The sequence below is a fragment of the Chiroxiphia lanceolata genome, chromosome 11 (genome assembly GCF_009829145.1).
Source record: "Chiroxiphia lanceolata isolate bChiLan1 chromosome 11, bChiLan1.pri, whole genome shotgun sequence".
NCBI lineage: Eukaryota > Metazoa > Chordata > Aves > Passeriformes > Pipridae > Chiroxiphia > Chiroxiphia lanceolata.
This window is the reverse complement of record NC_045647.1, coordinates 20,152,173-20,224,060: the sequence shown is the minus strand read 5'-3', so window position 1 is coordinate 20,224,060 and position 71,888 is coordinate 20,152,173. Positions and strand designations below refer to the sequence as shown.

The window sequence follows — 71,888 nt, the reverse complement described above, 5'->3', positions numbered from 1 at the left end:
GTGCATCAAGGCAGAGCCTCTCCTGCAGCAAGAGGGGCCAGGACCTCTGAACTGCCACCCCTGGTGTCACTGGCACCCTGGCTGGAGTGTTGTGACACAGCCTTGCATTGGAACTGCACCGTTTCTGCCTGGCTCAGGGGAGTTTGGCTCAGACACTCAGTATGTTTGCCAAAGGAGCCTGCCATCCTGCAGAGGTTGCCTCTTTTCCATGCACTTAATCTGTATGTTAAACTGCAAGGCTGTTCTCAACATATTTGAAAAGCAATTAGGATTCTCTCTAATTGTTATGGCTTCTGTGCCAAGACTTGTCTGCTGTGTTGCAACTGCTGCTTCAAAAATGCCTTTCAATTCTTGCCATTGTATCCTTTGCATCTTCTGACCACTTTCCCTATTATTTGCTCATTACCTTTCTGACACAACACAACCTTGACTTTCCACCTCTTCCAAAAGAAAAGCCCTGCTTAAACTGTTCACTAATTACTTGCAGGTTTGCTCAGGTATTTACTCAGTCACAAACATGAAGGGGAAATGGAAGACTGGGAACCTACAGAACACTATCTCCTTATACAGGAATTTCAGGTTGTTCTCACCTTAGAACTGCCATCCATTTATAGCCAGGCACTTTGCAGGGGAAGGGGAAAAAAAAGATCCTTTTCTTCCTCCTTCCATACCTGCCTGCCTCGTGCTGGCAGTAATTATGTTGAGTGAGTTGGTAAATTCTTAAGCTTAGGTCTGCTCCTGTCCTCAGTGAAACTCTAATGGATCTGGTTTTGCCCACAAGAGCTCTACACTCAAACCACTGTCATGGACCCCAGTGCAAGATAATTAACCACAAAGTGAGTTATTTGTCCCAGGCTGAAAACATAATGAAAATCAAAGTCAGGAGACAAGGAGGAGTCTTGTGTATGTGAGTCCGTATTAGGCTTTCCACTCTCTTTCAGGCTGCAGTTTTTAATGTTTAATAGAATTATATCTTGAAAAAGAGTGTTTTAAATCTGTTATTATGAAGTAATGAGTGAGCTTCATGCTAATTTTTAATCCACTAGTTTTTTAAAAATTTCTTAGAGCCCACTGAAGCTGGGCTGCAGAAAATGAATGAAGAAAATGCTTCAAATTCATTATTCAACAGCTTTCTAGCAACTGGGAATTATTCCCAGAATTCTAGAGATGCAGAGAGAATTTCTGGCAAATCTCAAAGTTTATGTCAATCAACTTTGAAGGACTAGATCTATGGGCAGTGCCAGAGCTGCTGTCTTAGAAGGTCTGTCTTTGATTCCTTGTAGGTAAGGTTGTGAGTTTGGGCCAAAAGCAGGATAACAGAAGTCATGTCCACTGAGGTTTGAGATTTGAGATAGATCAGATGAAAGAAGTATCTGAATATGTTGTATCAACAACAAAAAAATCCATTTAATTAGGGGTCATAATCTTTTTATTTGTGTTTTGTTAGGGATTATGTTTTAAATTCCATTGATTTAATATTATCAAAGATAACAAATATCCACAGTCTACATAGTTGCAATCTAATATCACATCATTTTCCAAACTGTTAGTCCTGTCTATAGGTCAGGTCATACTAATGAAGACAAGTGATGGGATCTAAAGCTCCCACTGGAATACCAGGAGCAATTACCTTGCCTGGAGTCAGGCACTTAATTTTCTGTTTAGAGGCTGAAATACTCTCCAATCCCCTGTGCAATTACAAATCCATGTCCCAGAAACTCATCTTCCAAGGGTGGAAAAACATTATCAGTAGGTCCTGTCAGAAAAGAGTGTGTCAGCCACTCCTGTTTTAACAAAGAAAAGTTCAAAAGTGGAGAAGAGGACAGACGGGAGGACTTGGAGGACTGGACCAACACTGGTCCTTGAAACACCTCTGTAGTGCTGACAAAGAAATCAGCTCTCAGGACTGAGGCAGAGTTTGGCTTCATTGGACATAGCTGGAGAGGAGCATGAAAGGAAATTTGGAATTTTTGGCCATCTCTCTCCAGTAGCTGCAGTTGATACAACACATACAGATACTTCTCTTATCTGCTCGCCCTCAAATCTCAAATCTCACTGGACATGACTTCTGTTATCCTGCTTTTGGCCCAAACTCACAACCTTACCTACAAGGAATCAAAGACAGACCTTCTGGAACAGCAGCTCCAGCACTGCTCAAAGATCTAGTCCTTCAAAACTGATTGTCATAAACTGTGAGATTTGCCAAAAATTCCTTCTATATCCCTAGAATTCTGGGAATGATTCCCAATTGCTGGAAAGCTGTTGAATAATGAATTTGAAGCATTTTCTTCATTCATTTCCTACAGCCCAGTTCAGTCTCAGAAGAACTGCAGAGCTTGTCCTTTTTGGGACCAGTCACCAACCCCAGAGACTTCTTATATGAAACACATGATTTAAAGCAGTTTTTGCTTGAAGGAGTCAATAAACCCACATGGTGATATCCCTGCTTAGTCAAAGCTGTCAATTATCTTCTGCCTTGGGAAACACAGCTCTGCAGTTTCTGGTTCTTTCTGGGTTTGTCCCTCACACTTGGTGACTTTAGAAGTTATTGGTGGAACCTTTGCTTCATAGAGTGGAGATGGGGATGGTGGGAAACCCCCCAAATTAACAGACAGGGCAGTAAGAGGAATGAACATCCTCTGGGTCATTAATACATCGTGTACAAACTCATCAAGGACTGTGGTGAGTGGCACCCAATCCCTCAGGGAATATGTCCAGTCAAAACCTCTCACGTTGTAGGTCTTGGATGCTTTTACCAGGTAAAGATGCCATAAGCAAAATGAAGCAACCCGAACATAATAAAGTGAGCTAAGGAATATAACAGAACTGTAGATTAGGACAGGTTAAGAGGGAAAGAAAGAGTTTAATTTGAATTACAGACCTTCAACTTCCTTCCTTCCCAGCAGAGGAGGAACACAGGCAATTGCTTGGCTCCTGATCACACTCCTCTTGTTGTTATGGAATTGCTCTGCTCTGAGTTTTATGCCCTTGCCTTTTCTTTTCTCACAGCCCATCTCACTAATTCTTCTTGATCTCCAGCATTTCCTTCCCTCCCTGCTGTACTAACCAGAGCTGCCACTCACTTTACTGATTGCTTCCTTTCCTCTGTCCAAGGTAGGCATGTTTTCTTCCTCCTTCAACTTTCCCAATTGCCTGCTGAGCACTCCCACCCCCAGCCAGATCCTGTCCCTCACTCACAAACTATTAATCTCTTATTAATCTCTATGAATCTGTTATTAATTTCCCCCACCCAGGATGCAACATTATGAGTGGCTTATGTGTTATCCCTCCTGTCTGAAATTCCTTAGCTATTTCATACTCTACAGAACTCCGAATGAATCAGCTGATTCTGTCTCTTCCTGCCTGCTTTTGCACTGAGTCCATGAGAAAAACCAATTTCCATTCAATAAATGATGTAATTTAGTTATTACCAAAAAGATGGCAGTCACAAAAATTTGATGCAAGTCAGATGCAAAGTCTTTTGATGAAAACTTAGATGCAAGTCACAGAGGAATAAATACAAACATTCACACTGGTTTGGGCTTGTTGGTTGGGTTTTTTTAGTTGCTTAATACTTTTTGGCATGGTTAAACCTTTTTACTTTCTAAGGCCAGGCTGGATGGGGCTTGCAGCAACCTGGTCTAGTGGAAGGTTCTACCCAAATTTATATTGTGCCTGCTCCCCCTCTCCTTGTCACAGCAGGAACACACACTTTTCTCTGTCATTGTAAAGCAACCTACCTTTATCTTCCTCTTGATGTGAAGTGCTCCAACATTTTTCTCCAGTGCTTCCAGTTCAAGTTAGCAATAAAACAAGTGAAGTGATCAACAAAACTCCTTATTTTTTTGGCCCAGCATCACTGCTGCTTTCCAACCTCAACCTGACTGTTTCTTCAGTAAGCCCCTCTGCACCTGAATGCTCTTGATTTGGGAAACATGTTCCATCACAAGCACCACACCCTGTCTTCTTCTGGGATCCTGTTTCCAGCCTTTCTACAGAGAACTCCATGATAAAATGCCAGTTTGAATGTAGCTTGCAGGCAGCTGTCTAAGAGCTCTTAATCATAAATATGGCATAAACATATTCAATACACTCCTTCCATGCACTCACACCTGACTGGGAGGTTTTAAACTGTCCTGATAGAAAACTATGACCATGTGATTAGAAAAATGAGGCTGGTTCTAATATACATAAAAGCCTGTTGGCTTATTCTATGGAGTTTTATCATGAGAAATATTTCACTACATACAAGCTCATGGAAATAGATCCTTTAGTCCACTTCACCTTTAGCTTTAGTGCATTTTGGGGCCCCAGTGCAAGTCTGTCAGCTGTGGGATCTCTTACTAAATGAAACGTTTTCTACACGTGCAATGAATTGCTCCCCAGAGAGTAAAGAAATAAACTCAGTAGCTGTTGGACTGTAGGACGTTCTCTGCTCATCTCTCATGTAACTGCAAAGTTCAGGGAAAAAAAAAAAGGAATGAACCTGTGACTGTGCACATTTGATTCCACATTTGACCTTCCCAGATGAAAGTAGGAAGCTGGGGTGGTCCGGATATTATTAGTGACAAATATTGCCCTGGGACCAGTCCTGGCAGGTAGTTCAGTGGGAATCCAGGAGCATTTTGGAAATATCTTTGCAGAAGTATTTGGAAATTAAACTCTTTCCTAAATTGGCCAAGGGTCCTTGTGGGGAAGTTTCTCTATTCCCTGATGTTGTTATAGAGCTCTGGTGCTGTTATAGACTCACTTATTCAGCTCTGTGTGCTTAAGTAGGAAATAAGTAGCATGTTTTTCCCACAGTTTGGACATTTAGTTCCATCTAGTAATCCTTACTTTTACATCATTGACTCATGGCCAGGAGTCCATGAGCAAAAACCATTTCCATTCAATAAATGAGGTAATTTAGTTATCATCAAAAATTGGCAGTCACAAAAAATTTATGCAAGTTAGAGGCAAAGGTTTTTGATAACTCAAAGGCAAGTCACAGAGGGATAAATACAAACATTCCCACTGTTCTGTGTTTGGTTGGTTGGTTTTTTGTTTCATTTGCTTAATACCTTTTGGCATGGTTAAACCTTCCTACCTTCTAAGGCCAGGCTGGATGGGGCTTGGAGCAACCTGGTCTAGTGGAAGGGGGGATGGATGGTGGCAGAGGGATGGAATAAAATGAGCTTTAAGGTCCCTCCCACCCAAAGCATTCTGGGATTCTGGGATTCTACCATTAGTTGGACATATTTAAACCATAGCTGAAGTGACCTATTATACAATGTGCTGACAGGGTTAGCTTTTAAAACCCTGGGTTTAGTGATTTAACGGGAGTTTTAATAGATATACAACAGCTCAGTCTTGGAAGATGCTCATCTGTGCTTCAATTGTCTGGTGATTTAGTGTTTTAAAGTACAGTTGTGGTACATGGGTTTTATTTTAAATTTAAAAAGAAAAGAAGAGCATTCCCATTACTTTTCTGATTTGACGTTTTTGCCACCATTAAAATTAATTTTAAATTTCAAATAAATTCAGATGTTTCAGTGTTTACATCATTTCATTAAGTGATGTTTTCTCCATGTACTAAGAAGCTGGAATGAAGCTGTTTTGCTGAGGATCTTCTTTCTTAATAGGAGCCATACTGTACATGACATGCCCATTACAACGAGCCATTAGATTTGTGTTTCAAATAAAAGATTATTTTAGAGCTGATTTTTCTATATAAAATACAGAAAATAAATGGAACATTAGTCTAAATGGGGCATGGAGAATGGGACAATCTTCATCTCTTTTGGCCTTCTTGGGCTGAAATGCTGTAGCTACACTGTCTATGCCAAGAGGGCAAGTGAGGCTTGTTGTATCAACCTGTTCTTCCTTCGGCATGTTCTTTTTATTGTGAACTTGGGAAGGCTCAGAGTGGAGCAATAGCTGGGTGATGGGGGTCTTGTCCAAGGCTTGTCGAGGGGTTTTATTCCCTGGGATCTGCCTGTCTCCGAGCTGCACACTTGTGTGGTGGTTGCACAGCGTAACCGGAGCTGGATATTGTGGAGCCCGCGATTCCTGATCGCTGCGATTGCACAAGTATCAGCTGACGGGCCTGTGGCACGTTTTATTTCAAAGAAGTAGCGGTAACAATGGCTCACAGTAATAACAGTAATGCTGCTGCCCCCGGGGGAGAGGCACAGAATGCTATCTCGCCACATGATCTCATTTCTTTTAAGCTTTGCACTAACCGCTGACATATCGCATAAATGCCTCCTTTATTACCTGCCAGTGATTGTCTTCTGTGTAGGGAACAGCCCCCGGAACCCACGTCCACATGCCAGCAAAGTGCTTCGCTTACTGCCTGTGAATTTGTCTCTGTCTGGCGCTCGGGAGGCCCCTCCATCCCCTCCCTACACCTGAGCATCCTGAGGGCCGGGCAGCCTCGGTTACCGCGCTCTGAAAGCCCTTTGTTCAGGTACCTCCGTGGTGCTGGGGCCGGAGCTGGCACGACCGAGGGCTATGTTTCTGTATTTGCCAAGTCAGTAATTTGCCGTTTTAGTGAGGGGTTGGGTTTTTTAAGTTGTGTCCAGTTAGTAATGCAGCCTGGCCACACATCCCTGCAAGGATTCTGGTTCTTATCTTTTCGGTTGCTTTCAGACAAAAGCAACATTCAGTCACATCACTTCCCTTATCAGCTTGCTAGCAGATAAAATAGTTATTTTTCAAATTGCCTCTCTCTTTCCAGTTTTAAATAGACCTATATAGATACTTTTCAGTCATTTTAGTCTCCAGTATACTTGTTTCACATAAACAAGAATACACATTTTGTTTTATACGACTGTTCATTCCAACCCCATTGCCATTCGGACAAAGCACATTCTCTGTATATCATTATATTACACTTTAATCTGTTCTGTCCAGCCTTACTTAAATTAAATAAAGGGGAGAAAGTAGCACACAGGTCAGAGTGACTATTTTTCCCCAGCAGTGGATTAAGGTCTACTGCACCCATACACCTGCTCAGGCTGGCATCAAGTCGGTAGATGGTACCTTTTAGCTTTAGGATTTTTTTCCTTTATTTTTCTGCAATGTCTTGTTTTGAAAAGGCTGGTAATTATTAGGTACACTGAGTACAGCAAAGGACTAAGCTCTTCAATAAACTTGTGTTTTGCAGATAAATATTTTGATCTATGGTAATAAATAAAGCAACGGTAATAGCAAAGTGCTGTGTCTGGGAGCTGTTCCTGTGTGCTGCACTCTGGGCCACGCAGCTCTCCAGCTTCCTCCCTAAAACCACTCCTCCAGATCTTTAAACACCATAGAATCAGAGAATCCCAGAATAGTTTGGGTTGGAAGGGACCTCAAAGCTCATCTCATTCCACCCCCTGCCATGGGCAGGATCACCTTCCACCAGCCCAGGTTGCTCCAAGCCCCCTCCAGCCTGGCCTTGGACACTTCCAGGGATGGGGCAGCCACAGCTTCTCTGGGCAACCTGTGACAGGGCCTCCCCACCCTCACAGGGAAGAATTCCTTCCCAATATTTATTCCAACCCTCCCCTTTGTTAGTTTGAAACCATTCCCCTTTGTCCTATCACCATCTGCCTGTATAAAAAGCCCCTCTTCCTCCTTTGTATAACCCCATTAAAGGTACTAGAAGGCTGTAAAGAAGTCTCCCCAAAGCCTTCTCTTCTCCAGGCTGAACATTCCCAGCTCCACAAGTCCTTCTCTCTGTTCATGCTCTTCCAGCCAAGCCTGGACTCAGATTTTCCAGAGCCCTTGGAGCAGCTTTCCAGGCTCCTAAGAGAGAAGCTGATCACTCACCACAGTGCCTTAATTTTGAATTCCATGGGGCTCCTACCAGCTTTGCCTCCTGTGCCCCACCCATGTGGGACCACATCACTCCCTGTTGGTGGTTCAGGCCCCAGGTCCCCTCAGGTACATGCTCCATGCACAGGCTCTCACTGCTTTGCCAGCAGAGCCCACATGTTTCCAAATGTGCCTTATTTCTTCTTGCCACACACATACACATTGTCATTCACAAATAGGCCCTTTGCAAGCTGATTGCAAAATGTTCTGTTAGCAGGGTTGGAGCTCCACAGTGTCTTCTCCAGGTTGTAATTTCATATGAGCTACTTGGGCTCCAGAGAGCAAACTATGCAACCTAAACAGTGAGATACCACTTAGAGAATACTCTGCTTAAATCCTATTTTTTAACATTTTGGGACAAAGCTTTCAAGGACTTGTTTTTCCTTCATCTCTATATCCATTTTAACTCTCTCCATATAATCTCTTCCTGATGAAATTAGGCCCAAAGATGCACTTGTATGCTACAGTTTCAACTGCATAAATATCTCCTTCATTCTGCAGCCACTGCTCAAGCTGTCTAAACAACGGCTCTGAAGGATGGTAACAACTACCATGGAATAGCCCTGGGAAAGTATAATAATGCAAACTTGGAATGGGGGCGAGGGAAATTCTCTTATTTTCTTTTCTTCAGAAGCATGAACTTACTTCCCACTTTTGTTTGCTTTAGTTTGCTGATTTGCCAGGTGCACGGATCCAGTAGGCCAGAGCGCACCCAAGACATTTGCTGGGATGGTTTTCTTTCCTTTTCCATCGCTCTTCAGATCCTGTTGCATAAATTAACACGTCATTTTCCCACATTTGGCAATAGAGGGTTAGTGGTTCAACATGGTCTCGTTCTCTTTTGTGTTGAATCAACAGCAGGTCTCAAGTAGGATGAGTTTCATCAGAGAGTAACTGTGTCTTCATGTGCTGTGGTGTGTGAAAGCATCTCTGGCTCTCAATCTTTGCTTACAAGTGTGATGGTAGAGAGTTCTACAGAGAAGACTGCAGTTTGTACTGTCGTTTGGTAGTTTCATAAACTCTTAAATAAACTGTTTGTATGCTCTTAGCAAATCTCAGTTTTGCACTGAGGAACTAGTAAGTTTTTTATTTGTGAAGGGCAAATACCACAAGTTGTCCTCACATTACAGGGATTGTTCTGTCCTCAGTCTGTGCAGAAAGAGAGGTGAGCATAAATCATTAAGAAAGGTACCTCCAAAATGAGCATCAGCAGGGCCAGCCATGGCAGGGAAGTTTTGGTTCAGTGATTAAAGAGAGGAGCCAAAAGTCAGGACTTCTGTTGCACTAAACCGCAGTTTTATTTTTGGAAAAGAGAGTGCAGCTCTCTTTGGTTTATCTAAAATCCTGTTACTTTGCCCTCCAAAGTGCACATCAGGGGTAGCTGATTTTTATACAGCTGGCTTTCCTTGTTTCAGTCCTTCTTGGTGCTTTGCATTTGTAAATGCTGTTAACTGATACAAGTACTGTGAGCAGAACCATTTAAGGGGAGGGCAAAGCACCCCTCCCTTAGCTGAGGAGCTCATTCCTTCCCTGAGCATTGCAAGTGCCTTTGGCTGCTTTGCAGTGGAGGATGAAGAGCTGGAAGATTAGAGTGTCTGTCCCTTTTGCTTTCACAACGAATTTTCATTCAGTAGTGCTAAAGCTGGTGGACAGATGGCTTCAAAAAGCCCTTTAACTAATACGTGTTGCCAGCCCTACATCCTCTCCTCTGTTAAACATTTCATTCATTATGCAGCTTCAAGAAATGGTGAGAGCCAACTCTTTCTGCCAGTGTCACCCCTGCACAGAACTCCCCCTTCTTTCCAAAGAGCTGTCAAGAGGCATTTCTCTTCAAAAGGGGTAGAATCTAAGTCTTGCTACAATCAGCTTCTGAAGAGGAAGGCCCTTGCATTCAGCCAGAGCACCAGCAATTGCTGGGATGGAATTAAAAAGGGGAAGAAATAAGAGGAGGGAAAATCTCAAAGGGTGTCAGGGGGTTATTTGCCTCAAACAGCTTCGTTAGATGGAGTGTGGTGTACAGACGTTGTTTTACAGATCCAGCTCAGGGGTACAAAGACAGAGCCTTGGATGCTGTGTGGGTTCCCAACAAGGGAAAAGAGAAATGAAAATAACGCTGCGGCTTTTCCTTTCTACAAGAGCTTCTTAATGGCTCTGAGTAATCAGAGGCTGCAGAGCAAAAGTGGCTATTTTTCATTACAAGTCCCATTTTAATTCATCCCAAAGTCACCTGTTGATAGAAGAGAAGAGGAAAAACAACCAAGCGTTGGTTCTGCTTCTGTGAAGTGTCAGAACTGCTTCCCTTAAAAATGCAAGGAATGAGAGCTCCTCTGGGGCTGGTGATGCTGGCAGGCAGCTCGGCAGTGGGACTGAGGGCAGGGCTGGGCTCCACCCCACCTCACCTGTGCCCTGCTGTGGGGCTTTCTGGATGCTCTAAATAGCTCAGGTGTACCTGTCTTATATTTCACTTGACTGTAAAGTATTTGGGGAAACCGATTGACACTGAAGTGCCAAAAGATTTTTGTGGTTTGTTTACCTGGCAATGACCAGGTGGTGAGGAAAACACAGGGGCAGGGGAGGGACCAGGTTCGCAGGAGACTCACTGTGTCCACCCAGGCTGTGTACTGTCCCACCTAGGAAAGGAAAAATCCTTCGGTTTACCCCCAGAAGGAATGAGAACTGTATTTCCTCTCATCTGTTCCTTCTCCTTTCCCAAACACCTGGAAGGCTGGGGGGGTTTGGACTTTCTTCACAACACAGTGGCACCACTTCTAACTGGCAGAGAAGCAGCTGGGCAGGGAAGGAATAAACATACTCACAGTTCTGAAATTTTTGTGTTTGATCTGTTTGCAGTTAATTTTTCCGTTAAACATAAAACATTTTTAGAGTAACTTCAGCCATTCAGAGTAAATGGAAACTGAGGCAGGAAGAGGAAGTACATTTCTCATTTCAAAGCACACCTCAAACTCCTTTAAACTGAAGGAATTTAAAGCATCCTTGTTTTCTGGCTGCCTAGCACGAGGAGAAAGGATAGGAATTTTCCCCAATCATAATAAGATTTCCTTAAGTTGCAAGAATTTTTTCAAGTGTTTACAAATCCAAGTCAGTCAACAACTACTCACATGAAGAGCTCTAATCAGTTTTATAAAACTTTTGATATCCAGTTTGGTATCACTGGTGTGCAGATTGTGAATACATGTGAAAAGTAGCTCAGCAGATTAATTCTGACTCCAGTCATGACTTACAACTGAAGTTAAAATTTTGACACATGGAACTCTGCAGACAGCATGAATGTGTTTTCTGTGGGACTTTTGCTTTGCCTGGTGTGAGCACTTCCCTTCCTCTAGTAATCAGCATTTGGTCCTCAAGCACTAAATTCATATTTCTGTGGGTTTCAGGAAAAGTAGAACTTAAGTCTCAGGTTTCATATAACAGTCATTTTAGAGGAGATGTGTGTGTGTGTGTGTGTGTATACATATATATATGTATTTATATATATATATTCACTGACAAAATAAATTTATCCATATTACATGAATGTTTTAATGGACATGTGCAAAATCTGACCAAACTTGTTCCAGACAGAAAGGACCTTGAGTAGTGTTTCTCTTCTCCAGGAAATAAACAGCCAAACTACCCAAACAACTTGTTCATTGTGAAGAAGTGCAAGCCTGGCCAGAAGTTCTGATCAAGCAACCTGTGAACATCAGTGACAATAAGAGCAGGTTAGAATACAGCAGTTGAGTGGATCAGTCTCCAAAGAGGTGTTCTCTGCCCAATTCTTTAAGTAGGGAATTTGGGGATGACTCGGGGGGGCAAGGAGGGAAGCCGGAAAGGAAGGAGAACTTGAGATACTCTGAGGGGACCCCAACATCTTGCACTGCAATTTGGGGTGATCTTTCCAGCTCCAGGAGAACAGGGAGAACTTGGGGTGACCCACAGCCCTGCATCAGGGGTGCTGTTACCACTTACTGACCTGACAGCTGGAAGACATTGCCTTTCCCATGGGAAAGAGAAGGAGTAAAATTCGGAAAATTCTAATCTGTGATTACAGTGTTTTAGTATCCAAACCTATTTAGTCAAACAGCAACAAGACAGTGACAAACCAACAGAATAATTCCATGGAGACTGTAAGTAGAACCTTAGCTGCTATTTTGGTTACTGGTCAAAGACTTCAGCAAACCCAGTAAGAATGTACTGTGGGGAAAACTGGGATACATTTAAGGAACTGGGAAAAAAAGGTAACAACCCATATAACCCATAAAATTTAAGAGAGGCTACTCTGTTTTGTCACAAACTGTGAAGTTTTTTTTCTCTCTGCTGGAACTCCCATTTTCAGTGTGATCTGTGAGGCTGTAATGTGTCCATTCCTCCTGAATCTTCTAAACCATGTTCTGAGCTGCAAAGCGGTTCCAGTCCGGTGTGGGATGGAAAATGGGGAGCAAGGGGAAGGAGGTCCCTGTTGCTGACATGCTGTGGCCTCTGAGATCAAAAGAGGTTTTTAATGGTTTCACAAGTGACAGAGTGAATGGAGGGATGAGGCAGAGAAGCCATCGAAGGGGCCATTCAAAAGGACCCTGTTCTTGGATTAAATCTCAACAAATGGGAGACAATGAAATCCAAGAAAAGACTGAAATGTTTATATGTTGGAAGATAATCTATTCTGTGCCAAATCCTGCATTTCAAAACACCCTGGCAGAACCTGAATTTACTTTAGTTCCCAACAGCATTAGTCAAGGGCTTATCTGTGTTTCAAAGCACAGCCTCAGAACTGGTGAATTTTCAGGGCAGTTGGTGGCTGTGACACGACTACCTGTGCCAGTTTGGTCTGCAAAAATTGGGTTGGAGAATTCAAAGAGCTCCTTGTTTGAATATTCTGGCTGCTACACCCAAACTCAGGAGCACAGAAAGGAGAATTAATGAAAGTTCTTTAGACTTCAGTGTGAGACAGTCTCAAATCCATGAGTGTACATCATCCCAGAGCACAGTTCAGATCACTGTTCACTAATCAGAGAACAAGTCTATGGCACATCTGTATGGCAGGACATACCAGAATTAAGCTGTCTAGTACCAGACTCTCACCAGTAATTACTAAACCATGTTTAGGTGAACACAAGGGTCTTGCAGAATGGAAATCCCGCACTTGGTCCTGGTGTAAAGGTTCTACAAAGCTCTTCAGGCTCAGCCATGGTAGACAGTACTAAGGGTTTTCCCATGCTGCCTTACCTAGAGGTCCATTTCATTGAAGAGAGTCTTTTTCTTGGTTTTCAGAGAGTGTCTTTCTACTAAAGAATTCTGTAATCTGAAGAAGAAATCTGGTGGGAGCAGCTGATCATGGTTATGCTGTTCTTGTCTCCCCTCTTTCCCCATAGATGGACAGTTCTTCATTTTACTTGCCTTAGAGCAAAGTTTTAATTTAAAACCTCAAACACTCGCCCAGTAAATCTTATTTGTAATGTTTAATAGCTTAGAGAATGAGAAAATGTGTTCTAAACCATGAAATAATAGGCCCCCCACAAAATGCAAATCTAAGTAATATAATTATCATGTAATGACATTTGGCTGTGTGAATTCAGCTGTCCTGAATAATACATGCCTTGAAATCTCACATTGTAATGTAGTTTTTAACACCATGTGTTTTGTAAGGATCTGAGGACTTAATTTTTTGTTATTTCTTATTTATTTTTCCACCATTGAATCATTAAATTTAGTGGAGCATCACTTGATGGATGTTGTTCAAACTTGTGTGAGATTTCAGTCAACTGCTTTAATAGCTAATTGTAAGAATGAAGTACAGAGTTATCCCAAATAACCCACAGAAGAAAGGAATAAATGTTTCTCTCTCTTCTGCTGATACAAATACTACTCTTGAAGGAAGAAAATCATCTCATTACATTAGAATCTAATAGGAGGAAGTGCTCAGTGTAATACATTAATGCACATTACAATAGTTTCTCTTCAAAGCTGAGGAATAATTTAAAGTACAATATACTTATAAATATTCAGTCATTCAGTAAACCTACCAATCTTTGACTTTCTTAGTTAATGCTTTTTAATTGCCAAACCAATAACTGAAGAAGGAGGGCCCCAATCTAATGTAATTACCTCAAAATACTGTGCTGTGCATATCAATCCGGGAAGGTGCTGTTCCTACTGAGCCTGCTGTGGAAGGGACATGGAGTGTGTCAAGGAAGAGCTCAAGGTGCTTCAGCACTCAGGAAGCTGGAGATGGGAAACTGCAGGAGCTGTTGGGCTCTGCCAGGAATTCTGAATGCCAAGGCAAGGGTCTGTAGCTCAAGGACTGCTCCAGAACAGCACAGGGTTGCAACCCTGCCTGAGGCTGCATAAAATACCCAGGTTGGTGACACGACCTGCACACAGAGCTGAGCAGGGGCCAGCGGGTGGGTCTGGCACTGGATGCAGTTCCTGGGAGCCAGCAGAGGTCCCTTTTGTCTGTAGTCCATAGATGAACAGAGTGGCACCTGGCACAGAGCACTTGGGAAGGCTCCCTGATTTTCTTTTGTCTGTTTTTAAGACCTCTCTATCTCACTGGTTGTTGTGTCCTGCTCATCACCTTTAGCAACTGGGAGAAAAGGGAAAGTGAGTTTGACAACTCATTCCCAGTTCCTGCACTCACAAACTGCCTCAATCCTGTTCTGTAGCACAGGAGGACCCTCCTCTGGGTCTCACTGGCCCTGTGTTCCCTGTTTGCTGGCAGCATAATCTGACTGAGCATATTTAACAGCAGAATGCTTTCCTTAACTATATTGAATTGATGATAAATATTTCCAGGAACTACAAAAAGGAGAAAAATCATCTCCAGAAGAACCACTTGTATAAGTGTGCACATGTAGAGGCTTGGCTGTGTGGGTTTAAGTGTTGTTCTAGATATGTCAGGTGCTGGCACCTCCATTATATGCTAGTGCCTAACTTTAGTAATAAAGAGAAGATGATCATAAATCTCACTGAATGCTTTAAAAGATATTTGGATGCTCAGACTTATTATGACCTAGTGAAGTTGTAGTTTTTCCTTACCTGAGATGTATAGGAACAATTACACATGTTGTAGAAATTATCTTAATTAATTGTCCCATTTCAGGCAGTGTGAAATGCTAATATGTGAAATGACTCAACCCCCATTCATCATTTCATACCATATAAATCCAGTTTATACTGTTCAACAAGATGCAAGTCAAAAAACAGCACAGAATTTCAGCAGCCTTGTCCCTGGCCAAACAAAGACAAATCTTGATAAAGCAAGCAGGTTAATGATAAACTACTACTAATTAGCATTCTTGAACCAACTGTTGAAGAGTTAGATGAATTAGCAGATCTGGAGCCAACTCAGTAATGACTTTTTCTTTGTGTAACATCAGCTTTTAGAAGACAATAATTGACCCAGCAATGATATATTGGCAGCAAGGAGTAGATTTGCTTTACTGGGTTGAATTTACCTGGTTCTGTATAATCAAACAGTTAGACTCTTCTCTGTGTCTTTAAACAAGGTAAATGGTCTAGAACAGGTTTATCTGGAGAAGGTCTCTGCACCTTTTTCCCTTTGGTTACAGCACACCAGGGTGAAGGGCAGCTCTAAATCATGTGCCATGTTGACTGAACTGCACGAGAACAATCTGTCTCAAAAAAGTTGTTAAAGTGTGGAACTCGCTAGTTTTTCCATTTCTAGAATTCTACCACCACCCCTATGAACTTACACCAATTGGTGGTATCCTGAGGCACTGCTGGAACCTCCCAGCTGGGCATGCATTTGATGTAAACTTTATCACTACCTACTGCAGGTCCTGCTGTGCTGTACCACAGAAAAACAGTAACTTCCTGACGTCCAGAGCCATGGATTCACCTCTGATGTGGAATAGGGTTTCTGTGATGAAGGTGGTACCATTCCTAACATACAAGATGAAGGGTATACAACACGCAGGGCTAAATTTCCTACGGCTGCACATCCCTAAAAGATGAATTGTGTAGATCCTGTGTAGATTTTTTGGTAGTTACAGGCAGAAGTAGCTATAAATATGAAGTAAAATTTAGGAGTTACTAAATATTTTGTTCAGGTATTGAATGACCCTCTGAAAAGCAGAAAAATCTGTATAACTCTATTTTGACTTTTCTCAGAATCCTAGAATGTGCTGAGTTGGAAGGGACCCACAAGGATCATCCAGTCCAACCCCTGGCCCTGCACAGGCCCATCCCCAACAGTCACACCCTGTGCCCCAGAGGATCATCCAAACCCTCCTGGAGCTCTGGCAGCCTTGGGGCTGTGCCCACTGCCCTGGGGAGCCTGGGCAGTGCCCAACCAGCCTCTGGGGGAAGAACCTTTGGCTGAGATCCAACCTGAGCCTGCCCTGACACAGCTCCAGCCATTCCCTGGCTGCTGTCCCTGGTCCCCCCAGAGCAGAGCTCAGTCCCTGCCCCTCCTCTGCCCCTGCCCAGGCAGTTGGAACTGCACTGAGGTCTCCCCTCAGTCTCCTCTGCTCCAGCTGAACACACCAAGTGCCCTCAGTGTCCTCACATGACTTCAAATCACGGCCCTTCCCCATCTTCGTTGCCCTCCTTTGGACACAATGAGCTTCCTGCTCCTGCTTCCTGAGGGTGTTGTCCCAGAGAGTTCCTGCACACTCTGCTAACCCAGCTCAGAGCAACCAGCCTGTTCATGGCAATGATGGAGAGCAATGAGTTTTCAAGGGTTGTGGCAAAGGGTTCTTGATGTCAGGCACCAAATGTTTCAACACGTGTGTGAGAAAAATGGATTCTGGCTGAAAAAAATGCAACATGACTCAACTCCCCCCAAACATATGAGGAGATGAGATGGGGTTTAGATTTTTCTTGCTGTGGTGGCTGTCTCTCACATTATGAAGACAAAAATAATACCCCAGCCCTATTTTCTTGTTAGTGCTTTTTATTTAACCAGCAGTACCGCTGGATGTGGTGAGCCAGGCCAGATTTTATGTGGTGATTCTGTCCACAAATCTTTTTGGAGGATTTGAAAATTTCAACAGCAATACTGGTTACTACAGAGTGCACCTAATTTGGGAAGCATTTTGCCAGGACACCTGTCCTAAATCAGTGTTAATGTCTTCATTGCTGCTGGTGTTTCAGAGCATTTGTAATGCACAGCCTGGCTTAAAACAGAAGCTCAGTGCTGAAAACTGCTCACAAGAAAGGGCTTGTTGGCTTGATTTCCCTGCGAGGAACTCCAAGGTGCCTTTGTAACATAAACCTTTATTAGTGATAGAAAGGGAGTCAAAGGAAAGTATTGCGAGCCACTGAGGTTAACCAATATGCCACTTAAATCTAACTGTAGTTTGTGTTATCTGTAACTGAAGAAGGTCATGGGATCTATGGTTTGCAGGGGGAGTTTGCAGTGCCAACAAATTAGCATCCAAAGCTCTGGCTCAGAATACAGAGCAGCCTCTGGGAGAGCTGTGGATGGAGAGCAACGGGCTCCCTCGAGCTGGTGATCTTACTGCCATTTATTACCACAGCCCCGCTCTCCCTGCCAGCCTTAATGTGCTTGAGAAAGTGGCAGTGGAGGCTCAGGAAGCAAAGGGGAGGGTTGGCAGTGCCAGGGCTGCTGGGGAAGTGCCCGTTGTAGTGGGGTGGGCACAGCTCGGGGGCAATCACACATCCCCCCTCTTTTTACTGTAAGGAAGGCAACAACGGGTAAGCCCAGAAGAAAAAGGACTTCTGAGAGGGTAGAAAAGAAAACCAGTGTACTTTGAGAGCAATGAATTTAAGTGCTTTTGCCCTTTCTCAACAAGACGGGTTAAGAAGGAGAAAAAAGGGAGAAAGTAAAGTCTTCTTCTTTCCCCCTCCCCTTTGCAAAATCCTACATGCCCTTTTGGCAGAGATCCATCATTCACTTAATGTGTCCTGCTGAAATCAATTCATGTGTCAGGATTTGGAGAGCCAGAACAAAATTTGTTTGCTGATCCCATCCACAGATCACTCAAGAGGATTCATAAAGGTTAGCAAAAAAACCCACAAACCCACATTCAATTTGCTGTGTAAAGTACTGCATTAGGGAATGACAGATTCCAGTAGGGAGGGGAAAAGTCTGATTGTATAAAACCAGTTGGTCAAAGTCCACAAGCACCTTGAAGCACATGCAATTACATGAATTTGCCTCCTTTGGCAATGGAAAAAAATGCCATTTATAGTGAAAACTGTGCCCTGCTGAGTGAGAAGGGGAGGGCATGAAGAGGTGCTTCCACCATGGGCAGTGCAGTGGGGGTTTGGGGGCTGTGTGACACCAGGGATGGGGAGTATGAGATGGGTCCCACAGCAGCAGGATGGGAGCAGGTCCCTCAGCCCCCAGGTCGAACTGGTGCTCTGAGGCAAAGCCAGCTCCATCTCCTTGTTGTCCGTGGGGTCTGGTAGGGCTCCCACCTCCAGATTTATTCTGCAGCATGTGCAGAGGAACTTTGCCATTACATCCCCCCATTGGGGCAGGTGGGGAATTTTCTCCTCCAACTCCTATTCTTCACAGACTTGGGCAGCCTGTGAAACACAGAATCATAGAATCAGGACTATCCTGAATTGGAAGGGGACCACAAGGATCGTTGAGCCCAACTCCTGTAATACACATCTTCAAAGCTCATGGTCAATAACCCAGCACAGAACTAAGCACCAAAGGTTCAGCCCAAGTGTCTGTAGGTGTTGAGGAGAAGTTCTCAGGGCACAGGCAGGAGCTGGCCTGGCCCCAGCACGCTGCTCTGTCTGCTGATGTGCTGAGACAGGTCACCCTATGCTGTTGCAACAGATACAAGTAGGACCTTGCTCTTTGAAATTACTCTTAATTAAAATACAAGTACCTGCATTAAGTAGACAGTGGCTTTCTCTAGTCTCACATTTGAATAAAAAGGTTGGCTATGAATGTCAGTCAGCAGAGTGCTCAGATGCTCACCCAACAACACCCTCCTTGCTCTCCTGTGTTCACACAGTTGCAGCTTGGTGTAGAACTCCCAGGAACCAGCAGTAGGACAAGAGGACTCAGTCTTAAGCTGTGCCAGGGGAGGTTTAGGTTGGATACTGGGAAGAAATTTTTTACAGGGAGAGTGAATGGGCTGGGCAGGGAGGGGGTGGATTCTCCGTCCCTGGAGGTGTTGAAGGTGAGACTGGATGTGGCATCAGTGCCATGGGCTGGGAACCATGGCGGGCTTGGATCTAGGGTTGGACTTGATGATCTCAGAGGTCTTTTCCAACCTGGTTGATTCTATGATTCTATGAGATTGGGAGAGTAGAATTAGACTAATTGTAGCTGAAACTCCCACCAACCACATTCACCTACCCACAGACTGATGAGCTGTTTTACAGCCTCACTGTATGTAGTTCCTCTGGTAAATAGTGTGGGGCATGATGTCACGCTTGCTCAAAGCAATTTGTTGAGTTGTAAATATCACTGATCAATTCCTGGGACTGAATCCTGTGACCTTGGGTGTAATCCATGACAACGCTGACTTTAATGTATTTTCTAGCCTTAGCAGAAGTACTTTTAGCTGCCCTTTCACATTAACTTCCCATCTCACTAATAAAATACTAAGAGAATTATATTCACCACTTCTGCCAATTTTAACCGGAAATTATTCTGACTAAGGAGTATTAAATGTTGCACATTGACAAATTTGATCTCCTGCTCATCATTGTGAGGGTCAGCAGCCACCTCCTTGGCCTTTTCTCAAAGCCAGGCATGCTTTGCAGCCCAGGGTCACTTGACCAGTTTCAAACTCAAATTTAAAGGGCTTTTTCTTTATGGCCAGAGCAGCAGCGTGTTTATGATCTCTGTCTGTGGGAGAGGTTTTGTTGTGAGACTCCTCCAGCTTGAAAACTTCCTCCTCTGAGCCCAAAGTCTCCTTCCTGCCTCTCCTGCCCTCCACCAAACTTGCATGCAGACACTTTTGAAAATGATTGGTATTTGTTTCCACTTGGTTGTCTCCTAAAGCAGGAAAATTACTTTACAGACTGGGTTTCATTAATAGGTTTTGGAAGGGTAGTTTGGGGAGGATGATTGAGGACAGGACGCAACAACTGTCAGACAGGAAGGATATTTGCACTCAGAGGACTTTTTCCTGACATCTGAGTGACACAGGCCCACACCCTATGAACTGATGCCCTCACACTATAGATCACAGGGCAAAAATCTGTGCAGAGCAGCTGACCTGGCCAGGTTTCTCTGTCTCAGGGCTGCTGAGCTCTGACATCATTGCAATACCACGTACAAGCACCCTGTGTCTGAAGTGAGGGTGAGAGCTCAGGGGCAGAATGTGATCTGCCAACGTCTCTCTTGCAGTCTTTCTGTAATGACATGAGAACTCTGCCTATTTGGCTTTTCTTCTAGGCTTGTGACAGGAGCAGAGGCACAGTCAGCAGCAATACAGTCTTATGGGACCCTAAATCTCTGTAGTCCTCACGGAGATTTTGCACTTGTAATTCCCAGTTCTGGCTTTGACAGCCTTGCTGGCTGCGGCAGAAACCCTCATTGCTTCACCACATCTTGGTGTTGCAAAGCTGTCTTTCATCTTCCCCAGCACTGCTGCACCAGTTCAGCATCTCCAGACCTCCCAGCAATTTAATCTCAAGTGTCTTGGCACTGCAGGTCTCAGCAGATGCCCCAGTTTCTGCTTTGTGAGGGTGGTGGGCAAACCTGCAGCTCTGGGTGACGTGGGTGCTGGGTGACGTGGGTGTGTGGGTGGCGGGGACTGCCAGGCTGACAGTGCTGACGGAAAGTTTGTTCCCTAGAATCTGAACTCCAGATAAATCCTACGTGCTGGCTGTAATTTAAATTCAATCAATATTCAGTTAAAAAATAAATAGAAAGCTTTTAGATCGGTGATGTAAGGGAATGTTGGTTCAAGGAAGTAATTACATATTATGTAGAAAAAGTCAATTTAAGTCCTCAATAATTTACTTAAGTGATTTACTTGACTGATGTGTTGTCTTGACCCAATAGGGCAGAGTAACAGACACTAAGTTATGGCACAGTTCCAGCAAAACCAGCCGTTGTTACCGTCCGACATAAATCATCAGCTACTGTCTTGTTCCAGGTGTACACAGGTGCTATTTAAAACAAAAAAAAAGTGATAAATTTTATGTTTGTAAACATAACTCTGTCAAAACTAATCCTGTTTCTGGCAGATGAAGATGTTATCCATACCTCTGGGTAAGGCAATATCCATTTTCAGGAAATAAAGCTCCTAGTGTATAATTAGCCGAAATTGGCTGGCTATAGGGCAGGAGGGACACACTCTGGGGTTTAGCTGGATAGCTGGGGAAGGAACTCTTCACCAGTGCTGCACAGACACATGGAAGCTGAAAGGAGGGCTGGTGGTGTGGGCTGGTGGTGGCCCAGTGAGGGTGGCACTGCCTCTCTGGGCAGATCAGCCCCAGGGGCTCCACGACTGCCTGCGCTTCCCCCTCCGGGCTGGGGGCAGACAACACTGGTTTGTAAAGGATGTTCTTTGGACTTTTCCCATGCCATACATGCCATACATGTGGAAGACAGAGATTTCAATTTGTAGCCATGACAACAATGCTGGTAAATGCTGCTTTTCTCTCCTTGCTGTACCTGTGGTACGAGAGTCCTTTCGAAAATTACCTTTTGTGCCATACTCTTTCTTTAAAGTTGAGAGTGAACTTTAGTCCCTGAAGAGATGAAGCCCTGAGTGAGTAACTGGTGCCTTGAGTAGGTGTGCTGAGCTCTGAACTTGGTCTTGGACTGCACTAAGTCTAAAAGAACAGCATCAAGTCCGATATGCTCGTTCCAGTTATGTCTGAGACCAACTGAAATCTGAGTTTAATCTCAGTGACAGGAGAAGGTCTGCTGGTGTTCCTGGGTAAAGTTGGGAAGGTATGATCCAACATATTAAAAAGCTTCAAGCAACCCATTAGTCACCTGTAACACACCTGTTTCCCAGTTTTATATTTACTCCCTTCAGTGCTTGCAGCAGCAGTGATAGAGGTCATGTCTCCTGGGCAAGCAGGGCAGGCTCTGAGCTTGTTGATATGTGCATCATGTGAACACAGAGTCATTGAACGGCTTGAAGACCTTAAAGATCATCCAGTTCCAACCCAACATCATATGCATATGTGATCCTGATGATATGTGCCTCAGGTGTGTCTTCCTCCAGCCATCGCTTTCTGAGAACAGTTTTCCACTGGCAGTTCTGAAGCTCTGATTATACTGTGAGCTACAACAAACCAAAAAAAAATCCTCCCAAAAATCCCCCAAAAACCCAACCCTAAACCACCTCCCACTTGTACTCCTTTGAAAATTGTTGGAATATAATTCAGCAAGTTCCACTTCAGCATTTCTGTTGGTATTTGTGATGTGCCTTTGATTCCCATGAACTGAAGATCAGCAGTTCTAGGAAGGATCTGTGGAAGAAGCAGGAAGCTCGGGATCAAGGAGGAAAACCAGACATGGTAGTTGGACAGGATGGTGGTGAGCAGCAAAAAAAAAGCTCTAGCTGCAAAAAATTTGGCTTTGCACTCATAACATGAAAATTCCAATTAAAAATTATCAAACTAGGGGCAAATAGAACCCAGCAAACCACTGTGGGGAGGGGACTATAAAAAGTGTAAAAAGTGTTTAGAATGTAGCAAAAATGGCTCCTCACAAATTTTCACGTATATTCTTCCAGCGATAAGTAGCTTAACATTTCTTGAGCTTGGTTATGTAATGAGATCATTAGATCAGCATTTGGGACCTATTTACTGTGACAGAAAAACAATACACCTATGATCTATTGTGGGCTGGGTTGAGATTTCAAACTTCATCATTAAATAGGGTTGATAAACCTATAGTTAAATTAACATGATAGCCCTGAAGTAGGTCTAGTAGCTTGTGTTTTACAGCTCTGACTAGGTGTTGAAATTAGTTCTGAAAGAATTAACCTGAACTTCAGCTCTCTCAGCTCTTCAGTCTCTTCATAAAACCTATAAATACCACAGACAGGGCTTATGTCATTAGCCTCTTAATGTTATAAACATTTAATGAAGTTAAATTTGAAGTACGACACATTGTAAAATCGATCTGATCTGGTTGGGGAGACAAAGGGAAGAAAATTGTTTGAGTCATTTGGAAAACAAATTAGGAATTACATTCACTTAACTTTGAGGTGGATGAAAAATTATGGCCAAGATGGATAGAGCCATTGTATTTGGAAGGAGAGCAGGGCTGGGGAGCGGGGAAGCCTCTCTGTGCGAGATGTGTCTGACACACATTAACAGCACCATCCGTGCAGGCAGCCCCACATGAATCACCTGAGACAGGACAAACAGCTCCTTCCTAGGAATTGGAGGAGTTTCACTCTAAATATTGCAGCTCAGATGCCTCTCCCACAAAGTAGCTGCTTTAGCAGCTGGAGATTTCCATGCCTTTGACCATATGTCTTCACCACTCCATTCCCAGTTACCTTGCCAGGGGGACGCTCAGCTGCTCCCAGCGTGGCTCCTGGTCCCTCAGGCATGGAGTACCTTGCTTGGCTCTCAAACATGATGCTGCATTATTTGGCTGTAGGACAAAGTCATTCCTCCTGCAAATGCTTTCCTATAATTGACTTTCTAAGGAGCAGGTTGGAGGGTGAGGTTCTCTCATGTTCTACTGAAGTGGGAGCGAGGGACTTCGCTGGCAGTCAGCTCAGTTTCCTGGCATGGTTTAACAGCATCTAGTGTCTCCTCCAAGTGCTAAGTGGGAAGAAAAGGAATAAATAAAAATAAATAAACCCCTATCAGTGAAGGATTACTGTGTAAAAATCTAAGACAATGAACAGGAAAAAATGAAGGGCAACGGATGTGTTAAAATGCCGCAGACAACAACCTGCTCAGAGGAAAGTGTATTTGTTCTTTCTTTTTAAAACTCATTATTTATTTTCTCTATTCTTCAGGCCTAATGTCTCACTAATGAATTCCAGGGGGATTTCTGAATCATGGTGATATCATGGGTTAAACCCTTTCTCCACTTTTTGAATGTAAATTCTTCTTGACGTTCTTACTTATTGCGGAGCATTGACTTCTTTCCTACAACAAAACCAAATGCTCTTTGGTTTTGCATAGTTAACATTTTGCTAATGGGTAGCCAAGATTCTCTCAGCAGCTCAACAACATTTTCTAAAGCACACTGGCGTTGTTGTAGCAACTGGTGGCTGATCTGTGAATAAAGCAGATGTCATTGTGGCAGGATAAAGGGAGAATAATCTATCACCCGGCCACTGCCACTCCTGCCCAAACAAGTCATCAAAATGACAACTTCGGTGTGTAGTCATTAATTAAGGGCTGTGTATCCCCTTATCTCATCTGGTTATTATATCAGCCAAGGTTATGCAACGAACACCAAGGGTTTCCCAGCCCTCGCCGCTGTCCCTGGCGGAGGAAGCGCCGTCGGGATGTGCCGAGGCACTGACAGTTTGCCAGCTTCCTTTTAGGCTTTGATTGATTCCCCACTTTCATCCAAGCTGGTCTGGCCTAAATAAACACAATATATATTCTGGGACACTTTTTTTCTTTACTGTTTAATCTGAATTCAGCTCACGTGGTTAGCAGCTAAAGATGGGCAAGCGTCAAAATATTCTGACAGGTGCCCAAGCTGAGCACAAAAGGAGAGACAGAAGCAGATAAATTGCCTTTTTAACTTCTCAGAAAGGCTTTAATCCATTTATTATTTTTTTAGCTCCTACTCTAATTCTCTCAATTTGTACTTGGTTGGTACAACTCATTGACCTGAGTGAGTCACCTCACATCCCCCTCTTTTGATGGCAGCAAATACGAGGCGGTTTAACACAGTCCTATTAAACACTGTCCATTAGAATATTCCCCAAGTTTTTTATATGCTTCCAGTGCTGAAGCATCACAGCAACTTGCCCCTGCTTTGTGGAGCCTTTCATGGAGTTTCAGCTTGCCAGAGGCTATTTATTCCCTCTCTGGAACTGCTGTCCACATCTCCTGACTTAAAAAGCCTACTCTGCTACCTCCTTTGCCTCACAGCTTTGTTAATCACTTGACTTAAAGAGACAAAACATGAGACCATGTTTCTACCATTTCCCTGGTGCATGACTCATACTTAATGTGGAGGTAATATTAATTACTGTGTGCTCAGCATTTAATGAGCCTGAGAAGAAGGAGTCTCCTCCCTTCAGCTACACAGAACACGCAGGGAACCTACTCTATGCAGCGAATGCATTTCCACAACCCCCAAATGTGGGTATGTATTTTATAAAAGGAGGCAAATCAGTCATTGCTTGAGTTCCTTAGAACAGGACGGCAAAAGCTGAGAAATCTGGGCTGTAGTCCTAAATCTTTCACAGGCTGCCTTTGTGCCCACTGGCCAACCCTCTTGGGCTCTGTGTCTCCTGATTTCCTGTCTGTTTGTGGGGATAATAGTGGCTGGCTGAGGCCAGGCTCAGGGCAGGACATTTGTATGGCTTGACACCTCAGCAGTAGAGAAAGCTGAGAGGAATTATCCTGATTTTTTTTTAAAATATGTGTAAAGTACCTTTGTTTTTGTAATAAATGACACATCTTCCAGTCCTGTGTGATGGCATTATGGTCTAACACTACCACCTGTACTGTATGTTCTCTGTCCTTCTTCTTTCTCAAGGCGATGGGCATTTAATATCCTCTGTAGCATTTACATAGTTTTATAAATGCCCATAGTGCGTATTTCCATGGGCCCACATGCAAAAGGAAAGTTGCTGAGTAAGAAATTAAGTGTGAGAAACAACTTACAAAACAGGTTTCTTGCTGATTCAATGGAATAGATGCTTGGATTTGGCTTGACCCAAACGAAATTGCACTGTGGGCCGTGTAACAAAGAGGGAGGCTTAGCTTTGGCTCAAATCTGTCCCTTTAGCCAAACCCTTTCTGTGTTGTCTGGTGGACTCAGTGCTATGCCTTCCATGTATTGAGTTGTTTGGAGGTTTTCCTCTATATTCCAAAGAAAGTATTTCTGGGTTGCACCCCTGTCTGTAACAGGCCATTAGTTTCTTTGTCTTTCAAGTTCCTTTGTCTTCTAGTTAGAATCACAGAATCATAGAATATCATGAGTTACAAGGGACCCACAAGGATCATCCAGTCCAACTCCTGGCCCTGCACAGACACCTCAACAATCCCACTCTGTCCCTGAGAGGCTCATCCAAACCCTCCTGGAGCTCTGGCAGTCTTGGGGCTGTGCCCACTGCCCTGGGGAGCCTGGTCAGTGCCCAACCAGCCTCTGGGGGAAGAATCTTCCCCTGAGATCCAAACCTGCCCTGACACAGCTCCAGCCATTCCCTGGCTGCTGTCCCTGGTCCCCCAGAGCAGAGCTCAGTCCCTGCCCCTCCTCTGCCCCTGCCCAGGCAGTTGGAACTGCCCTGAGGTCTCCCCTCAGTCTCCTCTGCTCCAGCTGAACACACCAAGTGCCCTCAGTGTCCTCCCACGGCTTCCAATCAAGGCCCTTCCCCATCTCTGTTGCCTCCTTTGGACACTCTCTGATGGCTCAGTCCCTTCCTTCCATTGTGTTCCCCCAAACTGCCCCAATGTTGAGGTGAGGCTGCCCCAGGGCAGAGCAGAGCGGGACAATCCCCTCCCTGATGCCCCCAGGACAGGGTTGGCCATCCTGAGGCTACCAGGGCACTGCTGACTCAAACTCAATTTTCTGTTGACCAGGACCCCAGATTCCTTTCCTGCTCTCCAGCCTCTCATTCCCAGTCTATTCATACATCTGGGGTGTAGAATCCAGCACTTGTCTTTGTTCAGCTTCACACAGCTGGTGATTGCCCAGCCCTCTGTTTTGTCTAGGTCTGCTCTAATGAACTGCTTTTCCCTGCCCATACTAAAAAGCAGTCTGTTGGAGTTGGGCAGAAAAGACTTTTCTTCAAGACGCTGTTACCACCACTTGGAGAATCTCTGTGCTCCACAGCTGAGAATGAGTTAAAGGGTGTGAAAGTAAAATGGAACCCTTGGGACAATACCAGGAACCTGAGAAATGGATTTTGATTTAATTTATTTTCTAAAGTCTATGGGACCAAAATATAAGTTTTGGGGTTGTTTCTTTTTGTTTGGGTGGGGGTTTTTTGTAATTCAAATGCTAAATGTGTTGTGGTATTTACAGCTTCTTATTGTGTAAATAATAAAAGGATTTCAGGATGAAAGGACAAATGGCGTAAAGGACCCAGGAGGGAATCTGCCAAACTAATTTTAAAATATTAATAGTTAAATCAGTGTTTGCTGACACTGTGTGACTGAACAGAGCTCAACAGCATTGGGGGAATGAGAAAAATTAGCAACAAGAAAAGGGTTATGGACAATGAATAAATTTGATTAAGAGATAATCATCGAATTGCAGAATGGTTTGGGGTGGAAGGGACTTCCAAGCCCACCTCATTCCACCCCCTGCCATGGGCAGGGACACCTTCCACTAGCCCAGGTTGCTCTAAGCCCTGTCCAACTTGACCTTGGACACTTCCAGGGATGGGGCAGCCACAGCTTCTCTGGGCAACCTGTGCCAGGGCTTCACCATCCTCACAGGGAAGGATTTCTTCCATGAGTGAAGAATTCCTTCCATTAATATTAAGCACTACCTGTGGTCCTGTTCATGTGAAGTCTCATCTAAACTGACGAAGAACAAAACTCAACACTGCATCTTTACAGGTTTTTGTTACAAATTCTTTTGCAAATTTAGCTGAGCAGAGAAAAACCTCTTCCAGTCCACTCTCTTCAACTTATTTTCAAAAATCCACCAGTGCAGCTTTCTCAGTAGCATTAGAAAGGTGAGTTAGGAGCACATGGTGTAATAGATGACAGAGTAATTCCATATTTCTTATATGTCTTGGTCTGAAAAATTAAAGATACACTGTGAGAGGAGGAATGTTTTTTCTTGTTGAGTGTCCTCATTCTCTATTGTATCACAGCCCCTCATGCAGACAAAAAAACCAAAGCACACAACCCCTCAGTGGCTGGGAATGGATCAGAGAGCTCATAACACTCCAGAGAGAGTTAAAACTCCAACTGCTTGGAAGAAATAAAGTGACAAGTATAGGGACTGCAGACGGGCTGCTGGTGACAATGGCGAGGCAACTTTCCCAACAGCAGCAGTAAATATACTGTGCTACACTTAGAGGAGACATTTCTCTGGGACTTATTTTAGAGTTCCCAGTTGCACATTACATGATATGTGGTGTTGATGAATCTGTGAATATGTAACAACAACAAAACAGAAAATCAGTAATTTCCCAAAGGCATGAAAAGACACCTTGAAGGTTTTAGAGCATCGCCTTTGGACAGGAGAATGGCAAAGTTCTGGTGTCCTTCAAACACGTGGAGTCCTCTAGATCCATGTACATCTCTTCAGCATTTTGACTTAATCATATGTTATTAATTGCTTGTTTCCAGAGGAAGAATTCCCTTAATTTCTGTTCAAGATTAAAATGTCCACCTCTGAGAAATTATTGGTGTGATTTCGATGAGAAAAGACCATGAGCTGAGTTAGCAAATTAGGTCACTTGTCATGGTGACCACTGAGATAAGAGAGAATGTTCTAGAATCTAGATGAGCTTCATCACCTGAAGTTCTGCTGTGTGATAAAACTTCTGTACTTGGTTTAATTTTGGACAGTTTTGGACCATTCAAACCTGATTCATACTTTACCTCTGTTGCTTGGCAGCAATGGTATCTGACAGGTTTGGGCAGCCCTGTCTGGGCATATCAGCCCCCAAGTCTGCAGTTCAGTTCTTCCACCAACAACAGAGTCAGAGACCTTGTTCAGTCAACTTCTTGGGATTACAAGTTGGGGGCAAGGGACTGTATTAGTTAATATGCACATTTGGGGGACTCACAGGGTGTATTTTCTCATATAGATTATAATGATAAATGTAGAAATATTGTCAGAAATACCTAATGTTGAATCTTAATTAGAATCTGTGCACCCTGGTTGCAGCCTGCAATGTTTCTATATTTGATACATTGATTTTTAAGTGTGGTCAGTTCAAAATAGTTTTGCAATCCACAGGACAGTTCATTAAGAGCCTTGTGCAATATGGTACGTGTCCATTATTCTCCTTTTCTAAGTTACTATGTCCCCTTACAATAACTTTACCAAATGAGCCACTTAAGAGTACATTTTAAGGATGTTTTCAGTTTAATTATCACTGTTGAAAGATGTATCTCCATTAGCTTTGTGAATACATGGCAAAGAAAACTTAATCATTGACCGATTCATGTTTTATGGAAGTGCTTCTATATCCAGCTCATTGCATTCAGATTAGTTGTCCTCTTAAAAGGGCAGAGAGGTAAAATCCTTAAAGCTTGCTCAGGAATCCCAAGGCAGAGCTGCTTCTTTTCCATGAACTGGGATTCCACTATCAAAGAATTCATCATTAATAACTTCCCAACTTGCAGCTACGCCTTTTCTCCTCCGTTTCCCACTCCTCTCACTCCTCCTGCTCCGTGGATGTGTTTTCTCTTTCCAGGCCTCAGCGAGGTTGTTCTGTGCCCAGCAATGCAGCACTTCCCTGGCTGGCACAGACCAAGGGATGTGTTTTCCTTTGAGAGCTGTGTTGTTGTGCAGTTGGGTGCATTTCCCTGCCATTGTGTGCTCCTCCACCAAGGAAAAACAGAGCCCTTCTATCCCTGAGCACAAAGAACAAACTGTTGTTGGGGGGAGGAATATCTACAAACCTGTAAATCTTTCTCCTCCTGTTTATTCTTCATGTCATTCAAGCCCATTTAGCAAAGGACCAATTAACTCCAGACTCATGGCACATTCTGAGGGGCCAGATTTCTCCTATCAGAGATGACACAGCCAAATTTCCAAATAATTTCTAGTTGAATGCAGCATTTGGTTTTCCTTGCTCTTTAGTTCATAGTTCCCAACCTGTTACTCCAGCTATCAAACAAATTGACATTTTCTCTCCATTTTCTCATCAGCAATATTGTAAAATATAGGGAAAATGTGTACCAAATCCAATTTGTTGTGCATCCAGTTTTTTATTATTGTGACTAAAACCGTTTAAAGGTATTTGTCCTTCAGTAATTATTGTGCTAACTGTACGTGGTACATCACTGCATACAGAAATATACAGGAAGCAGGAGTGTTACAGATTACTCTCCTATGGTAAAAACATGCTGCAAAGGTAACAATTTGTAAAGTAACTCTAATCAGTGAAGAAAGCACACTTTTGACTACGATACCACAAAGTGGTGGTGATGGGGAATTCTAATATTAATTGTTACATCTGAATTATTTTACCATAATATAGTGTGGTAATGAACATATCTACTGTATGTGGTTGCATTTTATATCTTGAAGTTTATAACTTGGAATTTAGGAGAACTCAGAGCAGTGACTCAATGACCAATAAAAATTTGCTTTCATATTGACAGTTTGAAATGAAATTGTGTTAATAGCTTTATTTTGATATGCCATTCTGGTGCCTGAATTGAATAAACCTTCTATTTTGTGTTAAGTGGCAGGTCTGCAAAGAAACTGTGTATTAACCCTGATTATACATTGCTAGGACTAGGTACTGCATAGGCTTGTGTTCTTACAAAAATGACATATATACAAGAGGTGAGTTAAAAACCCCCACCATTCAGATGAGCCCTAAAAGGTCAGGTTGTGAAACTGCAAAATCTTTTGATTTTTTTTTTGTGATTCTTCTGCTTCCCTTCTCAGTTCTTTGTTTTCACAGTCTTAGGTGGGAGTTTTGCCCCAGAACTATCAATGGGCACAAGATAAACCTGTATCATCTACTCCTTGTAATGTTTGCTGCTCTCAACAGGAGTCAGTGAAATGTTTTCTTTACTGATGCCTCTCTGAGCGTCATTAAAGGGGGGAGATCCTGTGGTCTGGAAGTAGGAAAGAATCTGGTCTGTCCCTGACAATTTGCAATATCATCAGTAACACTGGGCCATGTTTATTAACCAGTGAAAAACAACATTAAAATTAGATTTTTTTTTATGTGTCACAAATGAGTAAAGCAGCAGGAACAGAATGACTCTAAAAACACAGAGTAATATTTACCACTCAAATGTCTGAAGAAATTAGCAGTGATAAAAAGGAAATACCATAAAGGGAACGCAAAACAGCTCCGAAAAACAAGTGAGTAGTCTTTAAATTTGCCTCTTTAAACTTGCCTGGATGTTTTTCTGGATTTCTGAGCTCGGGCCTTTTTGGTGGGGGAGGAAAGAATAATGTAAATGCCAAAAAAGAGTTGGACAAAAAGTAAGCTTTGTATCCTATCTATGAGAATCAGACGGTGTGTGTCATGCTAGTTTTTACAGTCATAGTCTACAGTCTCCCACTGATTAAAATGCAATTTGACAGTAACACAATATAGAGGTTTAACTGACAGCACACACAGCACATTTGCGAGTCATAACGCCACAGTTTAATGACTGACGCATGTGGGAAGCTAATTCGCATTTTTTTTTCTTGAATGGGATAAATGAGCATCCAGTTAATACCAATCATGAATTCAAGCCATGTGACAAAATTGATGCTACATACCCTGTTCTTGTTTTGCATATTCTGCAGATTGAGCTGCAGGAAAAGAGCCAGTTTGTACACATATCCGGAGAGAAAGTTCATTCTGTTTTCTGACACATCCACCAATTGCAGCTGAATGTATCCAGCTTGCTGCTGTTGTGTTCACAAACTAATTACCCTTTCTCTGTTAAATAGCCTAAGAATTACAAATTGTATGCCTGTTTTGAGAAAAAGTACAGGTTGAACAAGCAGACGTAGTATAAATAAAATATTTATATAAAAATAGTCTCTTACAAAATATACTCTCTTATCCTATGGTTGATTTTTCCAAAAGATGGAAGTTTGTCTGGATTTTCTTATTTTTAGACATATTCCAAACAGGATTTTATTAATGCTTCTTTCTTTAATCGAAGAAAAAAAAAATAACCACAAAGCCTGGTAAAGATTTGTAACCCCTACCACTTGACTTTTGTTCCAGACAACTAGCAGCAAACAGGAGAAAACAAACAAACAAACAAAACTCCCAAAAACAACAGTGTTTGTGTATGTACATATATATAAAGATGTCAGCTTTCGTACTTAAACATCTAGTACTGTAGAACATATCCTGCAAGTCCAACTAATAGAAATATCCTAGTTAAGAATAATATGTACAGCTCCAGTTCTTTCCTTGTTGTTCCTACAAAATTATTCCACAAAGAAAGCCAGCTATCTACTTTAATTGCAGAATAGTTCCCCAAAGGTTGGTAGAGTTCTTTTTTAATTAAATAAATTAATATTAGTTTTATCAGAATAAATTGTTAAATATTGCTATTATTATGCCCGAGTGTCCCAAATCCCTGTGCTAAAATCTGCAGCACACACACACACACACACGAAAAAGGCAGGTAAAGCAGTGTTTACAGAAACCTTCAACAGTTCTGCTCGCTGTGGCAAGGGGGATGAAGTGGAAAGATGGGCAAGACCAGCAGAAGCTTTTCACGAGTGTAGAAGCCGAAATCTGTGCCATCCACACGCTCACACGGGCCGCTCACGGTGGGGCTCTGTCCATCCCATCCTGTGCAAAGCCCTTTTGGGGGGATTTCTCCCCGATCCCTCCCTGCTCCTTATATTTGACCATCTCTTTTCCAAACCAGGAGTCAGTTGCCACCCTCAGAGATTTCTCCCTGACCGGTGTGTCTCCACAAGGCAGTCAATGCTTCTTCCTTTAGAGGTGCAGGTTAACTGAGATGATCTTTTTCTCTCTCTTTTATGTGTCAGGTGGCTCAGGGCGGGGTTTGTTTGTTTTTCTTTCTTGGCTGACTTTATGAGTCTGAAATGTGTATCCACATAAGCGATGAAACGTGAGAAGAAACGAGGGGCCTCCGTTCACCAGCAGCTCTTCTGGGAGAGCAGGTCTGCCCTACAGTCTCATGTAGGTCCGTTGAGTGCATGTGCAAAGGTATCCGTGGCCAGGGCCGTGCCCACGTGCTCACTTACAGGTATAGACCTCTGTTCTCTCGCTGCACGTGTTGCACTTGACGTAGCAGCACCAGTGGAACTTGCAGTTGCACTGCCACACCCGCGAGTACTGGTGGGTGTTGTACCCCCGGCCGCAGCACATCAGGTCGCAGCCGTTGGACTGCTGGGCTGTCTTGTTGCACATCCTGCCCTGTGTGCCCACGCTGCCAGTGACAGGGTCTTCTTCACAATAGTTGGGGGATTTCTCTATGTACACCAAGTCTGTATCCATGGGTTTGCGGTAGGAAAGGGGCTTCTTGATTTTGAGGAAGGTCGGGCGCTTGTTGCGACTCGCCCGCACGGGCTCCACCTGAACGGCCTCGTTGTACTTGTCCTTCAGGATGTAGCCCAGCTCCCGGAATTTGGGCAGGGTTGTCCAGCATGTTTTAGTGGTACAGGATCCCGAGACCCCATGGCACTTGCACTCTAACTTCATGTTTTCTTCCAGAATCTGTGTTAGAAGAACAAAGAACGATGTGTTAACAAAAGCAGGGGTATTTGATGGATACTGGATGACAGGCAGGGATGGGTTTGCTCTCCAGTAGGAGCTGCCACCAGGCACAGGTCGCATTCCCACCAAAGCTGTGGGTTTTGCTTGCCTGGACACACCATTGTCCCGGGTAGCAAATGCTCACCAGCATCAACCAAGTTCTGCCTGTGAAGCTCATTCCCCGTTTGCACTTTGAGTTAATCAGGGAGGATAACTTTGCCTAATTTCATAGTCCAGGTCCCAAAGGCAAGATGGGACCCTCCTTAACCACAGCTTTTCTTCAATATGACTGTACAGTGCTTCAGATATATCTGATCTTGCAATGTTTGGCATATGGCAGTGAAATTAGGAGCTGGCACCTTCACATGAACTGCCACGTGCAGAATTCTTTCACAGTGCAACAATAGGTGCCAGAACCTGACTTTTGTAAACAGAGGTTCAAAAATAAACTGCATCTCAGTTCTTGCACCTCAAAATGACATAGGCTGGTGCAAGAGATGAACAAGTAGATACTCTATCAATGCTTGCCCTCCCGTAGGTCTCACATTAATCAACATATGGAGCAGATTATTATTTAGCCATATAGGCCTCATTTGTTCTAAATGGTGCAAATTAATGCTCCAGTTTTGAAAGCTAAGCATTATTTTGATATACCCACTTTCTGGAGGATTTGAAGTATTTTACCTCCTGTCATATGGATAACAGAGCAAACAAATGTCTCAACCACTTTGCAAGAAAACAAGTTCTATCTTAGAGCATAAAGGGTAAGAGTAAAGGAATTGGTTTCATGTTTTGTCATCAATTCTTGTTAAAAAGTGTCCATCTCTTTAATGCTGTAAAAGCATCTTAAACACCTCAACTTCATGGCTTGCTCCACCCTGTCTCATGCTCCCTTCTTTGCAGGGGTCTCTCTAGTTATGCCTGAGTTGTCGCTACTTTCCTTTTGAAGATAACAAGCTTCATCTTCCACCTTCACATCCCTTGAAACTCTGTCCCTGTATCTTCTCCCTCCTGCTGTTTTACCAGCCCAGGCTTTGCCAAATAAAGCTGGAGACCAGCTTAGTCCCTGCTCTGTGTCCTGAGCCCCACAACTGACCTCATTCAGCAGCGACATCAGGTTAACACCAGCAAACATACTTGATTCCAGCAATTAATTTCCCACTGGTCTGTACTTGAAAGAGACCATAATAATTTTGATGATGAAATTCTGCCTAACCGGGCAGAGACCAGCAGTGGAAAGCCCAGCCAGAGGGATTATCAGGGTTCAGGGAGTGGCCACATAATTTTTCCCCTGAGACAACCCAGCTGATCCTTGCAGTTCCAAACCTGGGCAGCCTGGAAGGCTGGAGGGAGGTCAGTGATATGGAAATCTGAATTAACCCTTCTTTTATAGCTGGAGAACTCACTGTGCAGACTCAAACACCAGCTTTTTTCAGCAGAAAACAGGTGAGCCTTCACTGAGGAAGTTGATTATTCTCATACCTTTTGGTCTTGAGGCTGTTCCTGTGTCACCTTGGCACAGAAACTGCTATTGCCTGACCTTGGGATAATTTGTAGCTGCTTCTTTGCTCCCTGCTCTTCCTCTGCCCGTTTTCAATGAACATGGGGATTTTAAGGTATTAAAACAACAGGCTGAGAGAGTTGGGGCTGTTCAGCCTGGAGAGGAGAAGGCTCCAGGGGGACCTCATGGCAGCTTTCCAATACCCAAAGGAGGAGAAGAAATTTTTACGGGGCATGTAGTGATAGGACAGAGAGGAGTGGCTTTAAACTGAAAGAGTATGTTTGGGTGGGACATTGGGAAGAAATTCTCTCCTGTGAGGGTGATGAGACCCTGGCACAGGTTGCCCAGAGAAGCTGTGGCTGCCCCATCCCTGGAAGTGTCCAAGGCCAGGTTGGACAGGGCTTGGAGCACTAGTGGAAAGTGTCCCTGCCCATGGTAGGGGGATGGAACAAGGTGACCTTTAAGGTCTCTTCCAACCCAAACCATTCTGTGATTCTATGATTTTCTGGTTCTATGAAATTGCTTTGTTTTTATTTTAGTCTATGAGCAAATTGTCCCCACATGTGGTCCAAAAGCAGGATTCAAAACCCCAGACAGCATGGGTCTAATACTTTGATAGTTGGGAACTTAGCATATGCTAGGTCACACTTCGTGCTACCGGCTTTAAATTAGTTTCTCATGCAAACTATCTAATGACTGCCCTAAAACTGAGATGTGAGAAAGTTTTATATTCAGATCTACATCTTAACTTGCAGTTCTGCTCAAGCTTTGGCTTTATCTTGTTATCTTGAGTTTCTCTCTCAGCCACTGTATACTTCTTTTTATTGCTCACTCATTCATAAGGTAGTGCACTTCGAAGATAGATGAGGAGATCTATGAGGAAAAGGAGTTAGAGCACAGAAACCGGAAAAATAACATAAATTCTTTTAGCCTCATTTGTACCTTTTTAAAAGTTTTTGGATTTTTTTTTTTTTTTTTTTTTTTAATTTGAAACTAGCCAGGATACATTTCTCAGCCCTAATTCAATCACTGTTCTTGTAGAATTGCCTGGCCTTATATCCTGGTACGATGTTCAAACTTGCAACAAAATATTTCTAACTCGCCTGCCATGGGGATCCGCCAAACTGACTTGAAACATTAATACAAAATACATCATGTGTCATCTATCCAGGCAGGGGTTTTTTCCTCAAGTGTAGTTAAGTAGCCTAAATTGCCTTTTGGTTTATTTCATTAACATCCCATTTTCAGCCAGCAGCCTCGGCGGGAATGAGCAGCTCCACGGAAAGAGCTGAGCCAGCGGCTGGAGCGGCTCCGGGCGCGCTCGTCTCACGTGCTGCTCTCTGCCCCGGGACACGATGCCAAACACAACCAGCCGCTGCTTTCCAGGGCTCGGTGAGGCTGGAGAAAAAGATCTGCTTTTGTCTGAACGGGAGGAGTTTGTGCAGTGCCTCTTGAGCCCAAGTGCCAGGGGTCCTTCCCAGAGGTCCAGAAATGCTTGGAGGGGGATGGGAAGGGGCAGAGGGACCAGAAAGAGTTTTGTCTTTTAACTCTGTGCTACATTTATTGTTCAGTTTTTCGTTTATGATTTTCATGTTTTCCTGAAATTTACTGGCTGCCCCTCCCTTTCTCTCTGCACTTGTGGGAGATGCACTTCCAACATGCTGTGCTAAAATCTCTCCAACACACCTGCCCCACTCTGCAATTGAGCTTTCCCTTCCAGATTTGCCTCCTACCTACCTTTGGCTCACAACCCCTTTTGTTGGTTCTGTTCTTGCACACATACCCTCCTCACTGGTGCTGCCTTTCAATACCATGTTTTGCAAATTCAGCCAGAGATGAATTGACTCTCCAGCCTTCAGAAAACAGGCTACACAGAACTTGAACTGTCTGTCCTCAGCAAAAGCAAAGGCCTGCAATGGATAGTTTTGTTGTATTGTGATATCAGGTGCTTGGGCTATTTGTTTTGCAATAAAATATGTGGATGGTGGTATTTTAATACCGTTCCATTATTCCAGTATCCTCTGATAAATTGATGCCTTTATAAATTCAGGAGGAGAGTTGCAAAGAAAAAGGAGAAAATAAAATAGGGGATTCTTTGGGTAGGGCCAGCCAGCCTTGATCTATCCCTTGGTTTCTGTGAACCAAAAGCAGTGCCCTACCCCTTAAAAACTTGGTCTGTGTTAAAAACAGAAAGTGTTCTTTACCTTTCAAGATCAGGATTGGTTTCCTTGAAGGAATTATCCAGTAGCTCATACTTTTTACGTTAGATTAAAACTCTATATCCATTACAGACTGACTTTTCCTAAAATATAAGAGCCTGAAGGGCACAAAATTTAAATCCTAGATCCTCTGTTTCTTACCAAATGACCATATCCAGCTCCATCAGTAAATCTGTATGCACCAGTGAATGCTCTGAACTGGATTAAATGTGAACAAAGAGCTGGAGTTCTTTTAGCTTTGTCCACTTTTTCTTTGAGCTCCTACAGTAAACTGTCAGTACTTGTTTCTCTCTCTCCCCCCCTTGCCATTAGCCTCTGGGAAATAGTTTGTGTGAAGAGAACTCGCTGGCTCTCTCTCCTGATGTTATCTTCAGATGCAGTACCTTTGGGCACTGCCATTAGGAGCTTAACGTGTTTTTTCTTCACCTTCAGTTTTGCAGGGAATGCACGGGGTTGGTCATGTGAGGGTGGCAAACTGAGGCTCTGGAAAATGCTGCATCCCAGGAGCTGCATGGGCTGGGTCCAGCACGGTGGTCCTGCCCTGGGCAGGGTGCTGGGCTCCTGGCTGGGCTGGCTCAGTGACACCAGCAGAAATTGCTGCCTGGTGTGACCTGGGGCTGGAGTGGCTTTGGCTCACGAGGGAATTGCTGCAGGAATTGTGCCCTCTGGGTGGTGGGAAAGGAGCTGAGGGAGCTCAGGGGGCAGGGACTGATCTCTGCTCTGGGGGGACCAGGGACAGCAGCCAGGAAAGGGCTGGAGCTCTGTCAGGGCAGGCTCAGGTTGGTCTCAGGCAAAGGTTCTTCCCCCAGAGGCTGGTTGGGCACTGCCCAGGCTCCCCAGGGCAGTGGGCACAGCCCCAAGGCTGCCAGAGCTCCAGGAGGGTTTGGCTGATCCTCTGGGGCACAGGGGGTGACTGTTGGGGATGGGCCTGTGCAGGGCTGAGGTGGTCAGGACTGGATGGTCCTTGTGGGTCCCTTCCAACTCAGCATATTCTGGGCTTCTGTGTCCCTCCTGCAGTGGGTTTCTCCAGCTCAGTGTCTCTGTTCCCTGAGTTACTCAGGGGTCTGTCCTGCCCTGGCTTTCCAGCACCCAAAGTCAGCTGCCTTTCCAAATGCATCTGCCAGGGCAGCCTGGGGCCCCTCATGCCCAGTGGGGTCAGGTTTTGCACAGCCCTGGGTTTGGTCACCAGGACTCCACAGCCCTCGATGCCAAAGCTGTCCTGAAGGACATACACTGTCAAACACAGGGACTATCACACCTCCAGAGCCTCCTCCTTCACCAACAGGATTCCCATGGAAACAAAATCAATACCAGAGTGCCTGAGGCCAGGGACCCTTTGCTGCTTCATCCCAAATAACTCAGGCTGCAGTCTACATGTGAGGGTGTAATTAGTGAGACAACAGACACTGACTCCTGTCCCACCAAGGCCATGATCTTGCCTAATTTTTCTGATATCAGATCACTTGGGTCAGGAAATACCTGTCTCCTACAAGTGCCTGCACACACAACTTTACTACAGATCAAAGAAAACACAACTATTGGTAGGACAAGAGTGACATTTTCACTCCAGAGAAGAACATGGCAGGGCTTGGAGAGAGGTCACGTCATTTCTGAGGGTTGGGGAGGGCAATGGTCAGATGCAAACCTGCCCCTTTCAGCTGATGGAAGATGAGGATTTGTAATTTATATCACTTACAGAGGCAATTGTAGATCCTTAAATAAGTCAAAGCTCCTCAGACTTCAGGAATGATGTTGAGATATATTTTTTCCTTCTTTCGAAAAGGATTCATTGAATAAAAACAGTGTTTTAAGCTGATACAATAAAGCCATGTCTTATTTAGTCTTTCAACAAAATAACTTACTTGAGAACCGAATAATATGTAAAGCAACTGGCAGTGAGGTCTAGAGTGAAACTTAAGCATTGAAAAGGGCAGTGGATGGATATGAAACCGATTTCACAAGCAGGAAAAGGACTGTGTCGCATTAAAATGACTAGGAAATGTCTCTGCCACTTGTTTTATCCAAGTGTGAGAGTAATCTCAAAAGGATGCTACTGTTTAAGTAACCTGTAGGACTGTTCTAACACCAAAACTCTGAAATTTGAGGACAGCACAAGTAATACTTGATGCTTTTTTGGCAAGAAAAAAAGAGCATGAGAGAGCATTAAAAAAGCAACACAGAGACAAATCCTATGAAATCTTTAAGAAATGTGGGGAAACAGCATAAAAAAAAAAAGAAGCACCCAAATGCAAGTTTAAAATTAGGAAAGGCATATTCAGATAGAAAAGATGAAAAATATTCACAGAGCTCTTGCAAAATGTGTTCTGTAGAAACACATTCTACATTGATATCCTGTGGCAAACTGAGTGGGGATGAGTTTGGAACTGACTGTGTCCCACATTGAGTGACTCATTCCAGACAGTCTTTGATATCTCAGTTGAACATATTATGAAGATCTTATTAAGTACAGCCAAAAGATTTTTTTTTCTTGTTTTTGATAAGTAAATCTGTGCAAAAGAATAAGATCTGAAGTCAGTATCAAACAAATTTGCTACTGAACCCCGTGAGCTGAGGCTGTCCCAGAATTACTGCTATCCCAGGCAGCCCGAGCCATTTTTCCCATTACCATAATTTTTGTGTTTTAAATGAAAAATGCCTGGAAAATCACCAGAGCATGTGACCTACATCAGTCAAATCACCTTTGCACTTTTCTTGGAAGAAGTGTCTGAAGAAGATCAGGCAATGTGCAGGTCTGAGGACTAATTATGAAGACATGCTGATGAATGACACACTGCTCCAAACCCCACAGACGGGTGGGATCTCCCACCACCACCTGCCCTCACTAAGGGATATCCTTTTTAAAGAGCAGAAACACTTGTTCCAGATTCAAAGCCATTATACCCTTAAAAAGGAAGACTTCAGAACTTTGACACTCTCTCAAGTTTAACCTTTTGTGTACTATTTCTGACCTTTCTCTTTCTGATCTTTCACCTTCCACCATAAAGCAGGAGGTTCCTTTCACTTCTTATATGCCCTTTACAGAGTTTCAAATTTACTTTTATATGTTCTACCTGGAATATTAGTTGCCCTTTACTTCATCTTCACAAAAAATTGACCATATGCAGCAATTATTTTCAAAATGCAGCTTCTATTTCCACAATAATTCAATCAGGTAAAGAAAAAGTATTAGACTTTCTCATGCACTGCTGGCAGCACAGAATGAGATGTTCTCCTCTTTCCCTGGGTAAGTTTTGTTGTTTGAGTCAGAGGACAGAGAACCTGGTACCCTTCATTCACTATCACTGTGCAGAATAGCAAATGAACACAGAATTCTGAGAGCAAGGCCAGTAAAACCTGAGAGGAATGCAACAAAAACTATTTTCTCCTGCATATTTTTCTTATACTTCTGATAACCTTCACGACTTGCTGTGTACTAAATCAATTTATCATCACTTCTGGGTCCAAAAAGCAGAAGAGCAGCAGAAAATGAATTTCATGGAATACTTTTATAATTGTTGTTCTTGAACAACAGCTGAACTTAGGACAAAAAGGACATAACTGGTTTTAAAGAGAGAGAATTAATGATGATGCTCTTCTCAAACTACGAGCCCTTGCCTTTTTTCAAACTGTATGAACTGTTATGTGAAATAACTCAAGGTGTCAGAATATCTCAGAATCACAGAATCACAAGATCACTGAGGTTGGAAAAGCCCTCCAAGATCAGAGTCCCCCCTGTGCCTGATGCCCACCTTGACTCCCAGCCCAGAGCACTCAGTGCCATGGCCAGACCTTCCTTGGACACCTCCAGGGGTGGGGACTCCAAACCTCCCTGGGCTGCTCCTTCCAATCCCTGACCACCCTTTCCAGGAAGAAATTCTTCCTGAGAATTCTTCCTCAGCTTTCTGTCACTGAGGGGTCCTTCTAGGAGAACACCTTAAACGCCACCACAGCTGTCCTTGGGATAAACTTCTACCCAAATGCTCTTGCCAAAGTGCCTGTGGAAGTGGATTCCATGGATGTGGCTCAGAGTCTGTATCTCACTTGCTTAGTGCTCAGTATTTCTCTCTGGCAGCTCTGCAAATCTAATCACGGCCCATGGAAGTCAAATAAGGTTCTTAAGTTTTTATTTATCTTCATCAAGATACTGCTTGCAGAGATAGTGGGCATGATGTGGCAACACCTGGCTCAGTAAAACCTGACAGGGCTTTGAGAGGAAGGATGCCCCAGAACTCCACGCTGCCCTGCTGGGTCAGACAGTCTCCCCCTGCAGAGGGCCAGGTGTTCTCTTCTCCCTCACCCTCTCCCTTTTCCATCATATCTGATAACAGCTGAAAGGCCTGGGGATTCCTTGCCTCCTTCTGCGTCTCCTGAACGCATTCCAGTTTTCCCCAGACAGAAAGTACCTGCACTCTCGTCTTTGCATCAAAATGCAAATCAAACCCATCCATTCAGGAGCTGCAACCGTGAGCCTCAGGTTGAGTTTCGGGTACTCTTAAGGGATTTGGTGGATGACAAAGTTTTCTGTGTCATATTCAGTGCAAAACCTTCTTACCCAACCCTTCCTCCTGTTCACAGGAAGTCCTGTAAGAAAAGTTTTTCTCAAGTACAAATTTCCAAACTACTGCTGAGATTGACTCTGGGGGAGGGTCCTGTGCAGGGTTAAGAGTTGGACTCGATGATCCTTGTGGGTCTCTCCTAACTCAGCATTTTCTGTGATTCTGTGTAAATTTTATATCAGGAAATAGCCTAAAAGTACCATGTTCCCACTATCTGTTGCAAGTAGCTGTGAAATGGGGGTTCCTGATGTGGGACTTTGTGTTTTCTCAGTTGCTGATGACAAAAGCTCAGTACTGAGGGTTGGCTTGACAGATTATTTATAATCACAGTTATTATATGCTGTGATGGCTTCTTGGTACAGCTGCCTGCAACACTGGTCTGACTTGCCTTTGGGTTTTGTGGATCTTTCTATTTAAAAGCAAGGCAAATGTTTTAACAGAACAAAAATGGAAATAATTTGAAAACATAACTGTCAATGGGTTTTGATAAACTACTTGTTTTTAAAAAATAACTCTTGTGAGACCCATTATCACCTAGATTAGACTGCATCGATGCAGTGCCAAGTAAGTGTCATCATGTAGGAAGTTTAAAGATCAGTCATAAAAAGGAACTTGGAAAAAATAGTTCTGAAAAAAATCTGGTTTCTTTTAATGTGCTTTCTAGAACAAGAAAAAGCAGCAGTCACAAGCATTGAGGCCATGTTGCTGAGAACACAGCTGTGCTGGGCAGGGCACATCTCCAGGATGAAGGACCAACCACCCCCTCCCTAAGATCCTGCTCTATGGTGAACTTGCCACCGGCTGCCACAAGAGAGGAGCCCCAAAGAGGAGATACAAGGACTCCCTGAAACAACATCTCAGCCTTGGCCATATTGATCACCATAACTAGTCTACTCTGGCCCCCAATCAGGAGGTCTGGAGACACACCATCTATAACTCTGCTGATGCCTTTGAGAACACACACAGGATCACCCTTGAGGAGAAAGGACAACACAGAAAGAATTGTGCCTTGCAGAATTTACCACCTAAGGAGTCTTTCTGCTGTGCCTTTTGCAACTGGACGTGTCTAGCTCAAATTGGCCTCTTTAGCCACCAGTGTGCCTGTAACAAATGTGGGTAGAGCCCTCCCCAAATCTTCGTTTGCGAAGCCCAGCCATGATATTAGAATACAGCTGAATTGTCTTAAAGACATTCAACACTTTATTTTATATTCTATATTTAAGTGAAAACGTGATTTCCTAGCCCCTTACTGAAATGGGATTGTGAGATTAAGGGAAAATTTATCTTGGATAGTTATTTGCTGCTGTCCAAGCAAAACTGACACCGTGAACATGATGGATTTTAGCTTGTGAAATACTGAATAGTCTTGTTGTCTGGCCTACCTGGGCACTTTGTAGGATGAAGCTAAAATAGACTGGGGAGGGGGATGGTGTTACAGAATCACAGATAGAGTTGTTGGTTATGTTATCTGTTTTACCTTCCTATCACTACATAAGTTTTCCACAGTACGTATCTCCCTTTCCAAAAAGATACTGGATAGAATGTTCATGCCAGAAGTAAATAAAAGATGATGATTGAAGAGGTTTGGAAATGAAGAAACAACGTGGTGTTCACTGACACTAAGACAGCTTAGAAAGAAAATGAGACAGCAATTTTTCTGGCTTTGGACACGTTACCCACTTACCATTTCTTCTTAGACCACGTCTACCTTCTTTACATTCTGGTACCCAACTAAAAATCATTCTAAAATACTGATCCTTCAAATCAGAACTCTCTAAAATAGTGATCTTTTTGCCATGTATTAAAAACCTGATGAATGTCCATTGTTAAAAACACCATTTTCCCACATCCCTGCTCCAGTCTCTGAGCCCATTCCTGCAGTCAATATATGGATCAGAGGAATGAAGTCAATGAAATCTTAATTGAGCAATGTCTGCTGACCTTGACCTCTCCAAAATCAATATAATTTTTCCAGCATCCTGTGTCCACTGTGTCTGGTTTTAGTTTTGATCTTGGGACAGAGCTTCATCCATTCTCTGGGCTTCTAAATGTCAATGCATGAAGATGTCATTAAGAGAGTAATTGTGCTTGTATTTTATATTTTAGCATGACATTTCTGAGGAAACTGGGAGCACTCTCAGAAAAGAGGAACTAAACTAAACTACCCTCCTCAGTTTGGGAACACAATGAGTTAAAATCTTGGGGTTATTCAGGATGCCCCTCACTTTGGGCTTTGTCATGGAGCCTGAGTCACTCTGCACATTAAGAGATGCAGGGAAAACAAGAAGTGACACAACTGGAACTCATCCTCATCACAGCCAACGTACACAGAGAGGAATGGCACAGGCCTGACTCATTCCCACTAAATTCACCTTCCATGTAACTCTCTCCACTGGTAGGGAAGCACCCAAATTAAGTGATGCTGGCATTTTGTAGGAGCCACCAGGCAGAGCATTTGGAGAAGTGCTTAAGCTGTCAAGGGAAGAGTTTCCAAAGAGTGATAGAAACCAAAAAACAGCCTCACTTGTTCCAGACAACTAATCAGAAAACACTTCTTGTGCTGAACTAATAAAGCCAGGTACTGGCAAGAGTTTGAGCTGCAAAATAATATCACTTCATGTTACTTCCAAACATTTCCAGCTAATAGCCACACACGGTTAAATACAGGTTCATTCATCTGCATACCAAACCATGAGAGTTAACCCTTAGGTACTCAGCAGATAGTACTGTGGAAGGCATATTTCTCATGTTGAAAAATGTCCAAAAATTTTAGTTCTCCAAGCCAGTAGTTTTAGTAAACAAAGGACGTTTTTCCTTTCTATCAAGCTTTTCAGATGACTTCTAAGTAATTCTGGATCAATTTTCCAGTATTGCCTTTATAAAAACACAATATTTCTTAGCTTAACTTCTTCCTTAACTCCCTTGGTCTAGAAAGAAGCAGGCGGTATGTTCGTGTTTGATTTCCAGAGAGACATGGTCAAGTTTCAGTCCTAGCACCCTGTTCACAACTGAGTAAATGACACTGGAGATATTCCCATTGCCTGCTTTGCCTCCCTACCATTTATCCAGCTGGGAAGAGCACCTGAGCCACTTCTATTCCCTTCAGTCACACTATTTTGCAGAGATAACATGACCTAGGCTGTGGATCCAAGCCCATTGCCAAGGATGGCTGTACCCTGGGTGGGATATCACCAGGCTGGCACATCAAGCAACAGCTGCTCAGGGAAGTGAGAGCTATTCTTGTCATTTTAAGAGAAATTTCCCATCACTCCTGCAGCTAATCAGCAGGCAATTATGTTAGTTATCATAAGGCAGAAACAGATCACAGTGACACTGTGTATTGGGAACAGATTTCCACACACTTTGTGCTTACAATTCAAAATATTCACATTATCATAAAGTAACATGATTTTAGTGTTCATTGTAATGTGAGAATAAATATTCCACAAAGATGGCATTCAAGTTCAGCTTAATACCTAAGTGTTTTCCCCCTCCTTTTGCAGTTGGGACAATAGATCCACACTTCCATGTTTTCAAACAGCTTCCACTTATCAGAGATAAGATCCTACCAGCAGAGCCCATCTCTGCAGCCTCACAGCTGCCAAGATCAACACACCCGGATCCAGGCCAAGAATTTTAACAAGGATCTTCTGGCCTGTTGTCAATGAAAATTTCCTCATATGCAGAAGAAGGTGGAATTTCCTAAATTTATGTATAATGCCCCATTCTGTCTAAGCACAGGTTGCCCAGAGAAGCTGTGGCTGCCCCATCCCTGGAAGTGTCCAAGGCCAGGTTGGACAGGACTTGGAGCAACCTGGGCTAGTGGGAGGTGTCCCTGCCCGTGGTAGGGGGTGGCACTGGATGAGCTTTAAGATCCTTTCCAACCCAGACTGTCCTGTGATTCTATGATTTTAAGCAGTAGTTGAAGCTCTTGTCTCACAAAGCAATCCCACATTAACAGGAATTCCCTTTGGAGGTTTGCTGTATTGATCCATGTGATTCCCCTGGTCAGCTCACCCTCCACACCACACAGAGCTGCTGCTTTTTGTTAACAGATCTACCTGTTTCCTACTTATATACGAGTCCAGCAGCAGCATCCAACAATGCCATCAATAGTTCCTCTTTATAAACCATGTATAAGTGAGTCTTGATATCAAGATTGATTTTTTTAACAAAAGGTTAACCAGCTGCTCTTGGTCTTCAGTTCAGAAGGTGCAACATTAGCTAAACACCAATTTGACCAGTACCTAAAGCCATCAGCAAAAAAACCATGCATGTCTGTACTACATGTTTACTGTATTGATCTGACATTAATTTTATAAATCTCTCTTTAAGAGGAACCTTAATAAAACATAACTGTTAAACAATTAAAAAAAAAAAAACATGTATCCCTTCCAATCATGTTTTCCTTCTATAATTTTCTAGAAAATATTTTAAGGCTTTGATTACACCTTTTAGTCTATATTTGGTCTAAGTGTAGCAAAGCAGACTTCTCAGGTTGATTCCTCTGGAAAAAAAGCCTAAGCACTCCCTTCTTGTCCAGTTCCTTCTGCCTTCTCACAGCCCATCAGTAACAGCTGCACCTTTACAGTAATTTCAACCAACTATGACAAAGACATTGTGAAGAAACTTCTGTGAAGTCTTAATCCAAGTCATTTGGACACATATTCTTGACTCCTTATTGAACTTCTTTATTTACCCACTATTGTGCCCTCTCAGTAGTTAATTGTTTTATAACTGCAGGATTTATATACCCAAAGATAACAGCCTGTGCTGTGACTCAGTTAAAGTCTCCTGTGGGAATAGCTCTGCCAGAGAATACATGGTTGTACTGCTAACTGTGTGTGGTCTCATATTTGGTGTAAGATCTGGAGTGCTTTAGGCAAGGCTGGTTTCCTTAGTGCAGGCCACCAGAACCTATGGCTGGACCAGCAACAGATGTTGGCTTAGGTCTTGTTTAGGATCCATCCACACTGACACATTCCTGTTGTTTGTCCCAGAGGACATCCCTTGGGTGCAGCTCACTTTTAAGTACCAGAAGGCTTAGGGTGATTTCAATAACCAGTTCTGATGCAAATTAATACTAGTAGTGCCTTCTGGCACTACTTGGGCATGCAGACCAAGCATCCCCTCTGCAACCCCCTGAAACCTTTATATCATTTAACAGATCATTCTGCCTGCTTCCAGTACCAACAGGCCTTGCCTGTGCCCTTGGACTAAAAGGTTGTTCTTCATTTAATTGATTTTTTAATTGTTTACTTCAAAATACCTGGAAACTCTTTCCATTAAAGCCAAAGTCTGTTCCATTTGCACAGCACATGCCAGCAGTTATTGCTGTTGGTGGGCCTTTGAGGCTTCGTGACTTCAGAGTTTTCTGCCACCATAAGTTTGAACCAAACCTTGGTTTAAACTTTCAACTTTACCAAAACCTCTGTCATGCTCCAGATATCTCTGATAACCCAGGTAACTGAGTTCATGTCACTGACTCATAGTTGCAGAGCTCTTGGGAATTTTCCTGGGGATACTTTCAGCTCAGACTTGAGAGGTTTGGGTTGGAACTGCAGAAGATTCCAGTTTCTATCCCTGTTGGCACAGGATTGAGGCCCACAAACCCAGAGGTAGGTGCTGAATGGGTTTACTTTGTCAGAGGTGTAATGAATGAGACTGCAGCGTAATTCAGTGTAAACTTCATGTATAAACATTGCCTGTTTCTGAATTAAAGATGTTCTTAATGACCAGCCTGGCCTAACCATTAGTTTCCTGCCAGGTTGACCAATACCAGTCTTCTGTTGAGTGTCTACTTAAATGCAAGGAAATCAGTCTCAGGTTTGGAAACCTAAATTTGAAGGGTGACAAATGTCATCTGGAAGAAGCAGAACGGTGCTTATCAGCTATTTCTGAAAATTTTTCAACAACTTAGGCCTAAATTTAGGTATGAAGCTCAAAAATCTTGGATTCTCATTAAATTTCTCAACAAAACACCAAAAAGCACAGGTTAATGGAAATGTCACAAGGCAAGACAGCCAAGCTCATAGGTCAGAGTTAAGGGCAATAGGTGTTACGGGGTTTTTTTTAGAACTTTTCACAGAGTCACAGAATGGTTTGGGTTGGAAGAGATCTTAAAGACCTAGTTCCAACCCCCCTTTTTTCTGCTGCATGATTGACCTAAGTTCTACAATACCCAAACACAGCAGGCTTTGGGGTGACTGTGCTCTGCCATAGCTGCACTAGTTTCAAATCAGTAATGTTTGTTCCAGCTTTTGTTCTGCAACAGGAGAGACACCAAAGGCTCCACCAGGGCTCCAAAGGTGCTGAAAACACTGGGAGAACTGAATAATCTGTACAGCACCTGTTTGTTGATGTTCTCCTCTGAGCACTGAATGACAAGTATGTGCCCTATGGGAAATGTCCAGAGAGAAAGGCCAAATTAAATCAGAACTTGTCCAGAAATGTGTGACCCAGCCAGTGGCTTTGCTGAGCTAATTAATCATCGGAGCAAGCATCTGATTATTTCAGTTACAAAAGGTGCATGATATTAAATTTGGAATTTGAGATCTTTGTTATTTATTAACAGAGCCTGGCCCTCAGTCTCAGCTATCTTTGTCAGCAGCATGACAGACTGTCAGCTCCAGGAATCATATCATGAAATGCATGTTTTGCTCATCATGCCAGAATCCTCTAAAACTGTGGCTGCAGGTAAGTGATAGCATTTATCATCCCTAATCTGCAGCGTAAATCAGGAATTCAGTTTTCAACCACATGACATATAGGAGGGAGTTGAAAGCCAAAATACAAGTAGGACCATGTATCACCATTTCTGATTAGCTGAAAGTGGAGGACAAGTGGAATGAAAATTCATTCTTGTGGATTACAGTTCTTGTGCAGTCCAATTCCCTCTCATAATTTAGACTAACATTAATGTTCCCTTTATCTTTACCCTGGGCTTTTGAGAAGATGCAGAGCTTGTCTGTCAAGCTTAGACCTGTTTCGAGACTACTATCTAAAAAAAGTAGGAAAGCCATAAAATAGTTCTTTGATCCTTCAAAATACAAACAAAATGCTGGAAGAGTGCATGGGATGTGTATTTTTTTTCCACATCTCAGAAATTGCCCAGTAGGGTTTTGTTGTGCTGTGCAAACACTTAGTTGGGTGGGATTTTTGGAAGCACTGAGCTGTGTCCTGTGGTCCCACCAACTTCAGTGGGAGCTTTCCCACTCAGTGAACTGGATTTACTCCAAATTCAGTGCTTGGCCTTTTTGGGAATCCTGCTGCCCCCCAGGTAACATGTGGTGATGAAGCTGCCAGGAAAGACTTTGTTGCATCTAAAGCTCCTTTTCTAATTGCACTGAACACAAGCTGTGGTGCCAGGCCTGGAGGCTGGAGGATTGGAAAGAAGGCAGGGACTCAGCAGGACTGGGTTTACCTGGGATAACGTGCCATAACTAACTGGATCCAGTTTTTGGTGGACATTCCTCTTTGCCTGTACCTTACAGCCACATCAGTGACATCTGCCAGAAGTTTTACATATTCTGTCTGGTCACAGTGAGGCACCAGCCCTGTGTATAAACCTTCTCCTAAACCTTCTCCATCTGCCTGGTTTTAATCTAGGCAAAATATTGTAGCAGGACAGCTGCTAGGACACTCTACATAGGCATATCTGCTGCACCTCACATCAGATTTTCTGTGTGTTACGTGACATTTTGGCAGTGGAACCACATTTTTTATTTATTAAGACAACCACTGCTTTGTGGGTGCAGGTGCTGTGTGTTGCTTTGGCTGAAGGTGGTTTGCACAGTGTAGCAGGCATGGTTGTCTCCATGTCAGGAGACATGTCAGCCTCCTCTGTCAGAGGGGTGAGAGCTGTAGCTGAATCTGGCAGAATTCTTACTGCCACTATCAACAAGGGGCATCTCCCTGCCCACAGGCTGAGCTCCCCATCTTCCTACAGGACTGGACACACAGGAGGCCTGTTCCTGGTCCCTTATCAGCCAGGCAAGGAGCTTGGGAAAGGACTTGGCCAGTTCTGTGTTGCAGGAGCAGCAAGGGCCAAGCGTTGTGCTTGTTGCTCTTACACACTCAACCCATCTGCTGGTGATGGAGGTCCAAGGGAGGGAGTAGCAAGGGGAGCTGGGTGTAAATGAACAAGCTCTTGAGCAAGTGGGCATCACAACCAGTCCTGTGTATGTTAATTACCTCAGGATCCCTCACAGGAACTTGTGGAAAGTTATTCCTGAAAAAAGCTTTCCAACTTCAAGCCACTGTAAATCAGGGATGTACCACTTCAAAAGGGGTTGTATGTGCCAGTAAAGAGGGCAGCCATTCAGCAGCCGTGTATTTTAGGAGTATACCTAGCAATAAGAACTTGAAGCTTCTGAATAGAAAAATCAGGAATATTTTTGTGTCCAGGTAAAGAAAAAAAAAAAAAGAAAAGCCACTGGAAAATGTGAAGTGCAATTGCAAGGGCACTGCTCAGCCCTGAACTCCAAGGAACTGTGCTGCTGACACTCTAATATCACTTGATTGCTGGTGCCAGGAAGAACAAGGCAGCCTCTCCCAGTTCTGTTCAGCTCGAAGCTGCTCTCTGAGACTCTCTGGAGTCGATGGTAATTTTGAGCAGCTCCAGACACAGACGAGCTTTATCCTGGTGTGCCTGTGCCATTAGAGACATTCCTTCTGACAGAGCCAGCTGAGCACAGCACTGCATGGTCTGGGTCGGGGTCACAGCTGGGCTGTGGGCAGAGCCTGCTCAGGGCCAGCTCACAGCAGGTCCATCTACGTGGGAAGGAATCCTCTGGCTGCACTGTGGGCCCCGTGTCCTCCTGGCACACCGGCTGTACCCGTCAGCACTGTGCCTGCCAAGCAGTGTGGATCAGTGGATCAGTATCCCTGATCTTCTTTTGGAAGCAGGAGCTGCTGGAATGCTGGGGTCCCTCTGGAAGACTGGCCTTCCTCAGGTAGGGCTGTCCCAGTGAGGCTGCAAACCTACAAGCTGCTCTCCCCCTCCACTGCAGGTCTCTGTGACCAGGGACAGCAGCCAGGGAATGGCTGGAGCTGTGTCAGGGCAGGCTCAGGTTGGATCTCAGCAAAAGGTTCTTCCCCCAGAGGCTGGTTGGGCACTGCCCAGGCTCCCCAGGGCAGTGGGCACAGCCCCAAGGCTGCCAGAGCTCCAGGAGGGTTTGGATGATCCTCTGGAGCACAGGGGGTGACTGTTGGGGATGGGCCTGTGCAGGGCCAGGGTTGGACTGGATGGTCCTTGTGGGTCCTTCCAACTCAGCATATTCTGGGATTCTGTGTGATTCTGTGAACAGCTCTGTGTTTTTATGAGCTTTAGGATTTAGTTCAGGCAGAACTATTAAATCTCCAGAATTTCAGGCCTATATTCAGAATTATAAATGTTAAATTGTTTAGCAGCCTCTTACTAACCTTGTCCCTTTTCTAACATGATGCTCCCAACCTTTTGAGTGGTTCATCTGCAAGACCTTGTGTTCTGTGCTGCTTCTGGCAGCCAGGCTAACGGGCTGGCTAAAGAGAAAGGTCTGGAATGAGGCAGAAATAGCTGTCTGCTCTAGAGATAGTTAATTCTTGCAGTGGTGATTGCACACTATGCAAGAAGAGGAAGATGTTCAGGGAAGTTTCATGGCAGCAATGTCCTCCTGAGGTCAGAGATGCAGCAAGTGCAGAGTGTCATAAGTATGGGCTTTACAGGATAGCTTGGGAGAACTCCTGACCTCCGTGCCTTCCAAAAGCCAAGTGCCACTTCAGCATTATTACAGTTTTCCCTAAAGGTTAAAATACTAAACACTTCAGTTTATTATGATCATTGCGTGATCCATTTCAGAAACACCTCCTGGGTTCTCAGAGCTTTGTTTGGTATTTGCAGCAGCTCTGTTAGGCATGTCCTGCACGTCCCCTGGGAATCTTAGAGCTGAAGGGGAAAACTGAAACACTCCTGATTCAGAGGATGAAGAGAGATTGCAAAGTTAGTGCACCTACATCTGCCTCCAAAGAGGAACACTGAATAAAAATCCACCTTGATGTGCTCTTGAATTGCAAAAGCCTTCTAATGCAGCCTGTGCCCATGATTTATAACAATGACTCATAATATTACATTATACTTAATATGATGTAACGCTGATGCAAGATGCCATTCGTGGAATTTCAATGTCACAGGAAAAGAGAGGAGAGAGCAGTGTGGTCATGTACCTTGCCATGCTGTCAAAATGAAAATGTACAGCCAAAATATGTAGAACCTTTCAATATCTACTTTGCTATTTTTTAGCAGGATAACTTGGAGAATAACATTTTTATTTCCTGGAGCATAAATATCTCTCAGACATACGTTATTGTGTTACTTACAGTAATTTAATTAACTTTGTACTTGAGAAGACAAATTTGCTAACAGACAATTCAGTCTTGCAATTATAACCCCTCACATGGAAGTTTGCAGGGCAAATCAGGATTATGCCTTTAAATTAATTGAAGTTTTATCTCTCTTTTCTGACCCAGCTGTTATGAATTCTCCTCCTGTTCTCCCTGTACTCTTGCTTCTTCCTGCAGTGAATCAGCATTTCAGGAAATACTAATTCAAAGAGGAAAGACACCCTAAACTCTGTTTCTGAAGGTCAGAAATAGCTGCTCTCCAATAGGTTTGACAAATGAGGTGAGGCTTCTCAGGCTGCTCGGGGGCAGTTTCATAGGGTGGATGCGACCCCTGTTCTGAACTCTGCCCCCTCCCTTCCACCCAGCCTGGGAACTCTGCAGTCGTGCTACAAAAGAGAGTCCTGGTGCTTTGCCACCAGGGCAGAGAGAGAAACAGGGAGTAGAGCCCTGTCCTTCAACAGCAAGGAAAACTGCTTCTGGCTGCAGGACCCGCTGGCATCCCTGGTTTTGGTCTGGGGTGAGGGAGCAGCTGGAAACGGGGACGTGTCCCACACGCTGCTCTCAGGGAGTGCTCCTTGTGCATCCTGGGCGTGCACATCACTGTTTTCTAAGCACTGCACTACCAAAGCTGTTAAGCAAAGGAACATGGATGTTTTCCACCTGTGACTTTTATAATCCTCCACATTTGACAACTGTCTCATTTCTGGAACGAGCTGACAGGTTGTAGATTCACAGAATACGCTGAGTTGGAAGGGACCCACAGGGGTCACCCAATCCAACTCCTGGTCCTGCACAGACACCCCAAAATCCCACTGTGTCCCTGAGAGCGTTGTCCAAACACTCCCTGAGCTCTGGCAGCCTTGGGGCCATGACCACTGCCCTGGATAATTGTTCTCCTGCTCTGACAGAGTCATGTATTCCATATGTTCTGAGACTGTTGATGGTACTGCAGGAAGCAGAGAGGCACCTGCCTAAAACAAACTATGAGAAGGTGGAAAGTCCTGATCTGAGATCTCCAAAAATCCTGGATCAGGCTTCTCCTGGAGGTTCTCTGTTGGTTTATACTGTACAGTCCTACCTATGCCCAGTTTCCCCAGTAAGCCCAGCAGACCCGCCTGCTGCAGCGCAAAGTCTGCCACCTCTCACTCACCAACATGGAACAGATGAATTCACCAGTGATGCTTAAGAAGACTCTCAACTTATCTCAACTAGATAATGAGAGGCCTGTGCTTTGTTAGAGTGCATCCTGAATTCCCTGCAGCTGGTTGTTGTCCTGAAGAAGGACCTTTTCAGAGGTGAGTGGGCACAACACCCAGCACAGCTTCGCACTGCAAGACCAAAGAAGTAGAGGGGACTGACTTTTGAATGATGTAGTGGTGTCTACAGGTGGAGGCAACAAATCAATAAGAATTGAACATCTGGTTTATTTTTGGAAGACTAGTAGGTGCCAGTCTGTCTCATAAGTGCGTAAATATCATCAAAAACTTAGCCATGGGTAAGCAAAACTAGATAAGAATTTGTAGCCCAGAGGAAAGCCAGCACTAATAGATTGTGTGGAGGCTGATAAGATCCCTATTGCTCCAATAGTGAGAGTACCACCTCTCAACAAGACTGTTTTTGTTGTGAAAGAGTTGGGTTGTGAGAGACCTGGCTTGCCAAATACCCATAATGCCCCCTCTGCCAATTGTCTTTAAATACTGTGATCTTTCACACAAGAGCAAAGCCTGAAAGGAACCTCTCTAGCAAAAACATCATTTATTCATTCTCTAAGGACAGCAGAGTAACAATCCTCTTCTGAGTCCTGTAACTCTTTCTTCCCCCTGGAGGTTTCAGAGATTTGTTCGAACAAAGATCAGTCATTTTGCCCTGTGAGGGGCACAGGAAGAAGCGCAGAAATATCTCAAGATCAGAACAGTTCCTGAGCCCGGTGGAGAAATGGCAGATGGCCAGAGATAGCACACACCACTGTTCTCCCAGGGAACAATGAGGAGAGCTGGATCTTCCAGGCACAAGCTTTCAGGACAGCAAATTGTGCACAGAAAGGTGAGAAACACAAGGAGCTCATGTCCTCAAGGGGATGCTTTGCCTTCCCACAGCCCAGCTCCAGGACCAATAGCCCTCCTCTACCCAAGGTCCACACCTGGGTGAGAATGAAGATAAAAAATGCAGCTTTTCTATTTGTCTGTATCTTTGAGGTCTGTATTGGGAAAAAATTTATAGCCAGTAGGCAGTTCCATCTATGTTTGCAGTCTGGTGTGGGCTGGTGTGTCATTTCTTGGGAATCTTTTACTGCCAGCACCTATCAAACACTTTCAAGGAAGTAGCTTTCCCACAAAGCTGAAACTACTCTGCTGTTTTTTACTTCACTGGATTTATGCTTGTAAGGCAGAGCAGGCTGTGGGTGTTGGTGCTTTACCAAGCTTTTCAGCCACCAGAAGCTAAGTAATAAAGATCTCAGATCATTTGTTTGCAAATATTAATGGTTAATCCTTGAGTTATCAGAATTCAGTTTTGCTACAGTGGAAGTACAAGTTTTTGCACTGGAGAGCCAGACACGGGTGTTTGGGACACTACACAGGGTAAACCCCACAATCTCACCTATAAAACTACTGCAGTAGCATTAAATTAAAGGGCTGGGGTTTTGTTTGGGGTGGAAATGGCTTTTCTTCAATACAATCTCCTTGGCTCCAGCATAAGTGGAGATGTCTCAGAGCCTACAGGTAATTACCACAACAAAAATAGTATCCACAAATTAACTGCTGCTCCTAACTTCCTTCTCCCATTTGCTTCTAAGTCACACTAACATAATGCTGAAATCAGGAGTATTGCAGAGGAGGGCAAATGGGAGAAGGTAAAATAGAGAGCTAAGGAAGCAGAGGATTGACATTCCTCCCATAAGATGTGATCAGCAAAATGGTCACTCCCATAGGGAAAGCAGTGCTGGATGTACCTGTATGGGGAGCACACAGACACCCCTGGCTATTCCCAGCTGGAGCCACACCACCACTGGGGCTGCCCTGAGGTTTGCTGGGAATGCCTGACCCGCAGGGATCTGAGGAGCACAGATCACACTGGCTCTGGCACCTGCAACAGCTGCCACTGACAATCAGGAGCACGGCCAAGGCAGCAAATCCAGGGCCTTTGGTGCCCAGGATCCCCAGGGAACCCATGCATGGAAGCTGCTGCATTCCTGCCTTCCCCAGCACCTCAGTCCCAAAGAATGGGGAAGGGGTGGGAATCTTGCTTGCTAAGCCCAGCTCCATGCCATGGTGTAGCAGTGAGCCAGCCTGGGGTCCTCTGCTGCAGCATTTCCCTCCTTGCAGGGGCAGCGTTCACACAAAGAGCAGGGCTGGAGCAGTGGGGTTGCAAACGATCCCTTTCCAACTGAGTGAGACGTTCATGTCTGAACCTGACGGGAATCCTGCTCTCCCACACAGTAGCAGCTTTTTATCATAAGTACCATTTGACTTCCCAGATAAAATGTTTGTTTGCTTTCTTCCTTTTACAGCTGTAAAGAGCAACATTTAGACAAATATTTGACGGACAGATGGTCCAACAAGCCTGTCTAACTTGCAGAGGTGCCTACTTGCCTACTGTAAATGATGTCAGCATGAAAGCACTGGGTTCTCCTGCTCTGGAGGTGATGGACGCCCTTTCCAACCCCAGGATGGAGAGCAGAGGTCACTCACCTTCCTCCCGGCCTCGTTGTTGTGCAGGTTCATGAGCGTCCTCGCGTTTTGTTTGATCTCCCGGGCGTCCACAAAGACCTTGGCGAATCCGATCCCGTATCGGATGTCAGCGGAGCAGCCTCCCCATTTCCAGCCTTCCTCTTTGTGGTACTGTCCCTGTTTCTCCTTGTCACAGCCACAGTCACTCAGGTTGCCCTGCGTGCAGGCAGCAGTGATGGCATGTGCCACCCCGGCCGCGATGATGGCGTAGGTGAACGCGGCCTCTCTGCTCCCTGGAACGCAAAAAGGGACATAAATACAGGACACCTGAAAGGTAAGAACTGCCATAAACACGTGACAGCTGAAATGGAAAAACTGCCGTAAATATGTGGTACCTGAAATGGAAAAACTGCCATAAATACCCGATACCACACAGGGACATGAGATAGAAAACCAGGCAAGTTCCTGCGGGGCAAACATCAGAAGTTATTATTAGAAGTGGTATAAATCTGCAGGCCTCAGCAGGTCTCTACTCTTCTAAGTATTGATTTTGGTGGATGTTTGCTCTCTAAAATGATACTCTCCATGAGGGAGTCAGAGATAAAGTATTGTTGAGGCAACTTCATCTGTGTATTTCTAGGAGGTACTAGAAGCAGTCAAACTAAAATTTTAGAGAAAAAGGGTGGGGTGGCAAAGGCTTTAGCTCAAAAAAATAAGGAAGGAAAACAAAATAGGTGGAATTGGGGGGGTGAAATCACTAAAACCACCATATTTGACTTTTTAAAAAAATCACAGAATCACAGAATATGCTGAGTTGGAAGGGACCCACAAGGATTATCCAGTCCAACCCTTGGCCCTGCACAGGTCCATCCCCAAGAGTCACCCCCTGTGCCCCAGAGGATCATCCAAATGCTTCCTGAAATCATCTCAGAAGTCGGATTTTATTTATGAATTTAATTCTACACTAAAAGGGTTTTTCACAGTAAAACAATCTCTGCTGGACATCTTGTTCTGAAAGCATTTTAACTGAACTGGGACATTTTTGTCACATTGTGTCACAAAGCTTTCAACACTGACTCAATGAAATAAGTTTTGGATTTAATTTCAAATTTTCTCACAGGATGGAAAAAAATCCTGACCTGTTGAGAGTACCACGACCAAAGGAAGGTGAAGTGGAGCCTCACCAGAGGTCAAACCAATACTATTTTGTGCAATGAGGCTCTAAGGACAGGCTTCTCTTTGTTGGGGTGGGGGGGAGCTTCTCACTTGAAATCTAAGATCTGATTTATCTTCTTGAAGTTTTCTTGCATTCTGGTGTGTGGGTTTCCCACGGGTGGACCCTACAGGATCTGTGAGGCTTTTGGAACCAGTTCTCCTGAGAGAGGTATCTTCAACACCTAAGGAGGTTTGCAGAGGTTACCCACATGTATCAAACAGTGCTTTCAAAATGTTTGGATCTCTCAAACTAAGAACTTGCCCCTACTCTTATTTCTCCAATGACAGAATGTACCCTTGCATCAACAGGACCAGAACTGGGCTTTTAATTAGGAGAGTGCAGATGGAAAGATCCACTTCCCTTCTCCAGTTCTGGCAGACCTCAGCTGCTGGCAATAGTTCATTATACACAAAACAAGCCCATTTCTGCTGTTTATTGGATTTCACAAAAAAAAATAATCACTTGGGAGAGAAACCTAACAAGCAGCTCATTCTTGGCTACATCCCTTTCACGTATATGATCTAGATTGTCACTTCTAAAGAAAAATGTTCACTTCCTTATGTCAAGGAAGTAAAATGGAAAACAAGATGACATTATCACAAGCTGTTAATAGTCAACTTCATGCCCTTTCATTAGCATAGGCAATATTCCCATGGGTCCTGCTAAGCACTGTATTTGTTAAGGAACTGGTAGTCAAATATCAAACTTCCTCGAAGGATTCCTTGTTTCTCTTCATTAAAAAAAAATAAAAAATTTCATAAAATGTTGAATTGTTGTGACCGTGGAATTTGCAGATGAAGCTTTCTAGAACTCATGGCTTTTTATGAAAATATGAATGTGGCAGAGAAATCCCAGGCTTTAGGTGTTTTTGGAGCTGTGCTCTCAGAGCCCCTGTGGCTGTGAGGGGAGACCAGAGGAGGTGGGTGGAGGTGAGTCCCACTCCAAAGTGCATCCACCAGGACCAGCCAGGGCACCTTTCCAGTGCCTCCTCCAGTTTATACTCAACAATATCCTCACTGATTTAAGCCCAACACTATGAAAAATGCCCTCCTAAACAGGAGAGGTACAGTGAGAAGCCCCAGTTTTTCCCCTCAGAGGGAGCAGTGCTTTACACCAGGTTTCTGTTTCATGAACCACTACATGGGACATTGTTAAAAAAAGTATTTTTGAGTTGAAATTTTCATCTGGTTATTTTTTTTTTATTTTGATTGGATGATTTCTGTTCTAGCACAAGTTAATTTTAAGATCTAGAATAAAAACAACTGGGAGATCACTTTAATCTGACACACTTGATATTGTAAAGACCGAGCAGCTCTTTTGCTTCTCAGAGGGGAGAAAAACGCAACATAGAGAATATAAAACTAGTTAGTACCAGAAGAATCAGAATCCAATGTCAAGCTTGATCATAAATTATATTACATAAATTATTTTATAAGTTTGTCTTATATGGGGGTAAAGTTTAGCAGCTTTTGAAAATTTAGGAGATTACAAGGTAAACAAAGCAAGTGTCTGGAAGAATTGATCCAAGTAGGAAGTACCTTGGCACTTGTGTGTTATTGATAAAGTGACATGGGTTAGTCACACCTGCATCAGACTGTTCCTGTTTGCCATAAATTCACTTTTTTCAGTTGCATTACCCTTGCCTGGCTCCCAGAAATGTCAGCATGGGGGGAAGCTTGGTTCGTGTTGAGCCTCCTCTGTGATAGAGCTCTAGGCACCAAAACACTGTAATAGGGGAGCTATAATCAAACAGGGGGACATGAGGATGTTCCTGCCACTTTTAAATAGTCAATACTACTCCTGTACTTCAGATTTCAGCTGAAATGCCTGGAGGATCTCAGAGGGAAACACAGCTTCACCAAGGTATGGTCAGGCAAAGCTTTCTTTCCTTGAGTTTCTCCTGATGCTCTGGAACAGGTTGACCAAGGAAGTACTGCTCCTTATTCAGTCTACCTCAAAATATGGGTGGGTTAACATGCATTGCCTCATCATTTTTGGATTGATGAACAATTTGGGAAAATGACCTGATACGAACTTCTTTTATTTTCTTTCTTGTTTAATTTTCCAGTGCATCTGGCTGCCAACTTAGACCTGTGCCTTAATTTCCTTCTGAACATTTAGTAGAAAAATGTAAGGATCTTAGCATTAGAATGAGATAAGACTTGGATTTCAAAACAATACTGAAACCCTCTCATATTTACATTAAGCTGTAGGGGATGGTGACTGTAGCATCCCAAAATACTTCACAGGTGGACACAGCATTTCTAGTTCAGGAGGACAAAGAAATTTAGTAAAGCAGGAGATGTGGTACCAAAAACAGGATAAGGAAAGAACAGAACTGGCAAAAATGCATCACACCATGTGACACACAGAGCCCACTCTGGCTAATGACCAAGATAAAATCTTTCCTAGCAAAAATAATCAGAAGGCTGATTTTGAAGGGTTTTGCTCTTCTGCACAACTGAAAGAGTGTGGAAACCCCTAATCTGCAGTCACTACCTTCTGTAGATGACTAGAAACATCAGACCACAGCTGGAAGAGTAAACTATGTTTTCAGCACTGACATCAGAAAAGACCTTTTGGAGAGAGTTAAATAGAATGTACTCATTGCCATGAGCTACTCAAACTGCCTTGAGCAACTTTCTGATCTATTTTCTAGGTGTGGTTGGTGGAAACCCAGGAATTAAATCTTCTTTCACACAATTCCCACTGAATCTGTCCTTAAACTGCAATTGAACTTTAATCTATGGGGTTTTTCAAAGTAAAAACTTAATTTATAAATATTTACAATGAACAAATCAGTTGATCTTTATGGGAAGATGGGTGCAAATCATGATCCCAAGTGCTGGGTGAACTTCAGAGTTTTTTGTGGAGGCTTTTCCAGCAAGGGGGCACATAAAACCAGTGTGAAGAGTAAACTGGCATAAGAAGAAATTATGTGTGCCTGAGGCCCACAGAAGTTTCAGAGAAGGGTGGAGAGTCATCTATCACAGAATCCCAGAATGGTTTGGGTAGGAAGGGACTTTAAACCCATCTCATTCCACCTCCTGCCACGGGTAGGGACATCTTCCTCTAGCTCAGTCCAACCCGTTGGGTACAAGAATTCCAAGCTGTCCTTTCAGCTCCTGAATGGCACATTCTCCTCATTGTCTCAAATAAGCAAAGGCTGAACACGCTCCAGAGCTCAGCTCCAAGCACTGGACACTCCAAAGAAGGGTCCAGCACTGGCCTGGCAGAGGGGTGTGGGCTCTGACAGGCCTGGCTCTGCTCTCCACCCACCCCTGGGGCTGTCCTCAGCCCCAACAAGTGTTTCAGTGCTGTGTGAACATGGAGGCTTTTCTTCATGTGTTGGACATAAATATCTTCCTGCTCTTCCTATTTCTTTCTGGACTTCAGTGAGGTATTGGGGCACAATTATTTAGGGACTCACCGAGCCTCCTTCACCACTGCCACCCAGCAGGTCTTTGGCTGCCTCCACATCGCGTTCTTTTCCTCTCAGTCAGTTCAAAAGGGATGAGGATCATGGAAAATGTCCTCTTTTCATCTTTAATAGTTCTCTTTTGCAGATAAAGCAGATCTGGGCATTCAAATATTCTGGTATGTATTCAGTTGAAGGTTGGACTTAATGATCTTTTAGGTCCTTTCCAACCTTAATGATTCCATGATTCTCTACATTGTGTTGCAGCTCCCTTTGCTCTGATGGCAGATAGTTTGGCATTGATGGCTTCCAAAATTTCAGCAGCTCCACTCTGCTGCTGCAAAGCATCCTCCAAAACCCTGGAGTCCTGTCTGCAGACCCTTCACCAGGCAGCACATCTTCCCAAGCTGTCTTTGACTGTGAGTCTGAGCTCTGCACAGTCAACCACCCCCACGGAGAGACAGATGTCACAGGGGGATCATAGGCAAGTGAAAATATAAATATTATCAGGACAGGAGGCTCTCCCAACACTGAGCATAATTATACACAACCCAGGAAAACCTTGGAGCGTTAATCCTGCAAACACTCACATACATGTCTTTGCTTCTGGGTCTAAATGTTTGTTAGACTGGGTTTTGGCTGATCAGCAACTATATCAGCCTGTCTGTCAGCTGCAGAGAGGTTTCAATTCAGCTAACTTCGTATTATTTCAAGTTTAATCCTAAAATTTGAAATATTTTTAAAAACTTCATTCACACAGATTAGAAATGGGAATTGAGTTTTAAAAAAATGTCAGTACCTTGATGTTTCTTGGAAAACAAAACCTAAGCCTGCAAGATACAGAGTGGATTTACTTGCAGGAAGGCAGTAGGTGCTCAGCAGTTTAGGATCTGAGGGTGTTTCTAAACAGCCTGGCCTGCCCTATCAGTCCACTCATAAATTGACTAAGCTGTGAAATAAAAAAAAGACAAATTTCTGTTTATCTCACTGGAAAACACGGGTTGTATTTTCTGCTATTTTAAGCCAAAGGGTCAGAGAGGGAGTTATCTGCAGTGACATGAGCTGAAATATGATTGGGAAAATATAAAGATGGAAAACACAGCTCACCTTGCCAATTATGTGCCACAGCTCACATTACTTCTCATCTCTCTATAGAGGTCATAACTCACAGCCAGGGAAAACGAAGAGCAGAACTCATCCTCTGCCTACTTTGGGAAGTGCCTCCTCCTTCCTTGGAAGACTATGTATGGTCTTGCAGGTTTTTTTTATTTTTATCTTTCTTTAACCTAGCCTGAGTGATTAATAAGAATGGTAGCTTAAAAAAAAACATTGGAGTATCCTCATTCTATTTTTTTCTTCCCCTTCTGTTTAAAGTTTGGGGACTTGGTGCCTAAAAATATTGTACTCACTTCGAAATGTTGGTTCCCCATAAATCAGCAGTGTGGCTTCACAAAGATTAGTACCAATAAATAAAATAAATAGAGTTGCTTTAGGAGGCATTTGAGATTTTGGGGGGTTTAGTCACTGCCCACTTTCACAAGCTAAAGTTTCTTTCATCAACACATGAAATTCTTGGAGAGGAAACACTCCAGGTACAGTGATTACTTTGGAAAATACCTTCTTTAAACTTATAAAGTTGCTCCTCAAGGCACGTGCATTACAGAAATCACAGCCAGTATTCGGGGAGGTCAAACAAGTCTCCCCTTTTGAGAGGGCTCTGAGCCCCCCAGAGCCCCTGAGACAGGAGATCTCCTGCCTCTCTCACAAAACACAGTCTTGCTGTTTCTCTGGAACATGTACTCACAAGACACATCTGAAGGCAGGTATGAAAACCTTCTGATGGGAATTCCAACTGCAGTGACCTTGGGGCAATGTTTTATCTTACTGTGACAGTCCCTGCTGAGAAAGATTGACTTTTTGGCATAAAGTAGCGTGCTCAGGTTTGGATGATCAGGCCATATTTCTGCCTGGCCTCTGTTTTGCCTGTAAATAAGTGTTCTCCTACAAGACACTGACAGTAAAAACTGTTTATAAGATCTGGAAACTTAGCACTGAAATTCATACTCTGACAGTGCTTGAGTAGATAGCAACACTCCTGTTAATTACAAAATTTTTTTTCTTGTATATATTGGGAAATTCATAAGCCAGTGGTTCAGAAAACAGAGTATTTATCAATCTTACCTCTAAATATTGACCAAACTGAATAGTGCAGCAGCACCTAGAACCTAGTTTCTCACAGACCTGTCCAAGTAATCTTCTATGCAACACAAAAACAACAAGGATTTTCCTGCCAGAGTTCAAGGAGCATTGGGACAATGCTCTCAGGGACAGAGTGGGATTTTGGGGTGTGTCCCTGTGCAGGGACAAGAGTTGGACTCAATGATCCTTGTGGGTCCCTTCCAGCTCAGGATACTCTATGATTCTACCAGTGGTTGTTTACTCGGTCTCTTCTTTCGTAATTCAAAGAATCAGACTTTAAAACCTGACACACGAGACTACAGCAGTTTTCAAAATCAAAAAGCTCAACAAAAATAATCGAAGGTTAAATCCTTTCTTGAACCCACCTGTAATGGGATGTTTTCAAAAGTGTTTGTCTATAACACAGAGGCAACAGGAAGTTTTACTCTCACCTTTTCTATTTTTTTTTTTTCTATTAAATCTACCAGGCCAGAGAGGAGAATGCCCTGGATCTTGTTCTCTTTCCCATACCAGCAAGAGCTATTCCTGACAGCTACTGCACAAAGCTAGCTAAGGATTTGGCTTGTAAGACAGTTGCCATTTGCTTCAATAGGCAGCAGTGGGAATGTCCCCTCTTCCTTTGCGTTGTTCAAGCCATAGAAGTTGATTCTAATAAATGGAATAAATAAATACAGTGCAGTGTATCAAGGAAAGCCAACAGCCTCTCCTGGTTTAATGTTGCATCTGGATACACCTGGAATGACCCCCGGGTCAAAGGCATTGGGCACAATGTGCAGAGGGGCTGAGCTGCCCAGCTGGGCTTGGAAGTTTCAAGACTAGTTTGTCCACGTGGATTCTTGTTTTGATTGCAGCTTTCCTTATTCCCATGAGTAACATCAGCTGATGATACTGAAGCATTTTCCAGTGCACAAGGAAGCAAAGAACTGACACCTTTGGATAAAACCAGTTTTGCTGTAACATCCTTTTCAGGCCACCACATCTCCACAGCCCCTGCCCTCCTCCATCCTCCCCCACGCAGGGGCCAGGGCAGCTTCTGCAGGGCTGCAGTGCAGATCCCACAGATCTGCTCTGAAGTGAGTTTCCCCTTTGCTGTGTCGCTTTGTCAAGATGCAGTCAAACAGTTTGTGCTGTTTTCACTTGGCAAGTCTCATTTAATAGTGGCAGGGCTGCTCCCTTAGGGAAAAAGCACATGGGTTTTGATTTCTGTCCTATGATGCCAATACAGTGCTGTCCTCCAGATCCCATGAAATGTAGGCACATCCCAAGGCAGTTATTTGAGACAGTTACTGTCACAAACAGCAAAGTTACTGTTCACCACCTGTTCACAAGGTTGCAAAAGGGCCACTGAGGCACCTGATGAAAAGCCTTCGCTGCAGCACTTGCTCCTTCTGTGATCATCAGAGCCCAAATCTGATTTTCAGATTCTATCAAAGGCTCCACTGGTTGTTCAGATCTTTAGGCTTGAACCACATTTCACCTGAAGAGAGGTGGGCAGGAGGCTTTTGGCCTATTGTGCTTTAAAGCCGCGGTTTGGACTGTGGACGTCTCCAGGAACAGAACTGCTGACCACTGTAACAAATGTATTTGTTGTTAAGTGTGTCCATAATTGCAGTGTTGCATCATCTCCATGGTTATTTTAAAAATTCTCTTTGTGACTTTACATTATTAATAAGGTGTCTACGGAATTGTCTAGAAAAAAGATCCTTGTGTGGATCTTGATTGTGAGTTTCTCATTTCCAAGTCCTCAGCTGGAGCAAACTGGTGTCACTTTTACTCTGTTATTTCTCTCCGTGTTATTGGCACTATTGTCACCAGCTGTCATGATAAGATATCCACAGAATGGCAGTAGGGAAGAATCTCTCTTTTGAAGGACAAACTAGACAAAATGAAGCACGGCTCTGACGAGCTGGAAACTCAAGCCTGTGATCACAAATAGGCCTTATGATGCATGGATGAGTTTAAATGGTTGCTTCCTATAACTCTACAAATACACTACCACTGGTGGATTGATTATATGTAATTTTAAAAAACACACGTGCTACAGATTAGAACAGGAAAATGTTTGATGCTCTCTTTACTGATTTCCAAGTGTGTCAGCTGTGTTGCTGTTTTAAAAACAGGGAAAGAGGAACACAGAGCAGAGTGCCATGATCAGCCACACAACGGTAGGGCCATGAGGAGAACTCACACCTCCTGAATCACCCTGAGTGGCAACAAGAGAACTGAGATAATTTGGGTACATTTATATAACATTCATAAAACAGGTTACCCAGTAAGGCTAAAGAAACCTGGTTTAGAAGAGATTTGGGCTTGCTGTGTCATCAAAATTGTGGCTGGGAAATAGTTCACAGAATCTGTGGTATCCAAGGGAACTTATTTGTATGGACTGACACACACAAATCCCATTAGCATAAGAGTTACTTAGGCACATCCTCCTAAATTGATCTCAGCCTCTGCTCGCTGCACGTGCCCGGCTGAGCCACATTTCTGTCATTCTGAAGTCATCTCCTAATCATAGAGAGAGTCCATCAGTGCCACTCCAGAGGCAGGGAGGGAGGAATGAGCTCATGTGTGGCTCACTGACTTTATTGCAAGTGGCAAGACAAAGGTGCCCCACGTACTTCCCAGGTAACAACTCTGAGGGTGCAACTGCCTGAAAAATACAACCAGTTGTTGAATGCTAGAAAAGGTGCTAATGTTTAGTTGCTGTTGGAATAGTGTTTTGTAACACCCTCTAATTAAAAAAGCAACAAGGGCACAGTATCTTTGCCTAACGGTTTCCTGGACTGTTCTTGTGCAGAGTCACCTTGAAACAGCTGCTATAGGGTATATGGCCCTTCATGTCACACACCTCTTTACTATTTAGGGTGAGGCACTCAGGCCTGAACTCCTCCTATTTGTGGTCATCAAATTTGACTTATGGCTTTATGGCACACAGGTTTTATCCTTTTTAACCAGAGTGACATATTATTTCTCTGGAATATACTCTGTAACCTAGAGCACACCCTGACAGAGATCCAAGGGAAAGAAAGACCCATAAGGAACCTGCTTTTTCCTTATAGCCATAGAAAGATGAGCTATGTCAGACATTCAAGGTTTCTATGCCTGCTGATAGGGAAGAAGCAGAAGAACAAGGAGACGACCTGAGCAGGAGTGGTTACACTATAATATTTTGTGGTGTTTGAGAGCCTGAGTACTTTTACCCTTGAGACCCCAGGAATGCCTGTGCACAAATAAAATTCACCACTGGATTTTAAATCTCTGTGATTTTTATAAAAGTTTACTTTAAAATTTAAATATATAACCTGTTTAAATTTGAATGGTTTGGGTATTCTTTAAATGAGTTTTATAATTTGGATGCCATTCAACTCTTGACTGTGTTCTGAAACCAACGAGGAATTTGCCCTATCCATCTTAGCTCATAATGGATAGATAGAACATATTAAGAGTTATCACCTCAAAAACAGATCAAAGTCTACTTCCTTTAATATTGACTTTCTTTAAAAGGACCTAAATATAACCCACTAGCTAAATAATTCAATTTTCGGACGGAGGAAAGGAACTGAGAGCATGTTTATACAACAGACCACAATAACTCCACAGTTTTCTGATTTGTTGGAGAAGAAAAAAAATCCTTCTCACATTTTCTGTTTAAGGAAATGTTACTCTTAGACTAAATGAGCCCAAACCTGTCAGCCATCCAAATGGACTCTTCACTGACATGCCACTAAGTGGCAAACACCTGCATACATCACTGACAGGAAGAGCTCAGCTCAAGGAACAGAAACAATGAGCTAATCTCAATAAATGGTCCTTTTTCAGATGTTTCACAATGTTGTGCAGGGGGCTTTTTACCTTCTCTACTTGAGTCATTCTTATTATCAAAGATGTTGAAAGGTGGGGCTTTCAAACCCAGCCACGTTGTTCCCTTTCTGTTCTTTCCCTAAATATCACCAAGTTCTGGAAAATATACATATCAGTGTGCACTGATGTGATAAAATACACATTCAGTGTCCTCAGGAGTTCCAGAGCAGAGCAGCAAGGCTGTACCTCTGCATTTCACAGGAATGCAAGGAACGAGGTACTAGGGACATATCCTGCCATAGATCAAACAGTGCCTGGAGCCAGTCCAGAGGGTTTCCCCACAGCTGCTCAGGGCTCTTCTTGCTTCTGTTCTCAGTCCCTTCTTCCACTCTCATCAAATAGACATGTCTTCTATCACTCTGAGCATTGTTAAATGGGGTTTCTGGTTTTATGCAACTACGCTGTAGATGGGGAAGAGACCAGGAGGCCTCAAGACTGGAAACCATAGAGCCCAACTTCAACTTCTGGATGCAGAATGTGGTGCTGTGAGTGATTAGCTTTCAATGGTGGCTCTAGAAATGACTAACCTATATTTGGGAAACACTTCCTCAGTCTTTGTATTTTAAGTGTTGTGGAATCAAAAAAAAAAAAAAAACCAAAACCAAGTAAACTCCACCACTATGTGTTTTGCAGAACAGGGGTATGAGAGTTTCAACCTCACCTGTGTATTGTGTTTTTCATTATTAATGCTGGTTCAGTTCAGAATTTTGATATATTTTGTACTGCTGCAGTACATGAAAACACAGAAACTGGAAATGGGTTCTTCTGCCTGTTGATTGGAAGTGTTTGCAAAAGCCCTGACATCTCAAACCAGAACACATCTGCTCTTTCTGCTGGGAAAGAGGGCACTGGATACAGCTGCTATAGGATAACTATTTTGTGTGGGGGGAATCCCTCACAATGACTCTGGTTGTTGCACCTTAGTCCCACCAGCTACAAACATGAGGTCAGTGTCGCTGTGGAGGTGCCTGCACCCCAGAAGTGTAATTCCAGCTCTGCTCAGCATTCTGAGCACTGCCTTCAACCAGAACCTTTTATCCATCCCTAAGTACATGACTAAGGCAGCTGCCCCATGCCCACAAATGCAAAACCTTTTGGAAAGGATTTGTGAAAGCAGGACAGTGCAGTCCCATGGTGGAAGTGAACCACAGTCAGGTGCCCTGCCAGGAGGCAGCAGGGATGTCAGTCACATTGGTGACGACAGCCAGAGCTCAGGTGCTGGTCCTGCCCTGGCACAAGCTGTGTGATCCAGCTGATCTTTCCCAAACCAACAGCCGTGTCCTGTGACACCCCCATCTCACACCTCCGCTGCCCACTTTCGGTGTCCTGCGGGTGGCAACCCATCAATGACAAGCAGAGAGCCAACGTACCCACTTTGAGCTCCTTCCCGAAGACGGTCCTCTCTCCCAGGGCAGAGCAGTTCCAGCGCCCGTTGCGGAACTGGAACTGGCATTCGTTGATGCCCATTTGGGACCCCTCTCCGATGACGATGATCGCGTCGGGCCTGCTCTGGCAGATCGCCCGCTGCCGGGGGGCGAGCCCCGGGATCTTGTTACAGATGATGCTCGCTCCCAGAGCCACCACCGAGGAAAAACCCCTGCAACGACAGGACACCAGAGCTGGCTGAGGGGAGGCTCGTACCCGCGGCAGACGCAGCACCCCGCTGCTTTCCCGAGCTGCAGGGCCCGGCTTTGGCAGGTGCCCCCGGAAAACACCCGCCTTTCCCCCTGTCGCTTCCCTCTCCCTCTCTCCAAGCCAAGGCAAAGATAAGGAGAGCGCGGGCTCCTGCCAAAACGGGACCAAACTTCCTCGTTGGTGAATTAAAGCGCATGCAGCGGCGTTGCGTGCCCGGGCCACGCACAGACAACGGGCTGGGAGGGTTTTCCCAAACCTGTCCAACAGTTAGAGGAAGGAGGGAGGGAAGGCGGACAACCCTGCCCGCTGGCCGCGCCGCCTTCTCCCGCACCGAGCGCACCTGGACGGGCCGGGGATGCTGCGGGACCGAAGCGCCGCCACCCTCCCTGCGCCCCGCTCGGTGCGGGAGGAGGCGGGTCCGCCGGCGGAGCCGCCGAGGGATGTACCCTGGCGGGGGCAGGTACCCAGCAGGGACATCCAGCCCCGGGGACAGCCGGCCGGGGCGGGGAAAGGCCAGCTGCCCGGGCGTCCCCCCGGGTGTCCCCCCGGCAGGGACCGCCGCCCGGCCCCTCGCAGCCCCGCACATGGCCGGGGCCGCCACCTCGCCCCGAGATGCGCGGGCTTTACCTGTCTTCTGAGAAATAATCGTGATCACCACCATCATCGCTTTTTTTTTTTTTTTTTTTTTTTTTGAGACTTCCCGAGTTAAATAGTAACAGGTCTGGACAGGTTGGGCTGAGCGCGAGTGAGAGCGCGATTGTTATAAAAGAAAGAGGGAAGAAAAAAAAAAAAAGTTACTCACCCAATCTTGATATACACAATCCCCAGGCTCAGGAAGATGTGGAAGATCCAGCGCCTTGTTTTCCTGTTCATATTCCTTGCTTGCCGTGGCTCAGACCAACCCGCGAAACGATGCCCGGCGCGCTGGGGGCCGTTCCGTGCCGTGCCGTGCCGGTCCGTCGCTGGCGGTGCCGCGGTCACGGCCGCCCGGCCAAGCGGGGCAGCCCCCGCCGCGCCCCGCAGCACCCGCCGCTCCGCGCCGAGCCCCCACCGCCTCTCACCATGGCCCCGCCGGGGCTCCCCCGCTCCGAGCCCCGCGCCGGCTGCGCTGCTGGCACAGGAGCGCGGCGTGCGGGATGGGCTGCGGGGTCCTGCGAGCGCCGGCCGCGTCCCCACCTTCAATGGGAATTGTCTCACTCTCTTCTCTCTTCTCCCCCCCCCCTTTCCCCCCCCCCCCCTTTCTCTCTTTTTCAGCTACTTGGGCGTGTTCTCCTCAGGAGGGAGTTGTCCAGCCGGGGTGGGGGGTAGGGGGGGAAGAAAGGCGGGGAGGTGGGAAGAAGGGGAACCAGGAATTGCAGACGGATCACCTGCCTGCAGGGAGGCTCAGGGCGATCCTCCTCCTGCGGGCACGGCCCGGGGAAACACGGCGGGGACTCCGGGGAGTGTCACCGGGGGGCGCCCCCGGGGCTGGCCCCGGCCCGCCGGGCGGCATTGGGGCCGCCGCGCCCGGCTCGGCCCGCACCCCGCACCCCGCGCCGCTCCGCGCCCGCACCGCGGCCAAGGCTTTGACTCCGCGCTCGCCACCCGCTCGCCGGGGCCGCAGAGCACCTGGGGCCGGTTTTATGCGTGTGCCCCGACGCTCCTCCCCTCGCTCTGCCTCCCCGCAGCCTCCCCGCGCCGGGTGAGCCCCGGGCGGCCGAGCATCCCCGCAGCGCCGCCCCGTCCCGCACCGCGGGGAGAGGCGGCACCGGCAGGTGCGGCCTCCGGCGGGCAAGAGCGAGCCCCGTGTGCCCGCAGTGCCCTCCCCGCTGGTTTTGTGACTGATCCGTCCAGTGACAGAGGCAGGGCTCGGTCCCGCCGGGCCCCCGTGGCCGTGGGTTCACGTCGGGTGTCCGCGGCCCGAGCCCACGGGGGGGGCAGAGCGGGAGGTGCGGGCGCTCCGCGGGGAGGGGGACCGGCCCGGCAGAGAGGAGGATCCCGTCTCCTCGTTGCGGGAATTTACACGGATATGGTGACTATTTTATTATCCACTTCAAATATTTCTAACAGGGAGGTTACCTAAATGATAACAGGGGTGTGGTGCGGGAATTGTTCTGCTGATAATGTTTTTCTGAAAACAAAAACACGATGACAGGAACCCTCAGGGTCCCTCCGAGGAGCCGGTCCGGAGCCCCTGCGAGGAGCTGGAGCCCCCTTTGCGGGACAGCGGGTGCGTCCGCAGGGACCCGCCGCTCCCCGCACGGCCCCGGAGCGGGGGGACGAGCGGGGTGCAGCCGGTCCTGGGGGGCTGGGGGTGGCGAGGTCCGTCCCTGCCGAGTGCCCAGGGCCCGGAGAGGGGGTCTCACCCCATCTCTCCATCGCTCCCTTCCCCGGTGCGGGCGGAGGATTCACATCCCCTGGGCGCCCCACAGCCTCCCCGCGCGTCCTTCCCACGGGCGGCCGGAGCCAGAGGCCGGCCTGGGTCCGGCTCCGTGCGGGGAACGGAGTGGAGTGCGGGGGATGCGGGAGGTGCAGTGTGTGGGAGTGCGGGGGGTACGGGTGTGCGGGGGGAGTGGAGGGGGCAGGGTACAGGAGTGCGGGGTGCGGGAGTACGAGGGACGCGGGGTCCGGGGATGGGAAGTGCGGGGTGCAGGAAGTGCGGGGGGTGAGGGAGTGTGGGGTCCAGTGGGGGGGGGGGGGCGCAGGGTGCGGGGAGGGCTGGGTGCGGGACTGAGGGGTGTGGGACTACGAGGGGTGCGGAGTACAGGGTGTGTGTGGGTCCAAGGGGTGCGGGGAGTGGGAAGCGCGGGGGGCTCGGGATGCGGGGGGTTCAGGGAGTGCGGGGGATGCGCGGATGCCCCGAGTCCCGCGGGCAGCGCCCGCCGCAACCTCTTTATCAGAGCGACACTCGGCGGGGACGGCGGGAACTGCAGCCGAGGGAGGGCTGGGAGAGAGGGGAGAGCGGGTGGAGAGGGAGGAGCAGGGAGAGGGGGAAGAACAGGGAGAGAGGGAAGCGCGGGCAACCGTGGACAGAGTGGGCAGCCCTCAGCACCTACAGGGCATTCGGGGCGATGGGAGCAGCTGCCCCAAGGCTTTTGCAGCCTCCAGTGGAACAAAGCAGGCTCCCAGCCCTGGAGCACGTCCAGCACCAGGTACAAGGTGATGGGCCAGATGTGAATAGAAGGCAGCATGTATTGGTGAGAATAAATTCGAGGCTTAGGGTAGATCGTCTTTGGGTGGGAGAGAAACCTTCCAGCAAAGGCAAGTGCCATTAAGAGCAGGCAGAAAAGGCCGGATTTCAGTCTGCAGTTGTCCATCCTCTCCTCTGACCAGCAAGGATGTCATGTGTTGATGTTAACAGTGCTGTGCACCTCACCATGTGCAGGGAGCAATGGGTGTGCAGCCAGCAGGGCATCTGGGAGAGCTGCCATACCCTGCACACAACAGGCTCCTCCAGCACACACAGATGGAGCTGTTTGCTGAGCTCTGTGAGGTTAAACAGGCCATGCTGCCTCATGCAGGACCAAACATGCACCTTGCCCAAACATCTGGCCTGTACTTCTGTGCCATCAGTGTTATCAGTCCTGTGAGGAGGTGTGGATTGCTCGGCGCACTGTCCTCTGTGCACATCGAGGAGCTTTCTAAGTGTCAGAATGTGCCCTGCCATTGCAGCCACTCACCAAAGCATCTGTTTTGCCTGTGAAAATTTGGCAATGAAGGTCTGTATTTTTTGCATCATATATAGCTCAGGACAGTGATGTCCTGATCCATCAATTGGGCTTCTAAAGGCTAGGACCATCCAAAACAAACTCCAAATACTGCGTGAGCGACAGAGCTGCTGCTGAAGAGGACTCTGGGACACAGGGTGGAGGTGGAGGTTGTTGCTTTTTTTGTTGCTCTTAGTGCAACTGGTCATGTTGGTTCAATAGTCCTTGAGCAGAAATGGGCACAAAA

At 44.9% G+C, this 71,888-nt stretch overlaps 1 protein-coding gene across 1 annotated transcript; it reads right to left on the bottom strand.

Moving 5' to 3' along the window:
- Positions 1 to 28,940: 28,940 nt before the first annotated feature.
- On the bottom strand, positions 28,941 to 69,443 carry WNT7A (Wnt family member 7A). The gene is made up of 4 exons (XM_032699324.1): positions 68,758 to 69,443; positions 67,691 to 67,917; positions 55,645 to 55,916; positions 28,941 to 33,260 (listed from the first exon to the last, which is right to left on the bottom strand). The coding sequence occupies exons 1-4, from the start codon at positions 68,826 to 68,828 to the stop codon at positions 32,781 to 32,783; spliced, it is 1,050 nt and encodes a 349-aa protein (XP_032555215.1). The 5' UTR covers positions 68,829 to 69,443; the 3' UTR covers positions 28,941 to 32,780.
- Positions 69,444 to 71,888: the final 2,445 nt, after the last annotated feature.

Coding starts and splice junctions, on each gene's coding strand:
- WNT7A (XM_032699324.1), bottom strand. CDS start 68,828: ATGAACAGGAAAACAAGGCGCTGGATCTTCCACATCTTCCTGAGCCTG. Junction 67,918..68,757: donor ATTGTGTATATCAAGATTGG/GTGAGTAACTTT, acceptor CTGTCGTTGCAG/GGGTTTTTCCTCGGTGGTGG. Junction 33,261..55,644: donor ACAACGAGGCCGGGAGGAAG/GTGAGTGACCTC, acceptor CTTCTAACACAG/ATTCTGGAAGAAAACATGAA.